Genomic DNA, 72,089 nt, shown 5'->3' with positions numbered 1-72,089 from the left:
ATCGATGAATCCCCTGTATTCATCGACGAAGCCCTGATGATTCCCCCCAATTTTTCCTTCCAAAGTGCAATGTCATCGACGAACGTTTTCGCATTCGTCGACAAAGTCGACTTCCTCCTTCTGTTACTCTTTCCATTTCCCTTCCTCTTTATTATTTAAATCTCATTATTATTCAGGTTGTCACATAATTAGTCAAAAATCCTCTCAATTTCTAAAAACTTATCTTGCCTATTTTAGTTCAAATACTCTCATACATCCATTTCCTTGATTAATCCAAACTTTGTAAGAGTTTCTTATTGTGCTATTGCTTGTTATAAATTTCTTATACTCCCATTTTTTTTCTTGATTGATTGTTATTGTTTTTGGGGAGTCAAGCAAGAGTTTTTCCACATATTTTTGTTTGATAAATCTAGTGGGAAAAACTCATTAGCTTAAGGATCTTTGCATTGTCATTACAAAGATTCCTATAGCAATAATATTTTGTGTGCAAAATATTTTTTACAAACTATATACTCCAAACTACTCTTGTGCTTATTTCATTAAAGTAAAATATTTTGAGTTAGTTTGATTTGATCTGCATTTTTGAAACCCTAATCAAGTATTGAGATTTGTTATATCTAGTTTCAAAGAAATAGCTTGTTAGAACACACTTGTGCTTGGTTGTTTATAGAACATAACTTTGAGTGTTGATTACACACGTAGAGCACCAAGCTTATAGTTGGTACATATCAGCTTGTGTAAGAAGCATTTCCATGTTTGCAAAATTTACGTTTGTTGTATTCTAGGCATGGGCCTGAAGAGGGAAACTAGTCCTATGGAATAGTCCTAGATTGGCTTAGACCCGATTAGGAAAGTTAGGTGCACTATCCTAGTAAGGTATAGGTTGAGGTCAGCCCCGCTAATTGACCTAGTTGTAAAGGTTGAGGTTAGCCCTGTGCTAATTGACCTGATTGTAACAAGTGCCGCTCCACCCGTTAAATGAGCCGTAGTGGAATCCTTATGCTGGTGTAGCCAAGGTGGGGACGTAGGCACAATTGACCGAACCCTAATAACATATCGTGAGTGCACTGTTTATATTTCTGCAATTTATATTTCTGCACGTGTATGTTATATTGTGAATGTTGCGCATTATTTAATTTTCGCACGTTATATTTATCTGCGCATATTGGAATTGCATAGACAGACCCTAGATTTGTGTAATATTGATTGTTGGATTAGTTGAACCTAAGAAAAAATTTTAAAATTTCAATTCACCTCCCGTCTTGGGAATACACCAATGTCAACAGAGAATGAAAAGACTTTGTTGTATGTTGATGGTTAGACTCTGGTAATAGACTATGGAGAATGTTTTACTTATTCCACTACATGTTTTATATTATGATATGGTATCAAGTACACGGATGTCACTAAAGTAGCACCTCGGGCCCGCAACGGGTTCGGGGCGTTATACGAATACCTAACTCGAGACCCGAGTCTGACACGTGCCCACATGTCGCCACCACTAGCTAATACGTGGCCACTCTTCCTCGACCCGACTAAGTCAAACCCAGTCTTACCCGAGTCAACTTGAGCTAACCCATTGACTCAGTTTAGACCAATTAAACCGGTTTGACTCTTCCAAACTGCCAGTTCAGTTTATGTAATTTTAAAATTAATTTTTTAAAAAAATTGGGGAAAATAGTAAAAGTCAAGAAAAAATATTTAAAAATCAAGATAAATAAATAAAAATTATTTGAGTTATTTGGACTTGGGTAAAAAAAATTAAAAATAAAAATATCAAATATGAAGGGAAAAAAGTCTTTAAAAATATTTAGAAACTGTAGAAAATGTTAAAAAAAAATTTAGAAAATTCTAAATAAATTTTTGAAAAAATCTCGGAATGTTTTAAAGGCTCATTTTGATCAAATTTGATTAATTTGTTTAATTATTATATGTATATATTCTATTTGTGTGTGTGTGTGTCCCAATAATTAAACAAAAGGTAAAGAAGTATTTCAGAGCTCATCTATATTAGTTCTAAGGGGAGTTTATCTAATAAAATCCCCTCCTAAATCGCACCTTATTTTATATTTTATTTTAAAATTTTAATATTTATTTATTTTTAAGGAGTTTATTAAAGACGGTTAGATTCAGTTTAGGGATAATTCATATTTAATTAGGTATCGTTCGTAGAACGGGTGTGTAGAGGGTGTTAGTACCTTTCCCTCGCATAACTGAACTCTTAATCCCAACTCTTGTAAATGCAGACCGAGACTACTGGTTACTTGGCCTATGATTAGTCTAGAGACCAATCAATAGGTAGTAATTAGGTAAGCTAACCGCACCTAAGAAAGTAACAGGTTAGCGGCAACTACATTAAACTTTTAATATTATTATTCCTCGTCATTCTAGACCCTTCTCTAAAACGTTGCGACACTCATTGGATGGGTCATGCTTTGGTGAGTTGTGCTCTTTTGTTGTCTCATGAGTTGTGCTCATCAAGTGGGCATGTCTGCTGGCCTTATGAGTGGTGCTCATCAAATAGGCCATTCCTAGTGAGTCAAGCTCACTCTTGGTTTGCCTCATGAGCTCTGCTTATTAAGTGATCATGTCTTCGAATCTCATGAGTGGTGCTCATCAGATAATCCATTGCTGGTGAGTCGTGCTCACTCCTAGGTTCCCTTATGAGCTATGATCATCAAGTGGGCATGTATTCGGGCCTCATTAGTGATGTTCATCAGATGGATCATTCTTGGTGAGTCATCCTCACTCTTGAGTTGCCTCATGAGGTATTCTTATCAAGTGGGCATGTTTATGGGTCTCATGAGTGGTGCTCATCAAATAGGTCATTCCTGGTGAATCGTGCTTACTCTTAAGTTGCCTATGAATTATGCTCATCAAGTAGGCATGTTTTCAGACCTCATGAGCAGTGCTTATAAGATAGTCATTCTTAGTGAGATGTGCCCACTCTTGGGTTTCCTTAAGAGTTGTGCTCATTAAGTAGTCATGTCTTTGAAAGTTTGTTCAGTGATGAAGTCAGCTAAGACCTGCGCATTGAATGCGGGCCTTGACTTGTAATGGATATCAAATTCTCTTAATTCAACTGACCACTTCATCATCCTTCCTAATAACTCTAGGTGCTGAAAGGTTTGTCTCAGAGGCACGTTGGTCAACACGATAACACGGTGAGCTTGGAAGTAGGGTCTCAGTTTCCTAGCTGTGGATAGGACTACAAAGGTAGCTTTCTATACTATGAGTAATTAATCTATGTTCCATGTAACACCTTGCTTGTGTAGTACATTGGTTTGTGTCTTTTTCCTTCTTCTTGAACCAAGACCAAACTCACGACTTTAAGATGTCACCCTTCCAGTTAGGATTTAAACTTCTTTCTTAGTTTGTAGGTGATGCGAAACCCTAAGAATGAACGTCCAAAGACCCCAAATCAGATTTATCAAAACCCCAAACCCAAAATAAGATTCAACATGGTAGTGGATCCTTGACCTATTGCTTGATGTGAAGCACAAACCAAGAAAATCAAATTAATGGATGAACGCCACAAAGGTAGCACCTTTGATAAGTTTGGTGACAGTTCAATAAAGAACTTGAAGAGAAGTAAACCTCACCTAAAATTGTATGTAGCCAAAAGTATTCCTCTTTTAATACAACAGAGAGTTGGCTACTTAAAGAAAATAAAAGAAACCCATGACATCGACTCAGCCCATAAAAATAGGCTATGACATCAATCTGGTCAATAAAATTGCTCCACATAACCTTAAGCATGCCATGTCATTTAATGAAACATGTGTAAGTCACATGCCATGTGCCATGTCATTTAATGAAACATGTGCAAGTCACATGTCATGCTTAATTGACACAATTGGCCCACTATTTAGCCCATACTTTAATTAAAATAATAAAAATTTCCCAAGCAGCCCTTATTGGCTTAAGGTTCCAGCTTCACACATATTTAGACAATTTACCATCTTAGGCTCTTCAAGGAAGTCCTTTTCTTTAGTGTCTGTGACCCTCATTGACTATTGCTCAAGCAACTTCTCAATTAGTCCTTGCATAGCCTCCTTGACCTTTTTGGTTCTAACTCTTGTGATGGGTCCTTTGGCATGTGCAGATCATCCTGTGCAATCGGATCTTGTTGGTTCATATCATTCCCCCTCTCCTCAAAAGGATCTGTCCTTGAATCATCACCTATGTCAAAAGGAATAAATCAGAAACGTTGAAAGTTGCATTGACCTTATACTCACCCGGTAGATCCAATTTGTATGCATTGTCGTTGATCTTTTCTAGCACTTGAAAAGGTCCATCAGCCCTCAGGTGTAGCTTTGTTTTCCTTTTAGTAGGAAACCTCTCTTTTCTCATATGCACCCATACCCAATTTCCCGGTTAAAAAGTAATGAACTTGCACCCCTTATTGGCTTGAGATGAATATTTTCAGTTCTTCTTTTCGATATGTTGTCGTGCTTGTTCATGGATCCTCTTCACCAAGTCAACCTTGTGTCATCCGTCTAAGCTAGATCTCTCATTCACAGGTAGCGGCATCAAATCCAATGGATTCAAAGGATTAAAACCATAAACAATTTCAAATGGATAAAAATTAGTAGAAGCATGCACAGTTCTATTATAAGTAAACTCAACAAATGGTATGCATTCTTCACATGATTTTAAATTCCTTTGAATGACCGCACACAATAAGGTAGCTAAAGTCCAATTAACTACTTCGGTTTGACCATCAGTTTGAGGATGACAAGTAGTAAAAAATAATAGCATAGTTCCTAACTTTCCCCACAAAACCTTCCAAAAGTAGCTAAGGAATTGAACATCCCTATCACTCACAATTGTCCTAAGAATGCCATGCAATTGCACAATGTCCCTAAAGAATAAATTGGCTATATTTGTGGCATCATCAATTTTATGGCAAGGAATAAAATGTTCCATTTTAGAAAATCTATCAATCACCACAAATATAGAGTCCATAACCCCTTTGGACCTAGGCAAACCTAATATGAAATCCATTGAAATGTCTACCCTAGGTTCACTAGGTACAGGAAAAGGAGTATAAAGGCCATGAGGTAAGACCTTAAACTTAGCTTGTTTACATAAAATGCATCTAGAACACACTCTCTCTATATCTCTGCGCATATGTGGCCAAAAGAAGTGTTCATGCAAAATATCTAAAGTCTTTTGTACCCCAAAATGTCCTATCAAACCCCCGCTATGTGACTCTCGCACAAGCAATTCTCTTAAGGAGCAGTTAAGCACACAAAGTCTATTCTCCCCAAACAAATATCCATCATGCCTATAGAATTTATGAAACGCAACTTTATCACATGCCTCACACACATTAGCAAAATCAAAATCTTTAGCATATAAATCCTTTATGTACTCAAAATCCAATAGCTTATTATTATTATTATTATTATTATTATTATTATTATTATTATTATTATTATTATTTTTATTATTATTATTATTATTCTTGTTGTTGTTGTTGTTGTTGTTGTTGTTGTTGTTATAAGTATTATTATTACTATTTATTGTAATTATTATTAAGTATTATTATTATCAAAAAATACAAAAACAAAAAATGAGAGGGAAGGAGGTTTACATGGGCTGTGCAAGGCCCATGTGTAGAAACCCGAACCCGAAAAATAAAAGAAATAAATAAGAAAAGAAGAAAGGGAAATTTAAAAGGGGCAGAGTAGTAAGGCTCGTCGACAAATCCCCTATTTTCGTTGATGAGTGCCCTTCTGTGACTCGTCAACAAAGTTCAGGCTTTGTTGCGAAGAAATCCCAAGCGATAGAAAATTTCAGGTTTAGAGTTCTTCAACGAACCCCTTCTTTCATCAATGAACATCCTTCTACAACTCGTCGACGAATGCTCCAATTCGTCAACAAAGTCGGACGAGTCAATGACCTATAAATAGGTTTTAAATTACTTCTTCATTAAGAAAACAAATATCTCTCTCTCTTTCAAAACTTGCGCACCCCACCCCTTCTCTCTTCGATTTCTCGTCTTTCGTCGCCCAAATCGACGATTGGAAGTCACTACAAGGATCTGGGGGAAATTCTCTACGAGTTCACCGGAACGAAATCGTGTTTTGGGGTTTTCCAAGCATCACTCCAAAGTTGAGGTAAGCGTAGAAATGGGCTATTTGTCTAGCATTTAACTGATTAAATGGGGTGTATAGGCTTGGGGATGTTTAATGATTATTATTTTGGGATGGAGTTGTTTGAATTGGGGAAATGTGTTTTTATGGTTTTGGAGGTCGTGTCGTCGTGGGTTGGGTTTTAGGAGCGCCGTAGGAACTCTCTCAGTAAACAGGTAAGGGGATTAAGTTACGTTAGGATTTTATTAAAGTTGAATGGATTAAACAACATTCAAAGTGGTCTTTATAAATTTAGGATATATGATATGGTATTTTTGATAAAACGAACGGTGTTAAACTGGATTTTTTCTTAGAACTTCAAACTTTGTTTTCTTCGTTGTTTAAATGGTCGTATTCAAATATTGAAATTGTGTGGCAGGTGAATAATCGATATGGGTTATGGTATGACTGAATTTGGGTATGGTTGTGAAATACTGAATTGTTTGTGAAAATACAGGAACTACATTTGCGAAATACTGGCTTTTATTTAATGGCTGTGAGTCGGGTTTTATTTAAAGGTCAAGGCTGGGTTGTATTTAATAGTTGTGAGCCTGATTTTATTTAATGGTCGAGGGTCGGGTTGTATATGATGGCTGAGAGCCGATTTTATTTGACTGTCGGGGTCGGATTTTATGAAATGGCAGATTTTGTACAAAATGAAACTTATACTACAGTTTTACTACTTAAATTGCATGATATGGTATAAGAACCTTGAGGACCAATTGTGAGCATGGTACCGTTGCTAGGAAATTATTATTTGGCCATGTGCGCCCACACCAGAATGAGAGTTGTAGGGTGGTTTCATCCAATTAGCCTACGTAGAGGTGGTACCTTCCCGGGGGTCCGCACCAGGAAGTGGTAAGGCAATAGGACTTGAAACTGGGTTGCAGATGCCTGTAGGTGTATATTAGTAGATGGATATTTTGACTTTGTCTAGGTTGATCCCCCCAGGGCTAAGTCCAGCCTTCGGGCAGCACAACCGGTCATGGGGGTTAAGCATGTTGTTAATCCCAGGGAATGTCTTTTATGTATATATGTTAATTTATCTAAATGGTATTATTATTTACTAAATGGGTTTACACTATGGAAATGAAAAAGGGCATTTTCAACTGTGCAGGGTGAGTATAATGTATAAATTCTATTTTCAGTTAAATGGAGAATGGGATGTTATCTATATACACTAAAACTCATGTTGGCCACACACTTATTTGCCTTACTAAGAAGTTTCTCACCCTAATATACAAATCATCTTTTTAGGACCATCTCGAGGTTGAACATAGCAAACTCCGAGGCAGGGTGATAGCTAATTTAGTTTTTGTGAGTGTCTGTAAGAACTTTACTGTATTTAAGTTATGTGTGTAGCTTCCTAGATATGTAATATGGTCGAATGGACTCAGTTAGTTTCCTTTATTTTGGTTGGAATGTCTTATGGATATCGGGAGACTTTTATAATTATTAGTGGTTTAGAACTCTAGTAATGGATTTAGAGAATGTTTTATTTACTTATGTTGCATTTATATAATGATTATGGTATCAGGTATACAGATGTCACTAAAATAGCACCCCCGCCCCTCGTGGTGGGTCGAGGCATTAGAGGTGGTATCAGAGCCTAAGTTTGCTAGGTTCTGCAGACTTTGATAGTTGATAATTACCAGAGTATAGGTTGAGATAAGATAGGGATAGGAATGGGTAGGTTAGGTTGGGTTTTAGTCTGGAAGCTTAGAGGTGGAGATCCGTTGACGGTCTTCTGTGTTTTTCCTGAAATGACGATTTTAGAAAAACCACGGTAAATCCATCAATGATTTCATTTCTAGGTGGAGACACTGGAACTTGGAACTTTAAGTGAGAATATTAGGTCGGTTGAGTACGTGCATAGTGCCAGTGTTATGGTCAGAGGTAGATACCTCAACGGTTTTGTGGCAAGATTGTGTAAATGATTTCTTTTATCTACAAACTCATATGTTTTATTATTAGTCATCCCATACTTGCAACCATGATAAATGTGGAATTTATAATTCAATTTATATCCTATCTTCAAGATGGATTCCAAAGGGAAGTACATCGTAGTTGGAGGGGACAATCACATGGATACTTCCAACGAGGGTGATATGGATGCTTCGGTAGTTCTGCAAAGTATAGCGCGGCAGGCCAGGAAGGAGAACCGAAGGGACTCTAGAGAGCAGGATCAGCCATCGGTTGGTTGGGGCTACACTTTTCAGCAGTTTACCCAGATGAATTTGTCGGTATTTGCAAGAGGGATGAATCCGATCGCAGCTGAAAATTGGGTTTAGGAAATAGAGGAATTGCTAGGTGTTCTAGAGTGCACGAAGGAGAAGAAGGTGCGCTATACCACCTTTAAATTAGTGGGAGAGGCAAAGATGTGGTGGAGATCAGCAAAGCTCATGGAGGAACAACGTCCAGGACCTGTGGCTATCACCTGGAGCCGATTCGGGGAGGTTTTCTTCGACAGATACTTCCCTATTGCCACCCGAGAGGCTAAGGCAAAGGAGTTCCTGAATCTGAATCAGTGACACTTGACCATATAGCAGTATATGACCAACTTTATGGAGCTATCCTATTTCGCTCCATACATGATCCCAGACGAGCCAAAGAAGACCTAGAGGTTTGAGAAGGGTTAGAGGCAAGAGATACGAGCACAGGTGGTGGCGTTGTTGACGCAGGGTTTTTCTGAGTTGGTGGATAAGGTCATGGCAGTTGAGGCAAATATTCAGGAGGGTGAGAGAGCAGTAAACCAGAAGAAGAGGCCCTTGCCTCCAGGGTTTAAACTAGCACCAGCCAGAGTTCATGGAGGCAACCTGGTAATTTCACGGGGCAGTGATAGGAGATGGGATATCAAGCCCATCAGGGGGATTCATCACGTCCTACCTATCCCAGATGCCATAAGAGGCATTGGGGTGAGTGCAAGGGTGGATCAGCAGGCTGCTTTCGGTGCGATGGGGTAGGGCATATAGCGTGGGACTACCGCACGACGATGAATTACACACCACCACAACCTCAGTATCGAGGAGGTAACCCGGCAGCCCAAGGTGGTCATTAGAGGGGCACCTCGCAGGCACATATGTATTTGCTTATGTCGGGTGTTGACTTTATGAGTCCAATCCTATTTTGATAATGACAAATAACTTGATATTTGATATGTGCATTGAGATTGTGAACAGAAACAATATTTAGCATGCACAGAAGGTTAGAAAGTCATGGAAGCCATGAGGATTAAAGGATATACAACTTGACACAATTCATGGAACTAAAAGAGTAGAAGAATGAAGATGCAAGCGTCAAGTTCAAGATCGTCATGGGAATGGGTATTTAGAACTAAATGTATTTACATATTTCATATGATGTAATTCGAAACTCAAAATATACCCTAAACTGACCTTAGGACTCATGCATCTCATGAAAATCTTCTAGGGTTAAAGATTAACTTAGAAACCTAATTTACAAAACCTTGGAAAATGTTTTAATGAGTACATAAAGCAAAAGAGCAAGGTATATCCTCAGACGTCTAAAGAGGTACCTCGGAAGCCTGAAGATTTGTCTTAGACGCCTGAAGTATTTCCTTAGATGACTGAAGAGTTAGTTCAGAAGTCTAAAGAATTAATTTGCAAAACAAAGAACAGACAGTATACCCTCAAAAGCCTTAAGTGTAAGTTCAGATGTCTGACCAGGATCTTTAGAAGACTGAACCTCAAGTTCAAACGTCTGACCCTATGTCCAAAGTATACCCTCAAAAGCCTGAAGTGTAAGTTGAGATGTTTGACCAGGATCTTCAGAAGACTGAACCTCAAGTTCAAACGTCTGACCCTGTGTCCATACTATAATTTTTCAGTGCTTTAAGGAACATTAGACGTCTGACCCCGAATCTCAGTCATCTGAACCTATGGGAAGTTTTAAAAATCTAATCTTTAGCGAGAGAACACATGGGTTATACACTTGATCAAATTGATCCAATGGTCAGGATTTATGCTAAGGCTGAGATTACCTATATAATCAACCTCTAAACCCTAGTTCCTCAACCTTAGGCATGAGATTGAATGTCCTAAACGTTTAGCACAACTTGGGAGAGCATTGAACACACTGCTGAATTCTTGCTTAGGATTTCAAAGCATATACGTCAAATATGAGTTAAGGCTACATTGATTTTCAAAATAAATTCTAGCGACTGTTGTGCATTCAACTTGGTATTATATTAGGTTTTTGATCTTTGGAACACATATTATATATATATATATATATATATATATATATATATATTCATATACAAAGATCATATTGTATTTATATATATTCATATACAAAGATCATATTGTATTTTTGGATATTTGGAACAAAACTGATCGATCTAGATTTTTGGAGCAAAACTGAATTACATATTTGTATTGAGATCATTTGGTTGGATTTAATATTTGAAGCAGAATAGTCATATTCTTTTAAACCAAATATTATTCAGAGATTTTATTGACCACGTTACATACATACTGAGTTTCAAGTTTTATCATATGAATATGTGTTAGGTTTTCTATTGTACTCACTAGCTTTGTTAAAAGCAATATTGAGTTTTTTGTAGATTTGAAATTTTATATTATAATCACGGTTCGAGTTGTGAACTGGATGAGGAGGAAGTTGTGCCTCTTGTAAGCAGTGGATTGTAAGAGAAGCTCCATCCCGGTTAAAGGAGTAAGGATTTAGTGAAATCCTTGAGTGGGTTGCTCAAGGCGAGTAAGTAGGTCGAGTTGGCTAAACCTTGTAAAATTGTGTTTGCCTTCTCTCTTCCCTTGTCTTTTTTAATTTCTGCTTGCATTTCATTATCAGCTTTTGCATGGTTGTATGTTGATTTATATTATTCGCACTTGATAATTAATTGGGTAAAATAGAATTTATTAAGATAATAATTTGAATTAATTTCAAGCCCCTGCAATTAATTTGTTAAACATTGAAATAGGGATTAAGTGGTAAAATAAACTTAAAGATTTTTTAAAATACCCAATTCACCCCCCTCTTGGGATTACACGTGAATTAACATTTGGTATCAAAGTGGGTTTACATAGACTTGACAGTTCATTTTGTAAAAAGATCACATAGCACACATCGGTGTAACTCCATTGGGTGAAGGACACTCATCCACTAGACCACCAATTTTTTGCGGTGTAAATTACACCTACTAGAAAAGAAGAATGAGTATATGTCTTTTAAATGTGGATTGGAAAGTGTGGAAAATTGTTTCCAAGGGAAACCATGTCCCTATGAAAGTAGTTGATAAGGTAAATGTACCCAAAACTAAAGATAAGTATACTGAAGAAGATTGGAAATCTGTGCAAATAAATGTTATTGCAATGAACTTGCTATTTTGTACACTAGATGTAAATGAGTTTACTAGGGTGATGGCTTGTAACACTGCTAAAGAGATTTGGGAAAAATTAGAAGCCACATATGAAGGTACTAAGGAAGTAAAAGATAATAGGATAGACATACTCACTAGTGAATATGAAGCATTTAAAATGACTACTGATGAATCTATTCAATCCATGTACACTAGATTCACACACATCACGAATTCTTTAAATGCTCTTGGTAAATATTACCCCATTTATGAGTTGATCAGGATAATACTTAGGGGACTACCTCTAGTTTGGGAAGCTAAAGCTACTGCAATAGCAGAAGGGAAAAATTTGAAGGAGATTTCTATTGATGAACTAATTGGATCGCTCATCGCCTATGAGCTTGCAATAAATGAGAGGAAGAATAAGCAAATTAAAGCAAAGAAAGCTACAGCACTTAAGGCATCATCTCACTGCTCTAGTAAGGGAAGTGATTCAGAATTGGATGAAAACATGGCACTTATCACTAAGAAATTTGGAGAGTTCATGAGAAAGAACAAAAAATACACCAGAAAATTCAAGGTCTCAAAAATAGAAAAGGGAGAGTCAAGTAGAAGGAAGCAAAAGGATGATCCGTCCTAAGATTTATTTCGCGTATTATACAGCTGTATAAGATGATTTACACATACAGAGATATAGCATGACATGTATGTTACTTTTAAATATGTTTATTCAGTAAATTATCAAATAGTTTTCACAGATACGATTTATATAAAGTATATGCTTATGACATATGAAAATACTCATGTTGCCACACACTGATATTAGTTTATTTCCCTTACTGAGAGGTGTCTCACCCCAGCTCTAAAATATTTCAGGGAATCCAAGTAGAGGGGCTGATAGAGCTCCGCAGCGTTAGTGGTCGCCCGATCTACCTTGCCAAAAGGGTAAGCCGCTATGCTAGGGTCAGATGGGTTTTTGGGTAGTGGCCCTAGGGAACTTTATGATCATTTTTTGATGTGTGTATATTTATATGACGGGTCTGTAAAACTCTGGTATTGTATTTGTACGGTTGGTTTATTATGTATACAATGTATGTTTACCGCTGCTAAGGTGTCAATAATATATGACAGGTTTATTCCCCGGTACCCACGGGTCTTGGTGGATTATGTTTATGGTTATCATGATTATTGGCATGTTATTATGTGAAAAAAAATATATAGATGGTAAATTAGGTAGGTCGTTACACACAGCTTCCTCCTACTCCGCTGCTTACAAAAGGCACAGCTTGCTCCTCATCCGGTTCACAACCCGAACCGTGATTACAACATAGAATTAGAATTCTGCAAAAACTCAATATTGCTTCTACACAAGCTAGTGAATACAATCAAAATCCTAACACATATTCATATGATAAAACTTGAAGCTTAGTATGTATGTAACGATGATATCATTATATGAATGATATGCTTCACAAATCAATCCTTTAAATCGATATCTCCCAAAAATGATTTTATAAATAAATGCTTTGGATAAATGTAAGGTTCAATTTCAAAATACTTTATGCAAGATTAGAAAATAAGATCCTTTCAAAAATAATCTTTAATAATGCGCAGATCTATATTCTTGTTATCAATAATCTGTAAAGTTGAATCTTTGAATAAATATACGACTTTGAATATTGCAAAGATTTAAACACTATGTTTCAAAAATAATATCCCTCAAGAATATGTATTTAGAGGCTCTTAGGATTTGCAATCAAATACTTCTTAGACTAATCAAATAGTCAATCTTTGAATGAAGAAATATTTAAAAACTTTCTTCAAGATTTTAGTTTTTAATGAAAAACTTTTCTCAAATAGTGATCTTTCACAAAAGTATATATAAATAATAACTTAAGATCAATTTCTCAAAATGAATATTCAAGAATAAGTTTGTGATATGAAAAAATCTTTGAAAATAAGCAAACAATTAGTTTGATTGCCAAACCTCAATACCCATGTTGTTTGCACAAGATTTGCTGGAACTCTTTTTGAAAATCAACGTAGCCCAAGCTTAGATATGTAGTAAATACTATGAAATCGCAGACAAGAGCTTAGCAATGAATTCAACGATTTTTAGAGTTGTGTATACATTCAAGGCTCCTAATCAAATGTCAAAATGAGGTACTAGGGTTTAGAGGTTGTTTATATAAGTAATCACGGCCTTGGGATAAGTCCTAACCATTGGATCAATTTGATCAAGTGAATAACTAGCGTGTTTTCTCGCTAAAGTTTAGATTTTTAAAGTTCTCGCAAGTTCGAACGACTGAGCATTCAGGTTCAGATGTCTAATGTTCCTTAAAGCACTAAAAAATATAGTTTAGACACGAGATCAGACAACTGAACTTGACAGTTCAGACGTCTGAAGGTGTTCTGCCTGTGCTGTGTTTTATAATTAATTCTTCAGATGACTGAACTAATTCTTAAGTCTCCTAAGCAAAATTCTTCAGACGTCTAAAATAAAATTTCAGTCGTCTGAGGTTGTATCTTCAGACTTCTGAGGGTACTCCTCAATCGTATGAGCATATCAACTTTAGACTTTTCAGTTTAGTTTTCAAAAACATTTGAACTTTCTTGTTGTAATCTCTTATAAAACATTTTTCAAGGTTCAAAATAAGTTCTCTAAGTTTATGTTTAACCCTAGAAATTTTTCACAACATGCATGTGTAGGGTATATTTTGAGCTTCTAACTATATCATATAAAATATGCACATACATCAATTCTAAATACTCATCCACATGACGATCTTGAGCTTGACGCTTGCATTTTCATTCTTCTATTCTTTTAGTTCCATGGATTGTGTCAGGTTATATATATATATATATATGTTTTAATCCTCGTGACTTCCATGACTTCATCACCTTCCATGCATGCTAAGTAATGTTCCTGCTCACATTCTCAATGCACAGATCAAATACCAAGTGATTTGTCATTATCAAAATAGGATTTGACTCATAGAGTCAACACGAGCAAAAATATAAAATGGGTTACGCCTAACTAGGCTCCCCCTCAAATAATGCACAATATAAAATTTAACACAATGTAAAATGGGCAATAGTTTTGCACGTATAACTCATGTACTTATGTTCTTTTCTCCCCTTGCATTAAAAAAAAAATTTGCAAGCTAATTTTCTAATTTTTCTAACTATTTTTGCTATAACCTTATATTCTTCTCCCCCTTTTAACATTAACAAAAAGGTATATAACAAAAATGTTCTGACATAATTATATCTCATCTTTTAAAAATATGCAACCTTTATATTTCAAAATTGTATTATCAAATATGTCTTCTTGTGTTATTCAATGTACTTCTCCCCCTTGCTAATGCAAAAAACTGTGTTGTTGAATTAAATTTCAATGTGAACATACACAGTGTGTCAAATTACATAGACATTTATAATCAAAACAGTCACTAAAGTTCAAAGGTTTAAGTGAGGATTAACATGTGTCATTTAACATACAATCATCATGCTATGAGTTTAATACCAAATATGAACAAATGAGCCAAATTTGAGATTTCTAACCAATTTTGAATATTAATTGATGTTGCTCCTCCTGAATTATGTAATCTAATATAATTTTAGGCAACTTCTGGATTATGCATCAGGCCTAATTCATGTCCAATTTGGATAAATCTACCTATTGAATTAGGTGTAATCCCAAGAGGGGGGTGAATTGGGTATTTTGAAAATTCTTTGAATCTATCTACCACTTAATCCCTACTTGTATATTTAGCAAACCAATCTTAGGGATTTATAACAAACCAAATTCAATTTACCAATGAGTTCTTATTATCCAATTAATTGTGTGCACTGTTATTCAACCTATACATTCAATATGAACAGTTTAAATATAGTGTTGAAAGTAAAGAGTAAAGGGAAGAGAAAAGACAAATGCGATTTTTACGAGGTTCAGCCAACTTGGCCTACGTCCTTGCCTTGAGCAGCCACTCAAGGATTTCATTAAAATCCCTACTCCTTAAATTGGGACAAAGCTTCCCGTACAATCCGCTGCTTACAAGAGGCACAGCTCCCTCCTACTCTGCTGCTTACACGAGATACAGCTCTCTCCTCAAACCCTGATTTTCACACCGAACCGTGAATACAATAGAATCTGTAAAAACACTCAAAAATGCTTCCAAAAAAAAGCTCGTGAGTACAATTCAAATTCCTAATACATTAACATATGATAAAATCTGAAGCTCAAAATGTATGAAACGATATAATCGTTTATGTATGATATGCTTGAACACACAAATCCCTTTTTATCAAGTCTCCCAAAAATGTTTGTATAAAAAAAAATGCTTTGGAGATCTTAGGTTAGATCTTTGAATATAACAATAACTTTGTAGATTGCAAAGATGTTACACCCACTTTGTAAAAATTATTTCACAAAATATTTTAACCCCAATAATATTTCGATCTCAATGTGATCTAGGTAATATTTGACTTGATGTATATGCATATGTATCTCTAAGATGATGATACCAAAGATCAACACTCTTACTATATGATTTTTTGAAAAATATCCTTCAATATATATATATAGTTACAAACACAAATGAACTTCAAATAAGTAGGTTTGTTCTATTGAAAATATCAACTCTTTGAATGAATTCTCACTTGAATCAAAAGTGTTTAATCAATACCTAAAGCTCTTCTCAAGTGGTAATATTCTTAATGATATGATTTGCTATATGCACACACAAGATCAACTTCTTAACAAGAATTCAAAAATAGATTTTGCAATGATATACTCTATGAAAAATGGATATCAATAAGTAGATCAGCTTATATAAGAAAAACTCTATCCCACTAACTCTTAACAAAAAAAATATGATTTATCAAGCATCAATACTAGAATGAAAGAACCAAATGAGTAACTGAGTTCTACTTAGATATTCTGAGTAGATTTGCCCAAAGTAAATGAATGTAAAGTGAAGAGCAGGCAATCGTATATCAATGAGCTCAAGTTTCACCGTTCTCTTTTCAACAAGATGTGTTCTACTCTTTTCGTTGATCTTCTTCTTGTTTTCTTACGTACTAGGGTTTAGATAGGAAGTATAAATAGTGTCTTACCCTTAGAATTGATCTCAACCATTGGATCATAAGATAGTTCGTGTGTTTGATCAATAAAAATTAAATTTTTTAGTTTTACCGCAAGTTCAAACGACTAAGGTCAAGGACCGAGACGACCGAAGTCCTTTTATCCTTTGAAAAAATTGCGTGGACATATGGTCAGACGACCAAGGTCAAGGGTCAGATGACTGAAGTGTCAAGTTCAGTCATCTGAGGTGCTTCTGCCAAATTATGTTTTTCACCCATAAATCTTCAGACGACTGAACTTATTCTTCAGACGTCTGAGGAAATTCTTCAGTCAACTGAACTTAAAGTTCAGTCAACTGAAGTCCCCAATTTTTGCATATTTACTTCCTAGTTCAAAAATTTGTTTTGCTTTCTTTCTTGACTCTTTCATAAAAACATTTTTCAAGGTTTTGACATTAATTATAAGTCCATGAATATCCCCTAATGATGTTCATGAAATGCATGAGTCCTAAAATCATTTTAAGGTATATGTTGAGCCTCAAATTAAATCATACAAAAATATAAATAGATGAGGTCTAAGTACCCATTCCCAAGATATGCTCAAACTTTTCTGCTTGCATCTTGATTCTCGTACTCTTTGAGTTCCATGGATCTTTCCAAGATATGTAAGCTTTACTTTAAGGCTTCCATGACTCGTTATCCTTCTGTGCATGCTTAATATAAGTCATGTTCACAAACTCAATGCACAGATCAAATGCCAAGTGATTTGTCATTTTCAAAATCGGATTAGACTCATAGAGTCAACACTATCCTCCGTAAGTGGTTTTGTGAATATGTCTGCCCATTGTTCATCTGTGCATACAAACTTAAGTGTCACATCTCCTTTTTGCACATGATCACGAAAAAAATGATATCTAATTTCTATGTGTTTAGTTCGTAAATGTGATATAGGGTTCTTTGAAATGTTTATTGCACTAGTATTGTCGCACCTTATAGGAACTGTATCATAGCTTAATCCAAAATCCATAAGTTGTTGCTTCATGTATAACGTTTGAGCACAACAACTTCCAGTCGCTACGCATTCAGCCTTGACTATGAATAGAGCAACTGAATTTTGCTTCTTTGAAAACCAAGATACTAACGAATGTTCTAGGAAATGACATGTGCCGCTAGTACATTTTCTATCTACTTTACTTCCGAAAAAATTAGCATCTAAATAACTAATAATCTCAAAGGATGTATACTTAGGACACCATAATCCAAGTTTGATTGTTCCTATCAGGTATCTAAGTATTCGTTTGACAACTAATAAATGTGACCCTTTAGGTGCAGCCTAAAATCTTATGCACAAACATACACTAAACATTATATCAGGCCTGCTAGCAGTCAGATATAGTAAGCTACCAATCATCCCACAATAGAGCTTAACATCTACTGGTATACCTTGTTCGTCTTTGTCTAATTTCAAAGAAGAGCTCATATGTAACGACTCGAAAAATAATGGTATTTAAATAATAAAGAGGGGGGGAAATGGAAATAGAAACAGAAGGAGGTCACAGGCTTCGTCGACGACGTTGCATTTTGAATATAATAACCTGAAAAATTTTTACACAGGGTCTCGTCGACGAACACTAGGAGTTCGTCGACAAGCACATAAGTAGATCTTGTCGACGAAGCCACGCCTCGTCAACGACAAGATACCGAGAGGGGTTTTTGGACAATCTGAATTTCGTTGACAAGGAGGTAGGGTTCGTCGACAAAATTACTTAAGGACTCATCGATGAATCCGGCCCTATATATAGTTGAAACCTGGATTTTTTTATGAATATTCAACACAAACTCTCTTTTTCTCTCTCTCTCTCTGTCTCTCTCTCTAAAATGCCTCTCCCTCCTTCTCTCTTCGATCCTGGCCCCATTTCTCGCCGAATTGAAGATCTGAGGCCACCACAACGCTCCTGACAAAGTTCTCTGCAAGTCTGCTGAGCTGATCGTGGGAGAAGTTGGTTTGGAATTCATCCCAAATCCAGGGTAAGGCATTTTATTCAAATTACCCCTTCCTCATAGTTATAAGAAATGTTGTGGGTAAGAAAATACTGATGTTTTGTTCTGGTGGATGTTGTTTTCAGAGTATTGAGTGGAGAACCTTGCGGGTGTAGGACTAGAGTTCAGTGAGAGGCTTTTCAGATTTAAGGTAAGGGAAATATGTTATGCTAAGAGATTTACTTACATTATCAGAAATTATATATATATATATATATATATATATATATGTATACTAGATATTATACAGAATATGAATTTTTATAGTATGTGTGGCCTAAGTTTATATTATCTGATGAAGAGTTTTATGCAGTTTTTTTCAGTATATCAAGTTATACAACATATACAGATATAATCTGATATTACATAGACAAATACACGTTTATTTATAGCTTTATTCAAATATATATATAGATACAAATGTATGTATAAATGTATACATACGTTTATTCAGATCAGTATGAATATTATTTACAGAATGCCATTTTTTTCCTAAATGTCATAACACATAGATTATACAGACAGGTTATACAGACAGTTTATAAAGACAGATTATATAGTTATAGCATCAAGATGCTATAGTTATTCAGATATTACAGTATTTACAGTACAGAATTATAGCGTTATGGTTATTTTTGGACACATGACGAAAAACAGGAAATATATGTATATATATATATATATATATATATATATATATATATAAATGTACTTATATAGTATCAGATCCCTGTGGAAATATTACATATAGATATAGTTTACAGAGCATGGTACCTTTGTTATATACAGATAGAGTGCAACCACATATCTCAGATAGTGTGTGGGTACCATCTTACCGTGCTCGGAGAGGAGGTAGCTCCCCAGTACGTTAGGTTGAGGGGGCCGATTAGACGAGGTAGCATCCAGTCCCAAACTTAGAAGTGGATGCAGTTTGGCCGAGCTGAGGTAGTATAGAGTATGATGACATACCTGGAGGGCTGACCAAGTTAAGTCCTACCTATGGGCCGCACAACCCTGTCATGAGGGGTTAAATCATAACATACAAAGTTATAAGGAAAGAGCACAGTTATTTATATGTATACAGTTTTACAGCTTTTGTTGTATATAGTATGATATAGTAGTATGAATGATAGAAAGTTCATATGATATAAATGTTTTAAGCTACTATACATGTGTTTTACAAATTTTCCAGATCATGCAGTTTTATATATATTTAATGTTATAGTTTTACGACTTGGTCGCCACATACTAGTAATAGCATATTGCCACTTACTGAGTGTTGTCTCACCCTATTACTTTACCATTTTTCAGGTGAGCCAACTAAGCAAGCAGAGCAGCCTCGCAGATAGAGTGACTACTTTGTTGCCCTAGTTGTAGGGTAAGTTTTGCACAAAGATATATTTTTGAGATAGATGATATCAGAGGGAAATGTTTTATGGTTATAGTCTGTATGTACAGAATTTTGGTATTGTATAGCATATATGGATGTATGACTTATATTTTTACTGCTTAGGTATGGTTATATAGATAAAAAAAAATGGAGAAATAGTGAGGATGTTACATCATAGGTGTTCCTAGTATTTTTTTCATCTTCCATATTAAACCTTTTAAGTAAGTCTCCAATGCACTTTGATTGATTTATAAAAAATTTCATGTTTTACTTGTTTGATTTGAAGTTCTAGGAAGAAATTTAGTTCACCCATCATGCTCATCTCAAATTCATTTTGCATAATACTTGCAAACTCATTGCACAAATTTTCATTTATTGCTCCAAAAATGATATCATCTACGTATACTTGAACTAGGAGCATGTTTTCATTTTTCGATCTTATGGATAGTGCTGAGTCTATCTTTCCTCTAATAAATCCATTATCCAATAGAAAATCGCTTAACGTTTCATACCAAACTCTAGGAGCTTGCTTTAAACCATACAAGGCTTTAGCTAGTCTATAAACATGTTCTGTATACTTATGGTTTTCAAAACCTGGGGGTTGTTCTACATATACCTCTTCACTTATGTAGCCATTTAAAAATGTGCTTTTGACATCCATTTGATATAATTTGAAATCCTTAAAAGCATCATAAGCTAACAACATACGAATGGCTTCCATTCTAGCTACAGGTGCAAAGGTTTCCTCAAAGTCTATTCCTTCTTCCTGGTTATATCTTGAGCTACTAGTCTTGTCTTATTTCTAACAACTATCTCATGTTCATCTTTCTTGTTCTTATTTATCCATTTTGTTCCAATAACTATCTTATCCTCAGGTCTAGGAACTAATGTCCATAGTTTATTTCTCTTAAATTGGTTTAACTCTTCTTGCATGGACATCATCCAAGATTCATCCTCAATTGCTTCACTCACATTCTTAGGTTCTTCTTGAGATAGAAATGCACAATGACTAATCATATTTCTAAGTGAGGATCGTGTGGCTACTCCACGGGATGTTTCACCTATTATTTGATCAATGGGGTGATTCTTTATGTACTTCCATTCTTTAGGTAGTTCATTAACTTCATTTTAAAATTGATTATTTTCAACAAATGGTTCCTTAAGTTCATTTCTCTTATCTAAATCATTTTCAATAAACAGTTTTTCAAATTCCTTCTTAATTTGAATTTCATCCTCATCAAGCTTTTAAGCAAATGGATTAGATTCATTGAATACAACGTAAATGGATTCTACAACTGTTAATGTTCGTTTATTATATACCCTGTAAGCTTCACTATCTAAGGCATATCCTAGAAAAATACCTTCATCTGATTTCACATCAAACTTTCCTAAGTGTTCATTGTCTCTAAGCACAAAGCATTTACATCCAAAGACATGAAAATATGAGATGTTTGGTCTATGGCCATTCCATAATTCATATGAAGTCTTATTTATAGATGGTCTAATCAAAACTCTATTTAAAACATAGCAGGCGGTATTCATTGCCTCAGCCCAGAAATACTTAGGTAACTTATGTTCATTAAGCATAGTTCTGGTCATTTCTTGTATAGACCTATTCTTTCTTTCAACTACCTTGTTCTGTTAAGGTGTTCTAGGACCTAAAAAGTTATGGGATATTCCTAATGAATTACAATATTCTTCCATTTCTTGATTTTTAAATTCTCTACCCCTATCAATCCGAATATTTTTTATTGTATATCCTTTTGCATTTTGAATTTTCTTGCATAGTTTAATGAATTGTTCAGATGCTTCATCTTTGTAAACTAAAAATAGCACCCATGTATATCTAGAATAATCATCAACTATAACGAATTCGTATGATTTTCCTCCTAAACTCTAAATTGGGTTTGGACCAAATAAACTTAAATGTAACATTTGAAGTGACCTAGTAGTAGAGATTACTTTCTTCTTTTTAAAACTGGATCTTGCTTATTTTCTTAGTTGACATGCATCACATATTTTGTCTTTCACAAATTTTTTCTTTGGCAATCCTTTAACTAAGTTTTCCTTAACTAGTTTAGATATTAAGTCCATGTTTGCATGTCCTCATATCCTATGCCAAATCCAACTAATCTCATTCATAGCATAAAAACAAGTTACGTGTTGTAAAGCAAGATTGTCAAAGCTAGTGGTATATACATTTTCATGACGCTCAGCAATGAATAGAATTTTGTTATCAATTTTATGTTCAACAATGCACTTGTCATGTTCAAAAGATATCTTATAACCTTTATTGCATAGTTGGCTTATACTTAATAAATTATGTTTTAAACCATCAACTAGTAGAACATCTTCTATAATAAGTGATGAATCGTTATCAACTTTACCTACACCTGTGATCCTTCCTTTTGCATTGTCCCCAAAAGTGACAAATCTTCCATCTTTTAGTGTGATGGATGCGAATTTAGTTTTATCCCCAGTCATATGATGTGAGCATCTGCTGTCCATATACCATCTATCTTTCGAAATGGACAGTCTCAAGCACATCTCATGGTCATCGTGAGCCATTAGACACAGATTTGCAATCTCGTCATCACTGAATTCAGATTCTGAACTATTGGTACCGACAACAGTTTTGAAATATCCAAATCATCTATTACATCAACTGAATGTGCTTCTGCATCATCACACCTACTCGACATCTTGTAAGCATTGAACAAAAGAATTTTTTTCCGCTTCTTAAGGTAATGGCGGCCTTTGCGGACTCAAAAGAATCCTCTGAAACATTATGCACCAGTTGCTATTGTTGTCGATATACCCGGGGATTAGGCTGAGGTTGTGCTGAAAATTTTCCTTTTTCTAAAGCATTCAACTATATACTCATCTTATTAATAGTGCCTCGTAGCTCATTTATGGTATGATTGTTATTCTGCATAAATTGTTGAAAAGTGTTCGCTATCTATGCCACGCCATCATTAGAAGGTTTCTTTGAGGGAATAGGAGCTAAATTAGGTTGAAATCCTGGAGGTGTGTAACTTTGAGAGATCTATTGCGGCTGATAATCCTATTGAGGAGCTGCAACTAGATGATATAGCGGCTGCAGAGGTGGTACATAAGACTGAGGAAGTTGCTGAAACTGTGAGAAAGATGGATCAGACTGATCATTCCTCCATAAGAAGTTAGGGTGATTCCTCCATCCCGGATTATAAGTATTCGAGAATAGCTGATTTTGAGATTTGTTGACCCAATTTTCTGATTGCATCTGATCAGATATACTCGCTTGCTATACTGGTACAAACAGACAATCTTGAATCCTATGGTTAGGGGTCTCACAAATTGAACATACCTCCACTGATTTCGTAGCTTTCACTTTCTCTAATTCCATAACCTTTAATTTCTTAGACAAAGTAGCAACAAGAGCCTATAGATTAGTCTCCTCTTTAACCTCATATTTACCTCCACCACCGATTGCTCTAAGAGGTTGTACTGCCATTGGTGCCTGATTATATCGTGTGTTCCATTGTTGGGCATTTTCAGCTAAGTAGTCAAAGAATGATAGAGTCTGATCCGATTCCTTGTTGAAGAACTCCCCGTTGCACATAGTCTGGACAAATTATTTACATTCAAGGGTAAGAGCAGTATAAAAATAATTGACTAACCTCCAAGATTCGAATACGTGATCTAAAAGTAATTCAAATTGTGCACTTGCCAACAAGTGGATCTAAGAGTAGTTCGAATTTAATTGACCAACATAAACATAGAGCATGAGTGTGCTAATAGAGCATGACCATAGAGACAAATAAAAATTTTAAGAATAGGAATTGAACACATTATCCCTAAAACCTAATATATTTATGACAGCAAATGATAATTTAGTGGAAGTTTGCATGCTCCCATCATGAATGATGACCCATGGGTCACCTTGTGTGGCATAGGCAATTTTTGGTGCTTCTTAAACACAATCCTTAGATGATGCACCAAATTATAGGTAAAGTAATTCAAGGGACCCAAAAAATCAATATAAGACAATTGTACAAGATAATAAGTCACAACGGCAAGCACGTATGGATGAGTGAGGAAGAAACTAAAAAATTTAAGTATTTTTCTAACAATGCAAGTTCAATATTTAAAAACTAACAAAATATTCATTAATATCTTTTGTATTGAACCTCTAATCCAGACATTTATCACAATATCACCATTTTTAATAGATATTTTTCGTTTGACACTGTATAGAAACATTCACATTGTGATCTATTATCGAGAAAATCCAAAATAAATGATACAAGATATAATATTTTTAAAATTTTAAAATAAGTTAATATTCTTGACATAAATGTTTCATTATCAATGAAATTTTAGTACTCTCAAAAGAAGTTTAGAGAGAGAGAGAGAGAGAGAGATGAAAGGGGGAAGATTTGGGAATTGGGGCACAATCATTGGTGCACCATTCCAAGTTTGTTTTCCAAAAATAATTGAGATGGGATTTAGGGTTTAGGATTACATATGAACATGAATGTGGATTAGATTTGGCAAATGATTTTGATGTGAACTACCCACCACACCAAATAAAGGGTTTTTAAGTTTTCAACGACAACAACTGCTACTGTCTCTGTTTGTGTGAATCACAAAGCATAGAAAGGAACGTCTAAAGGGCGGACTACCACATGCTCTACACTGCCACTGGGAGCCCACCTGGGACCCACCCCCCACTCCCCATTTTATTTCAAACTTTTTGCTTCCTCCCCACCATTCATTGACCACCACACCACTACCCCATTCTCTAATCTGTCGGCTCCCCAAATAATAATAATAATTATTATTATTAGTAATAGTAGTTATCTAATTACATGTCAAGTCCCTATAATTTTATTAACTTTCATTGCACATTTTTTAAAATCCAACTTTTTATACATTCATACTTAAATTTTAATTTCAATTTTGATAACATTGGAATTTTAAATAGTATGAGTATAAAACTTTAAAATTGAATTGTGACAATTTAAATTTAGGGAAACTATGATTCAATTAAGTTTAAACATTCGTAGAGTAATGCAATTTTTGTTACAATGTTTTTAGATGATAGTGGTATTTAAAATTTTTTGATAGCTTACTATTCTTGCAATTTGATTGACTCCCCTTTTAATTCTTACATCACCAAATAAGTAGGATAAAATTTGAACTCGTGATCGGCAATAAATAATGCTTATGCCTTTATGACTAGAATAGCCAATGAATTATGCTACCCTTATTGGTATTATTATTATTATTGTTACTACAAAAAAATCATTATGTTGTCTAATTGATCTTGTAACCTACAAACTCTCAAGAGAAAACAAGCAACTTGAGAAGTTTTTGTAACTTCTGGAGACCTCTCCGACGCTTAAATACTCATAAAGAATGTCTATAGATTACGGAACGAAAGAATGTATCTCTACTTAGGTGGGTAAAGCCCCCCTTTTGTACGTGCCCATGTTGCATGTTGTCGCGTGATGATCATTCGTTGGCTTATTGTGATTCCACTACTAAGTCGAAACCATTCATGCTTTTGCTCGTTGCACCTCCACTATCTTAAAGTACGTAAATAACTACGATCTATAGAAATATGTGGCAATTGCTGGCTAATTACACCTTAGGCATATTTGAATTAATACAAGAGACCAATGTATGTAATTAATGATGTAAACTATGTGGTAGTCTTTGACCCATGATTCCTCAATTATCTTCTAAGTATGAATCATGTACGCAACGACATTTTTACAAGTTATGTAATAAGCACGTGGCCAACATGACCTACTTAAATGTTTCACTAGGTCACTTAGTAGGCGTACGATGAATCTACTTAAGAAATCCATCAAATCACTTTATAAACAACCTAATTTTTCACTCTAAAATGTAAGGCACCCAATCGGTCCCACTCTTGGATAAGAGTACGATTAACACATGGCTAATCTAATAGGACCTGACATCCACCTGTAAAAGTTATTATTATTATTATTATAGTTGCAAAAATTAAAACTTTAGCAGAAATTAAAGCTCTGGTGATGAACAGTACAGAGAGAGAGAGAGAGAGAGAGAGGAGTTACGAGGATCAGTGGATTGCTTTTAAAAAGGAAGTCCATCTGTAATTTTCAAAGCATACAATTATTGCATCAATGCCCAGTGCGTAAATGAAGCAACCTAATCCAAGTACAGCACTTCTTATATAAGGTAATGACATATTGTGTTTATTTGGAGAAGAAAGAGATCTTTCATTTAAACAAGGCACACAGTTTTTTGGAAGTGTTAATGGAATGGAAGATTTGTGGATGACTTGAAAATAAACATTTGTTCCATAATAATGTTGGGAAATTAAAACAGTGTTTTAAGAATATGAATTTCAAAGTTTAGATTTGAATTTTTTTAAACTTGAAAAAAATTTAATATAATTTTATATTATAGTTACACCATATTCGTACAAATCTTAATTTGAAGTTTAAATTCCATATTTTTAAACATAGGGAGACTTTTTGTTTTGTGAAATAGTTTTATTTTTCATTTTAGTTTTTCAAAAAATTACAAAAAATATCAACTTATTTTTCAGCTTTCTACAATGATTGAAAAAAAATACATTTTTATTTTCATTTTCATTTTTAAATTATTATAAAAATACCACTTTGTTAACTAGTTTTTCAAATTTGTTTCTATGGGAAAAAAAAACTAAAACATCCTATAATTTTCTAAATTTCCTATGTAAAAAGGTGACATTTTATAGTTTTAAAAAACTAAGAATAAAAAATAAAAATTATTTCGACTGTGAATTAATTAGTTAGTCCTTACCCAAACTCATTACAATTTGTAGCATCAATATCAACTGTGAATTAATTTAGTCAGAGAAAGTTTGACTTATACAGTTAATGGTATTTTTTTTTTTCACTCATGAGATGTCACCCTTCTCCCCCACTAATCAATTCTCACCATATCTTCAAGAAAATACTCTTGATTTTGTTTGTTGACTCATTCTCATCAAGTGCATTTTCCCATCCTTATTTAAACACCAAGTTTACACTGAGCCACTATAAATGATTCATCTCTCACCGTTAATCTTTCATTGTCTAACATCATTTATACATTACGTATCGTTGTTGATTGAATTGAAATTAATCATTTGAAATCAATTTTTAAATTAAAAGTGAGTGCCAATAAGCTCCTTTCGCTTACTCATAAGCCCACCATAATAATATTATTATTACTAATATTAATACCATTAAGATCTAGCGTCATTAAGTCCGTTTATGCACATCTCAAATTTGATATTATGATTATTAATAATTGGTATACTGCAGCAATGAGCTAGATCATCGCTAATTTCCTAAATTTACGGATAAACAAAAGCGCGGGAAGGGAATCAACCATTCAACCCCACAAAACGAGCAAACTAGGCGCCTCAAAAGTCAATACAATACCAAAAACTGTCTTAACCCTTTTTTTTATAATGCTTTGGCCTAGACCTGTCCATGAGGCAGGGTCAGGGGACACTACCTTTTTTTCAAAATAAATAACTTATCTCATCCTGTTCCCTCAGTAACAGCAAAAATTTGTGCATTAAAATAATAAGAACCACAAAATCGTTTTTCTTTTTCTTGACCTAACCTATTTGTTCTCTTCGGAAAACATGACAAGAATGCAAGTAGGCTTCCCAAAGATGGCTCCATGAGAAACATCTGTACAACTCCTAAACCCACGGTAGAAGATGATATTTCTCGAAATTCCCACATGGGTGTGGGAGTAATCCTATACCACAACTGATAAAAGCAAGCAACAACAACATAATCGGAATAAATGTTTATGTGAGGAACAACAGAAGGAGAAGATTAATTTTCAAGACAGCCGTGGACCTGCGCCCGAGCATTTTCTTCAAGAAGCCCAGGAGCTTTTTTTACCTGTTCATAAACTCCCTGTGACACTTCTCAAGAAGAACCAGTTCCGAAAAGGCTCCAGTCATGGACTTTGAAAGTAGAGACAGCAAGTTCAAAAATTTCAGCCATTGGCATACATCCACACTGCGCGGCAGGAACCGCAAAACCAGCGCCCACTGTGCTTGCGCTCTCGCTCAAAGGGCTGCATCCAAAAAAACCACAAAACCGTGAAAAACGAATGTCAAGGAAACACCCATTCACCCTAGCTTAGGAATTCAAGCCTCGATCCTTCAAGTTCTATCATCCACATTATCATAGCCTCCTTTTTTTGGCAGAGAACTTTGATGACAAATGTACGAAGCAGGGTGTCTACACAAAGTGGGTATAGATTCCTTGCTTTATCTGCTAAGAAGAAAGAAACCGAGTCCCTACTAAGTCCCTTCTTTAGGGGCACCAACTCAACAACTGCCCAAGAAGATGAAGAAGAAGGCTCTGCTTTCTTTACTAAAGCCCAATAATCTTCCTGAAGGCTTTTGAAACAGATCTTACTAGAGTCGGACCAAACCTCCTAAGGCTTTGCTAACCAGCCAAATTTCCCAGCCCATGAGCAAATTAAGTTTGCCAAACAGAAAAATATCATGCATAAACCTTAGGAACAGTCATTCATCCTCAGAACCTCTTGATACTTAAGAGATCAACCCAGGTGGAATCATAACATTAACTCACTGGACAGTCGTATCCTATCCTGTAGATCTTTTACTTCTGAAGTAATGGTAACAAATCTCAAAGTTGCCACTTGCTGTGTTGGAAGCTTTATCATTTCAACAAAAAATGTGCTTGTCCACCCACATGCACATGCACATTTTTGCAGGTATGTGTCGGGAGGTGTCAGTGTGTGGGTGTGGGTGTGTGTATGAGAGAGAGAGGAGACTGCAGACCCCCATTATTGCAAGATATGAAGCCACAAAATACATATTGCTAAAAATAGAATTCCTCTATTTTATCAACTGGTAATGAACTATCAACAACTAAAAATGGTTCTGGTTTAGGGCCAACTGATTTGTTCTTCATGCTTACTTTATCAAAATGGGCTCGTAAGCAGTGATTAGCACATCCGTTCCAGCTCCTTTAAGACGTAGATTTGCTAAAAATACCTGAAAGAACCAACCAATAAATTCCACTAGTACTTCAAAATAATTTACTCGCAGTAGAGTAAAATGAAACATACCTTGACTTTATTTTGTGCTTCCCTTCCTTGTCGTCCTTTAGAGATGTCCTATATGTATACAGTAACAAAACTCACAACTAACGTTCTAGATGTATTCACACCCCATTCCAAAAAAACTAAAACAAGATTAAGCGAACACACATCCTTTTCTTAAGCTGAGTTTCAGATGGCATGGTCAAATCATGGACTCAAATTTTCATGAAATTGTTCAAATTTCTACTTTCTACCACCCTTCAAATTGAAATTCACAAATCATTGAAATTCATCGAAATCAAATAATTTCAACTAAGTTTTAAACATTTGACAATAGAACAAATTTTCCTTGAAATTAAAATTTGAGATTCAAAACACATCGAAATTTTTCTTTAAAATTCTTTTTTCATTGAAATAAATATGACTACAAGAAAGATATGAATTTCAAACTTCTCAAAATTCTATCCTATGCAAAATTGAACTATGATATTAGCTATAAATTACATTTCATTCAACATTTTATGCTTTAGTTGTATTTGCACGACTAATAGTTAACTTACATATGAATTTCATTTATGTTAACTGAATATGTTTAATATTGTTATTTTATTACAGATAATCTTGCGTTATTCTGTCTAGTAGCAATTTTAAAAGTTTTATTTATAGAAAAAAAAAAATCATGTTCTACAACTAATTTCTGTCCTTTTTTAAAAAATTGAAAATCAAAATTTCCATTGAATTTTATATTTTTATGTAGGCCTCAAAATTTTAGTAGAAAACAGAATTTAAAATCATGGTCCAAGAGAAAGGGTGAGAAGGCAGCCATTTTGTAATGGAGAACTAATAATATGAATAGGCATGTGCATTTGACTCATTAAAGCTTTAGCCTCTTAGTTTAGAAAAAAATAAGAAAAATTATCAGAAGAAAGGAGCAATCACAAAAATCATTGGACTAGCCACCCTCCTAAAAACAGGAAAAAAAATATAAATGAATAATTCAATAAATAAACTACAATAAATACAACAAAACTAAAATCTACCTGGGCACGAACCTTGCACCTAAAAACAAACCAAGAGCTGAGCCCCATAAACAAATTGAAAAAAAGAATCCTACTTTACACCTAATATGGAGCCAATACAGGCCCTTGGAGATTTTAGAATTACGTTCCAACCAAATACACCATATACAGCAAGAGTAACACTCCAAAGCATTTTTCTCTTCCTTTTTGACCTCCAAATTCCTTAATTATAGAAAAAAAATATTCCCAAAGAAGGAGTGCACCCACAATTCTTCTCAAAACTGTAGTCCTCCCTAGTGCCCCGAAACACATGTCCTCTTTAGCAAATCTAGGGGTGTGCAATCAGTCGGTTCAGAATTAGCCAAATTTTTTCGGTTAACTCTCCATTGTAACCGAACCGACCGAATTACACTCCTGAACCAAACCAAATTTTTGGCTAATTCGGTTAACCAAATTTAACCGAATCAAATTATAATTAATTATGGAAAAAAAATATATGATTGTTTAATTTGCATGCTTTCATATCCAAAAAATAAAAGTTGCCGAGATGAGAATGTTTTAGATGGATGAGTGGTATAACATTGAAAGATAAATTAAGGAATGACCATATTTGTACTAAGTTAGGTGTAACTCTTATAGAAGATAAGATAAGAGAGGGACGACTCAGATAGTATGGACACTTGCAACGGTAGGTCATATAGTGCACCTGTGAGGAAAAGTGACTTAATTACTATGGAGGGCAGTAGAAGGGGTAGGAGTAGACCTAAAATAACTTGGGAGGAGATAGTGAGTAAGGTTTTAATATCCTTGAATCTATCAAAAGAAATGGTCTATGATCGCACAAATTGGCGAAAAAGGATTCATATATCCGACCCCACTTAGTGGGACTAAGATTTGGTTTTATTGTTGTTTTGTTGTATAATTTGTATGCTTTCAAAATTCAACTTAATAATTTATATTTAATTATTAATTAATTACATAATTCGAGAATTTTATGGATTTAGGGAACTGTGGGAACCCTAAATTATAAAATTTATATTTAATTATTTCTTAATTACATAATTCGATTAAATTGGTTAACTAAAATTCACTTTTTCCATAAACGAACCGAAAACCGAATAACCGAATTTACCAAATTATAAAACTGAACCAGGCCAACAAAATTTGGTCAGTTAATTCAGTTAAAACCAAATTATGCTCACCCCTAAGCAGATGGTCTTAGTGAAAATTTCAATTCAAAGCCTGTAAGTCTAATCAATAGATCATCTCAACAAATGAACGTATTTAATCCCCGAACACTCTTTCCTTGGTCTAATTGTTCTCACTTTGGTTATCAAGAAAAGTAAGAAAGAAAATAAAACATATAGTAAATCAATGGACAAAAATTCAATTTTACAAATCATTGACTTTGAATTGATCAAAGAAGCCTTGAAGCAATCGGCATTCTTCATTTATCTTCTATAAGATTACCACTATATCTAAGCTTAAGCTGTTAAGTTATCGGCCAACAATGTATATTAAGCTTTAACATTCCCCTGCACATGCGGCTTGATAGCATGTGGAGAGATAAACACACGATAAATAACAAATATCATAGGGAATACAATAATTTTTTAAACATTACAGACAATAAATACAGGCAATGAGACTAGAACCTAGGACCTCCTAGTAACCAGCTGCTCTGGTACCAAGTTAGATTACCGCTTCACCTAAAAGTTTAAGTTGTTAGGTTGTGGGCCAACAATATATATCAAGCTTTAACACCTTCAATTAGCCAAAGTGCAACAACACTGTCTTCGGAGTCCCTTGGACCCCTAGCGCTGGTCATAGAGCCAACCACCTAGACAAGAAATAATCCACGAGCAGAGTCAGCATCAGCATCAAATTTTCACCACGGACTGCTCTTTGCTGGAACCTCCCTTTTAGCAGGAGCCTACAAAACCATCACACAGAGGTTCTTTGTCATCTGCAACATTGAGTTATTTCCATAACTTTGTCATTGTTTCAGCATCACATCATCCAAAACACAGCCAATGGAAGCCCTCTTGCCACCAGCAACCAAATCTGTAAAGGTGAGAACCTTCCAAGCTGTCAACTTAGGGCAACTCAAGGAGCTGCTCTTCAATGAAGAAATTCAAAAAAAATCCAGCCCATCCAGTTCACTCAACTTAGCCAGAAGCCCAGAACCAGTACCCAAACCAAACTGGTTCATCCAGGCAAGTTTCGAACCACAAAATAATAATAATAATAAATGGAGGCCATCTTTGCCTTGGCAATGGAAAAGATTGATGCTAGGACTGATTCAATAATTCAAACTCTCATCTCATTCTTTAATATTAATAATTGCAAATTAAAAGAGACAACTTCCTTTCAGCCCATTTAGAAAGAGGTAATTCAAAAACAAGAGGTAGATGAGGATGCTCCTATTTAGATTGAAGAATCACTGCAGGAAATAGTGGACACCTCAAAATTGCAACCCAATGCCCAACCCTTTGATTTCATCATCTGACATGAATTTGTTTGTTGTGCCTACATGGGCTGTGTTCGCTCAAAGAATCTCATTTCGATTGATTTCAGCATATTACATTGGCTTCCCTCTAGCATTGTCAAGGTCAGGATTCTTCATTCTTTGCATTTTAAAATTCAAGGGCAATTTTTTTCTAATTGAAGGAGAAAGATGCAACCCGCAAACAAGAACTATTTTAATATCCTAAATTTTATTGTATTTTCGTTTCTTTTATTTAGGGTAATCTTATTAGGGTCATATCTTCAAGTTTATAGGGTATTACTATTTAGGAAACTAGTATTTTAGCTTATTCAAGTTTCTTAAATTAGTTTGCTTATCTTCCAAGCCTTACAAGCCTATAAAATGGGGCTTTATGTGATGCAGGGACAGCATCAAGGTTCTGCAGCCATGGGAGAATTTAGAAGAAATAAAATAGAGGAAGGAAAGGGAAGGGAGGAGAGAGAAGATACCAAGGGGAAAATCACGTTCAATTCCAATTAAAATTCATCAATAACTGCTCGCAACATGTCTTTCATACACTATTTATAAGAAAGCCTAAACACATAAAATTACACACATACCCCTAAAACTACATGAGTTACAGACAAATCCCTACTTTACACAAATATTATAAACAAGCCCCCAGAATACACATAATACTATGCTAATTAAACTAAATACATAATAAACTACTAATTAAACCCAACAATCCCATAACCCAATTCTTCTTAATTATTCTCCAACATGGCTCTCCCCAAGGTCTTGCTTCTTGACCTACATCATTATGCAATGGGTGTGGGAGAAGGGAATTGATAATTAACATTCTTGGACATTGGTCCTGCATCAAGTGGTATCAAAGTAGACTCCAATCCAACCACTCAGTGCTTTTGACGGGGATTGCAATTTTATCTCAAATCGCAACAGTTGTCATTGCTTGACAGGGTTGTCTAGCCCCACCTCCACCCCCATTCTCATCATCACTAATTACACCTGCCCCTCTCCAAATCTCCCCTTCCACCCTTTTCATTTGCATCTGTTTGAAAAACAAAAAATTGTACCACATCAGATCTCTTCCAGCATGACTGCTTGAGCCAAAACCAACCCACAATAGTCTAAATCCCTAGTTGCAGATTTATCAGACCCTTGAAGCAATCAGCATTTTTGTTGCCTTTGATTAGACATAGTCCCTTACACAGATTTTGCTTGGAGCATCTGGAATAAATTATTTGGCATGTTGGGAGAAGCTTGGGTTTGTCCAGCATCGGTGGAAGGGATGTTGGCTATTTCTTTTGAGGGTTTTGGAAGAAGGATAGGGCTGCTCTTCGGAAATGCAGTATATGTGCAGTGCTGTGGGGATTATGGCTGGAGTGTAAACTGTGTAATGCACAGGCCTTTCAGGGAAAAAATTGAATTGGCAACTGGTTTGGGAGAGGATTCAATACTTGGCCTTTGTATGGTGTGTTGACTTTGGATGCTTTAAAGGAGCTAACTTTTCGGACATTCAGCGAGAATGGAGGAATTTTTGCTTTGATATTGCATAGTATTTATTTGTCTTTTTTTAGTTCCTTTTTTCTGGATTTTTCCAGAATTTTGATGGGAGATGTCATATTCTCCTCTTTGTAAATTCTTCTCTTATTAATGAAATCTCATCTTTTGTTATTAAAAAAAAAAACAGCCATACTACAACAACACTCATTGTTGCCTCCAATTAGCCATAAAGCAATGGTGTAGTCTTCTGAGTCCCTTGGACCCCAGCACTGGTCAAAGACCCAACCACCTACACCAGAGCTAATCCATGATCAGAGTCAGCATCAGCATCAAAATCTTCCTATTGCTAATTGATGATTTTACGCTGGAATCTGCCTTTCATGGAAGCTTACAGAAACATCACTGGATGGAGGTTCTTTGTGACCTATGAAGTAGGATTCTTTCCATAACCTCCCTGTTTTTGCACCCTCGCCACCACCACTCACACACTTATTGTTCGCCAGAAGCCCTCTCGCCACCAGTGACCAGATCTGTAGAGGTGAGAGCTTCCCATGCCATCATCTTGGGGCAACTGAAGGAGCTGCTCTTCAACGAAGAAGTTCACTAAGATCCAGACCTTCCAATTCACTCAAGCCAGCCAGAACCAGTCCAACAAGACAACGAAACCAGTTCAGCCAGAATGGACCAGGCCAGTCCAACCGGTTCATCCAGAGTGGTTCAAGCCAATTATAATAATAACAAAGGGAGGCTACTTTGACCTCTGCATTGGACAAGATTGATGCTAAGATTGGTTCAGTTCTTTTCCTTTTTTTCTTTGTCTTTTTTTTTTTTTTTTTTTTTTTTGATAACCGAAAAAAGTATATAAATAGAAAGAATAGAAGGTACAACATGCAGGGACAAGAAGTCCACCAACCAAAGAAGAAGAAAATAAAAAATAAAACAAAAAATGCTATATCCCAAAAAACTAAACAAAATTAACCAAGAAACCCCCTTTTCAAACCCTTTTATCTTAATTTACTAAACTTTTCAAATTCGAAAATTCCCTTTTACCGTTCACCTTTCAACTTTTGCCACCATCCAAATGCACTACATTTCCTCCAAATCGCTCAGCTTTAAATCCATTTTATCCATAAGAAGTTGAGCTTCTATCACCTCCTATGAACTCTCCTCCACTAGTGTGGGCAAAATTCCATCCCTACGCTGAAACTGATTTGCCAACCCATCGCTATTGTTAAAGCTTGATATACATTGTTGGCCCACAACCTAACAGCTTAAGCTTTTAGGTAAAGTGGTAATCTAACATGGTATCAAAGTTGGTTACTAGGAGGTCCTGGGTTCTAGTCTTGTTGCCTATGTTTATTGTGTGGTATTTAAAAAATTATTGTATTCCCTATAGTGGGTGATATTATCGTGTCTTTATCTCTACATGTGCTTCGGGCTGCACATGCGGGGGAGTGTTAAAGCTTGATATCCATTGTTGGCCCACAACCTAACAGCTTATGCTTTTAGGTAAAGTGGTAATCTAACAGTTATCAAAAATAGAAACACCCTCCAAAGCTTCCAACAGGGATGGATGAACATAAGATAAATCCCCTAACTCATCACAGGAGTCAAAAACATACCCATATTGTTCCTGAATTTCATCCAACAACAACCCCCCAGCAGAGTCATGATCGTTATTATCATCACTTTCTGAATCTGAAAAATCCCCCCAATTCTTCATCTCCTTACCTTTTTCTAATCTCATTAGAACCTCCAACATTCTTCTTATTTGAGGAACTTCCAGAATACTGAACTCACCCCTAGAGTATCTCCTTACCTTTTATACTCTTTTCAGTATCACCTTCTAATACATCTACAGGCCTAAATGCAGTTTGATCACCGCCTTCTTGAAACAAATCTGGTCTTCTAACATCCTGAACATCTTTCGACTCTTGGACACTTTGGTTCACATCCTTAATTACGGAAGGCTGAATAATATTTTTATTAATAAGAGGCTGAAATACATTACCATTACCAAAAGATAAATCATTCTCCTCCCCTGTACTTGTCTTCTGAGAAGTTGGAACACTCATTTGAGCCTTTCCATTATCTGGGCCCATCAATACAGAACTTGGGCCTTAATTTCTGAATTATGGATCTGTTTATTACCGAGACCCTTTTGTGGGAAGCCATAATAGGAGAGCCTTCCTTAGGATCCACGCTGCAGCCCATATCATCCTTTCCTGAACAATGGGCCTTTTCAAATAATTGGCCCAGTTTAGTTAAAAATGAAATACCACCTTTTTCAATTACCTAGGTCAGGTCTCTCTTCATTGCCTCCTCCCCAAACATAACCCTAGCTGCCTCTTTGATCATCTCAACTCCATCAGAAACCCTAACCACCTGTTTGATCATCTCTACTCCATTGAAAACCCTAACTTCCTTCTTGCACCAGTAGATCAAAACCGGCTGATCTACAATGGCCCTAGATTCATTCAGATGCAACTCATCTCCACATCGATGACACAGCTCTTGCTTACCAACCTTCAGATCCTGCTTCACGGAATGGACATGGCTGCCGCAACCCTCATCTACACAATTTTGCCTTCTAAGATCACGTGACTCCATGATCTATGTCGTGAAGAGTTCTCGGCACGTAAACTCCAAGATTCCTCACGAAAATACTTTGGTAATTCACAGAAGACACGTGAAATTTCACCAGCCATTGCCTTTTTCACCCTAAGGGATAAAGATTAAAAACCTCTTACCTTTCCATCCCATCCCTTTCCTACCTTCGTCCATTTAATCGACATCCAAATCTTCGTAATACCCAATCAAATAGAACGAAACCCCCTTTGCAATTGACTAAACATAGGAGTACCATCAGCAAACCAAGACACGGCCTCTCAGGATAGCCTAACCCATTTGTTACGAGAAACATTATTCTCAACCACTAGCAAAGACACAATCTCACCGACCTTATCTAATCGCAAATCGAAGGATTTAACTTCAGTCTGAAGAGATCATTTCAGCATCGCCTTTGGCAAGAAGGAATCAAACACAAAATAGTGGGAAAGGAACAATTCGTATGAGAGAGAGAAAGAGAGAAACATCCAGAGAGAAAGACCCACTTTCTAAGATTGATTCAACTATTGCACCCTTACCCCACTTTTTGATCCTAATCATTGCAAATTAGAAGAGACGACTTCCTATCAACCTATTTAGAAAAAGTCCAAAAGGAATAAGCTGTTGAGGATGCTCTTATTGAGATTGAAGAACAGCTGCAAGTAATAGTGCACGCCTCAAAATTGGAGCCCAATTCCCAACCAAGTCGATTTCATTATCTCATATAAATTTATTAGTTCTACCTCCACAGGTTGTTCACTCAAAACAACCTTACTTCATTTTGAAGCAAGCACATTCATTGGCCTCCCTGAAGCATGGTCATGATCTGGATTCTTCATCCTTTGGATTTTAAAATTCAAACCTAAATTGTGCAAACTAGATCTATTTAATTTCCTAAGTTTTATTGTATTTTCGTTCTTTTTCTTTACTTTAGGGTGATTTTATTAGGGTCATAATCAGTAAGGACTTACATCATAGAAATCAAAATGTTAGGCAACTAAGAAACAATAAATCCAAGAAGTAAAAGTTGCCAAGATGAGAATGCTAAGGTGGATGAGCAATATAATGTTAAAAAGAAAAATGAAGGAATGAACATATTCGTTGTAAGTGCGCCAACGAGAAGAAATGAGCTAGTTACTATTAAGGGGCAGTAAAAGGAGTAGAGATAGACCTAAAATAACTTAGAATGACATAATAAGGATTTAATAGCCCTAAATTTGTTAGAGGAAATTGCCCATGATCATGTAAATTGGCGGAAAAGGATTCATGTAGCCGACCTAATGTAGGACAAGAGGCAAGACCTTAGGAAGAGCCATGTTGGAGAATAATCAAGAAAAACTGGGTTAAGTTAGTAGTTTATTATGTGTATAGTTAATTCGTAGAGTATTATGTGTATTTGAAGACTTGTTTGTGTATGATAGAGGTTATATATGTCTTTTAGTATTATTATTATTGGGTGTGTAAGTATGTTAATTAGTGAGAGTTAGTAAGGGTATTAATGTCATTAGAATGTATTTAATTTGTAGACCTATCTTCAAGTTAGGTCATTCATTTTAATCAAATCTTAACATGGTATCAAAGCATGATCCTATGTAAACCCTATTTCTCTCAACCGTTGCCGAGAAACACCATTCCCACGATTGTTCTTCCCAGATCCACCTCCATCTCATACCTAAATCACAAAACCAACCATACACCCATAATCAGAAACCCCCCCCCCCCCCCACAACCCACTCTACAAAACCCCATCGCCAAAGGGCACTCCACGTGCCCCCACGCGCCAACCAAATGCCGACAGGGCCAACCCCATGCGCCAAAGCCTGAGTGAAGTTCCAACAACTTTTTTTCTTTTTTTTTTTCTTCTACCATGCTCTAATTCCTTCTTTAGAGTATATTATCAAGCTGTAAGGCCACTATTTTGCTCAAAAATTCAACCTTTTTCGGCCATGCACTTGCAATATTCCGTTAATTTCTATTCAGGGTTTGTGAAGGCTTCCTTGTGAGTTTTTTTGGAGTCATGGTAGCGTTTATATGTTCAGTTGTGAGGTTGTGGCACTACTATATCCGATGGTGAGTTGTTCACCTCATCCATGGTTGCGTCGGTGCTTCACATGGTTTGTAATTGTCTCAATTTATTGATTGTTCTTTTTATTTTTGGAGTGGTTTCTGATCTGTGAGTGCTGTGGCAGCGCTATATCCGTCAATGAGTTGTTCACCTCATCCATTTGTTGTGCCGGTGCTTCACATAGTTTGTGATTGTCCCGATTAGTTTTGATTGTTCTTCTTGTTTTTTGTGTGATTGCTGATTTGTGAGTGTTGGGATGGAATCTATGGATCCCAAAATTTGTTTCCTACATCGCTTCCACAAATAACGACTCAAAAGTTGGATGGAAAGAACTATAATCAATGGTCTAAAGTTGTTCAGATTTATTTAGTAGGATTAGTAAAATCTGACCACTTGCTCCAATCTGATTCTTCTAATGAAAAGAGAAAATACATGTGGATTCCGTAAGATGCCTTGATTGTTTCCCTTTTATCAAAATCAATGGAGCTACAGATTGCACGGACGTGTATGCATCTAGATACGTGCAAGGAGATTTGGGATTATGTCAAACTTCTATGCTCCACTAACATTACATATGTGTATGATTATCCTAGGAGTACTTTTAGTTACAACAAGAAGATAGGAGCAATGTAGATTATTTTGAAGAGATGAAGCATATTCATGAGGAGCTTAACGTTGTGCAACCTATAACTGTTGACGTTCGTGAGATGTAGAAGCAAAGGGAGCAGATAACAGTTCTTCGTGTTCTAGCAAGCTTCAAACTTGAGTTTGAGGCAGTTTGTGTTGGGCTTTTGTGGAGCCTAGTTATGTCTTGATTTGGATGACGACCCGAACTCTATTTAATTAGAGATTTCTATCCTAAGGCTTAGTCCATGAAGCGAAGGCCCAAGCCGCAGCGCTCATGGACTAAGCGGTACAAGCCGTACTCGTGGGGGTCTGGGGGCAACGCCCCCGAGGAAAATTTTTGGAGCCCATTCGGAACGGAACCCTAGGCGCAACATATAAAAGGGTGCTTTCGGGTGATTAGGGTTCAAGTGGTTGTATCCGCGAGAGAGAACGAGTGCGAGAGAAAATTGTATCGCCACACTCTCTGTGCTTTCTTCCTGATAATATTGAAATCCCTACAACTCCGTGGACGTAGGCAAAATTGCCGAACCACGTAAATATTGTCTTGTGCGTGTGATTGAATTTTTCTTTGGCGTTATTCTTCTCTATTTGTTTCTCACAGGTTTCGGGAATTTGTTCGTATATTCCTAACAACTGGTATCAGAGCCTAGGGTTAGGTTCGAGTGGGAGCAATGGCAGAGGAAGTAGGAAGGGCGTCTGGAATAGAAAAGTTTGACGGCACAGACTTTGGATTCTGGAGGATGCAGATCGAGGATTTTCTCTATGGGAAGAAGTTACATCTACCGCTTCTAGGAGAAAAACCTGCTACTATGAAGGACGAGGAATGGACACTCCTTGACAGACAGGTACTGGGAGTTATAAGATTAACTCTGTCCAGGTCTGTTGCACACAACATCGTGAAGGAGAAAACTACAGCAGATTTGATGAAGGCTCTATCTGGTATGTATGAAAAACCATCAGCAAATAACAAGGTACATCTGATGAAGAAATTATTTAATTTAAAGATGACAGAAAACGCATCTGTAGCACAACATCTAAATGAGTTCAATACTATCACAAATCAATTATCGTCGGTAGAAATTGATTTTGATGATGAGATTCATGCACTGATCGTTTTGGCTTCGTTGCCAAACAGTTGGGAGGCAATGAGGATGGCAGTAAGCAATTCTACTGGAAAGGAAAAACTGAAGTATAATGATATACGGGATTTAATTCTGGCTGAGGAGATTCGCAGAAGAGATACAGGCGAAACCTCAGGATCCGGCTCTGCCCTAAATCTTGAGACCAGAGGCAGAGGTAATGACCGAAATTCAGATCGGGGTAGATCAAAATCCATAAATTATAATCGAAACAGAAGTAAGTCCAGACCTGGCCAAAAGGGACAATGCTGGAACTGCGGGAAAACAGGTCACTTTAGGAGACAATGCAAAAGTCTTAAGAAGAAGAGTGAGGATGATTCCGCTAATGCTGTAACAGAAGAGGTACAGGATGCACTACTTCTTGCAGTAGACAGTCCACTTGATGATTGGGTTTTGGACTCAGGAGCTTCATTTCATACTACTTCACACCATGAAATCATACAGAATTATGTAGCAGGAGATTTTGGTAAGGTATATTTGGCTGATGGTACAGCCTTGGATGTTGTGGGTATGGGAAACGTCCGGATGTCACTGCCAAATGGGTCTGTTTGGTTACTAGAGAAGGTACGACATATTCCTGACCTGAGAAGGAATTTGAATTCTGTCGGACAGCTTGATGATGAAGGACATGCGATGTTGTTTGCTGGTGGCACTTGGAAGGTTACAAAGGGAGCCAGAGTATTGGCTCGTGGAAAGAAATCTGGTACTTTATACATGACGTCAAGTCCAAGAGATACAATTGCAGTTGCTGAAGCAAATACTGATACAAGCTTATGGCACCGCAGACTTGGTCACATAAGTGAGAAGGGGATGAAGATGCTGCTGTCAAGAGGGAAACTGCCGGAATTGAAGTCTGTTGATTTTGAATTGTGTGAAAGCTGCATCTTAGGAAAGCAGAAAAGGGTGAGTTTCTTGAAAAGTGGCAGAACACCGAAGGCTGAAAAATTGGAGTTAGTGCACACAGATTTATGGGGTCCTTTCCTGTTGCATCCCTTGGGGGTTCAAGGTACTACGTTACTTTCATTGATGACTCAACCAGAAAGGTATGGGTTTATTTTCTGAGAAATAAATATGATGTATTTGAAACTTTTAAGAAGTGGAAGGCTATGGTTGAGATTGAGACAGGTTTGAAAGTAAAGTGTTTGAGGTCGGACAACGGAGGAGAGTACATAGATGGAGGATTCAGAGAGTATTGTGCTGCACATGGAATCAAAATGGAAAAGACCATTCCTGGGACACCACAGCAGAATGGTGTGGCTGAGCGCATGAACAGAACTCTCAACGAGCGTGCCAGGAGTATGAGGCTACATGCTGGATTACCAAAAATTTTTTGGGCTGATGCTGTCAGTACTGCAGCTTATCTGATAAACCGAGGACCTTCAGTTCCCATGGAGTTTAGACTTCCTGAAGAGGTTTGGAGCGATAAAGAGGTAAATTTTTCTTACTTAAAAGTTTTTGGTTGTGTTTCTTATGTTTATGTTGATTCTGATGCTCGTAGTAAACTTGATGCGAAGTCCAAAATATGCTATTTCATTGGCTATGGTGATGAGAAATTTGGCTATCGGTTTTGGGATGAACAAAACAGGAAAATCATCAGAAGTAGAAATGTGATATTTAACAAACAGGTTATGTACAAGGATAGGTCAACTGTAGTGTCAGATGTCACAGCGATAGATCAGAAAAATTCTGAGTTTATTAACTTAGATGAGTTGACCGAAAATACTGTCCAGGAAAGGGGTGAAGATAATAGGGAGAATGTAGAATTGCAGGAAATTCAAATTACACCTGTAGCTGCGGTCCGTAGATCTTCCAGGGCCACTAGACCTCCACAGCGTTATTCACCTGCTTTAAATTATCTTCTGCTAACTGATGGTGGTGACCCAGAGTGTTATGATGAAGTCTTGCAGGACAAGAGTTCAAGCAAGTGGGAGTTAGCCATGAAGGATGAGATGGACTCCTTGTTGGGGAATCAGACATGGGAACTAACTGAATTGCCAGTAGGGAAGAAGGCTCTACATAACAAGTGGGTATACAGAATAAAGAACGAACATGATGGTAGCAAGCGCTACAAAGCCAGATTAGTTGTCAAAGGGTTTCAGCAAAAGGAAGGCATTGACTTTACAGAAATATTTTCTCCAGTTGTGAAGATATCAATAATTAGACTGGTACTGGGAATGGTGGCTGCAGAAAATCTACATCTTGAGCAGTTAGATGTGAAAACGGCATTCCTTCACGGTGACTTGGAGGAAGACATCTACATGATTCAGCCAGAAGGGTTCATTGTCCTGGGACAAGAGAATTTAGTCTGCAAACTGAAAAAGAGTTTGTATGGTCTAAAACAAGCTCCAAGACAGTGGTATAAGAAGTTTGATAGCTTTATGCATAAAATTGAGTTCAAGAGATGTGAAACTGATCACTGTTGTTATGTTAAGTTCTTTGACAATTCTTATATCATTTTACTGCTATATGTAGATGATATGCTTATTGCAGGGTCTAACATTGAGGAGATTAATAATCTGAAGAAGCAATTGTCAGAACAGTTTGCAATGAAGGATTTGGGAGCTGCAAAGCAAATCCTTGGAACGAGAATTATTAGAGACAAGGCTACTGGTACATTGAAGCTTTCACAGTCAGAGTATGTGAAGAAAATTCTCAGCAGATTCAACATGAATGAATCTAAACCAGTGAGCACACCCTTGGGGAGTCATTTCAAACTAAGCAAGGAACAGTCACCGAAGACAGAAGAAGAAAGGGACCATATGAGCAAGGTGCCCTATGCTTCAGCTATTGGCAGCTTGATGTATGCTATGGTGTGTACAAGGCCAGACATTGCACATGCAGTGGGAGTCGTGAGCAGATTCATGAGTAGGCCAGGAAAGCAGCATTGGGAGGCAGTAAAGTGGATTCTGAGATATTTGAGGAGTTCATCAGATACATGTCTTTACTTCACTGGTGCAAGTTTGAAACTGCAGGGTTATGTAGACGCTGATTTTGTTAGTGATAATGATAGTAGAAAGAGTACTACTAGATTTGTATTTACTTTGGGTGGTACAGCCATATCTTGGGTTTCTAATTTGCAAAAGATTGTTACTTTGTCTACTACAGAAGCTGAGTATGTTGCAGCAACTGAAGCTGGAAAGGAGATGATTTGGCTACATGGTTTCTTAGAGGAACTGGGTAAGAAGCAGAAGACGGGCATTCTACACAGTGACAGTCAGAGTGCAATCTTTCTTGCCAAAAATTCGGCTTTTCATTCAAAGTCGAAACACATACAAACAAAATACCACTTTATCCGTTACCTTGTTGAAGATAAGCTGGTAATACTTGAAAAGATATGTGGATCTAAGAACCCAGCAGACATGTTGACTAAGGGTGTTACTATTGAGAAACTGAAGCTGTGTGCAGCTTCAGTTGGTCTTTTAACTTAAGGAGAGGAGGTTTGAGTTGCAAGGATGGGGGATTGTTTTTCAGGAGGATTGCAGTTGATATTGGTGATTGAACTAGTCTCCAAGTGGGAGATTTGTTGGGCTTTTGTGGAGCCTAGTTATGTCTTGATTTGGATGACGACCCGAACTCTATTTAATTAGAGATTTCTATCCTAAGGCTTAGTCCATGGAGCGAAGGCCCAAGCCGCAGCGCTCATGGACTAAGCGGTACAAGCCGTACTCGTGGGGGTCTGGGGGCAACGCCCCCGGGGAAAATTTTTGGAGCCCATTCGGAATGGAACCCTAGGCGCAACATATAAAAGAGTGCTTTCGGGTGATTAGGGTTCAAGTGGTTGTATCCGCGAGAGAGAACGAGTGCGAGAGAAAATTGTATCGCCACACTCTCTGTGCTTTCTTCCTGATAATATTGAAATCCCTGCAACTCCGTGGACGTAGGCAAAATTGCCGAACCACGTAAATATTGTCTTGTGCGTGTGATTGAATTTTTCTTTGGCGTTATTCTTTCTCTATTTGTTTCTCACAGGTTTCGGGAATTTGTTCGTATATTCCTAACAGTTTGATCCCAGATGCTCAGTAGTGTCGAGCTGTCATTATCTACTGATGTTAATTCTCGTGTCCTTCTTGCTTCCTTTTGCACGCATTCTCCTGCTCTTCCATCTGGCTCTGAGAGGACAGCCTTTTCTACATAGAGTGATTCTAGTTCTCTACCAAACAACCGCAAAAGCAATCATGGTGGTTCGAGTAGTTGTAGTGGTAGAGACGGACGAGGCAGAGGTACTCCTCGCAAGTGCACTCATTGTGGACGGAATAATCATACTATTGAGTAGTGTCGGGATCTACACGGTAAACCTTCACATGTTGCCAATGCAGCCACCACTAACTTCACACCTTTGGGTGTAACCAATGCAGCCACCACCAACTCCTCACCTTTGGGGTCGAGTGGGGAGCAACGTACTATCTCTATGTCAAAGGAAGAGTATTCCAAGTTCCAACAGTATCAAGTGTCACAACAAGCTTCTCTTCCCATTGCATCTCTTGCCCAAACACACAGTGTGTTTGTCATCTAGTACTTCCTGTCCTAGTCCTCGGGTCATAGACTCCACTGCCACTGATCATATCACAGGTATACCTAACTTTTTTTCCACTCTTCAATATCCTGCCAATTTACCTTGTGTTACTCTTGTTGATGGATAGACAACTGCAGTCAAGGGAATTAGAACTGTAAATCCCACTTCTTCTATTTCTCTTCCTTCAATTTTATATATTCCCTTCCATTGAATTTTATGCCTGCCAACAAAATTACTAAATCCATAAATTGTTCGGTGACATCCTTCCTTGACTCTGTGGTTATTCAAGATTTGAAGACGAGGAAGACGACTGGTGGAGGGCGTGATTGGTAGACTCTATCACTTTGAGCCACTATCTCATTCTACTGTCTACACTATTGCTGCCACACCTTTCCAAATTCATTGCCGCCTAGGTCATCCTTCATTGGAAAGGTTAAAATGTCTTGTTCCTAGTTTGAGTTCTGTGTCTAGTCTCGATTGTGAGCCTTGTTAGTTGGGAAAGAACATAGTGTTTCTTTCGCTTCTCAGGTCAATAAACGAGCTGCAAGCCCTTTTATGTTAGTTTATTCACATTTTTAGGGTCCTAGTATGCAAATTTCATCAACAATTATTGAAATTCTCATTAAAATTCCCCATCCAAGTAAAGTTGATAAGTCCAAAATTGTCACACGTTGAAATATGAATCAAGGCACGAGGGTCACCAACAGCAACTTTCTAGTGATGGTTTTCTAAGAAATAGCAAATCAAAAGTCAATGAAGCCAATTGTAGAGGTGGGGCAACAAGAAAATTCACCTAGAAGGTGGAGATTTTGATCGGGTGGCAACTAGGAAATCTTTCATTGGAATGTGATCACACGCGTACAGCCACATGCTAAATTGCTAATGACTTTTTGGACATAGGCTGGTTGGCGATGTCTATTTCCAATAGTAGTAGTGGTGTCATAAAACTTTTGCAGCACTGTTCAAATAACAGGTTCAACGGCTTGTAAATTCAGTCTAACCTTTCAGACAGTGAACAACCTCAGAGGTTCCTATAAGTGCGCCACCTGTTGCCCTCTGATTGAAGGTTGGAGAAAGAAGAAATAGAGAAATGGAAGAGATGAGAGAGAGAGAGAGAGAGAGAGAGTGGGGGAAGAGAGAATATGGAGAGAAGAGAAGCAGAAATAGAAGATAAAGAGGAAGGCTGAATGTAGAGAAGATATAAGAGGACAAAATAGGAAAGTTTGATTCAAAAATACAACAGCACACCTATTAGAAGTAGAACAAATAATGACAAGTTTAAAATCTTTAAAGAGAACATGATCGCCTATAATTATCCACATAAGGTCCTCCATTCTCCCCCACCCCAAGAGAAAAAAAAAATTAGGAAGGGGGGGGTTCCCAACAAAACAAAAAATGGAGAGAAATGAGAAGGAAAGAAACAAAGGGGTGAAAAAATGGTGGCCTAGGGAGAGGGTATAGAAATTTGTTCAGCATCAACTATAAAAAACTTAAGAACGTAACAATTTAGCCACCACCTTCACATAAAAACAACAACAACAATTTGCTCATGCATTCTTTGCTTTGTGCCACTAATCTTTAGTTTTTTAAAGGCCATTGGAGCCCTATTTAACTCGGACAGTGGAAGCCCATCCGCCTTCCCCAAACCCCTCCCCACCCAATCGCAAGGTTTGAACCAAGACCTTTATAATCATTATATACTGCAGATTCAGATAAGCTAGGTGTGACGGTCCTACATCGGATGTATACTAGGGAGATCTTGGACTTATAAGGATGGTTTGGACTCCAACTATGTGAGACCCCTTTTATAGGACAAATCTGTGAGGTCAATGGGCCAAAGCGGACATACCTCAATGGAGTTGGATTCAAGACCATTACATTTGGTATCAGAGCTATCTTAGGGGTACTATCATGTGGGTGGATCCTACACAGAGGTGTAAGCCACTCTGATGAGAGCGTCGGAGATCGGACAGAGAGCCTGTCACGGTCCTACATCGAATGTGTACTAGGGAGATCTTGAACTTATAAGGATGGCTTGGACTCCAACTATGAGAGACGCCTTTTATAGGACAAATCCGTGATACTAGTGGACCAAAGCGGACAATACCTCACTAGAGCTGGGTTCAGGACTGTTACACTAGCCTTATTATTACATGATACAATAGATGCATAACATTTGGGACTCACTTTCTAACATTAACTCTATGTTTTCTTGCAGATAATGCACACTGTGGTTTGACGTATTTAAATGGAACTCTAGAATCTTTAATGAGTGGGATCTTCACACCAGGGCAGGCTCTTCAACTCTCCCTTCTGAGTGTTTAAAGAAATGAGTCTGGCTAATAATACAAAGAGATTGAGGGGTTTTGTTATATTGGCAGCTTTCTAGTTTGCTTTTATGTTATTGTTTGATATAGGTGAAATGACGCAGAAACATTCACAATAAACACACAGATCAACACTATCTGCCGTTTTTTTAATCTGAAATACAAATACTTTAAAAGAAACACAACCCATAAGAAAGTCAAAACTCAAAACTAGTAAAAGACACATGATACTAGCCAAAAGCGATATGAAGTGTACCATTTGGCCAACAGCTTTAGTCATGACTGCCGGCATATTTCCATAATAGACCATCCTGGGCTGCTCAACAGCTTCCATTCCCTAAAGCAAAATATAATGAGAAGTTAAAGACAGACAATTAACTCACAAAGCAGTTGCTACATGAAATGATAAAATTAACCACAAACTCTTAGAAAATATTGTTTGAGGATTAAATTATAAGACAGACATTCAAACATCAAAACCTTAAATTTCAGGAGTTTGAATATAGTTAGGAGCACTGACTAACATGAGTTTATGAGTTTGTCAGGAAATGAATAAGAGTTATAAGATAATAAACGTACTTATTTTAAAAAATATTCAGCTATCATCTCTAATAAGTATATAAAAATACACAACAGATCTTTCACACAGTGAGCAGAAAGTGAAGAGTGTTTGCCCAAACCTCATTACAATACCAATCCATATGGTCCCTACAGACAGAAGAATTCACTGGATGGAGATGAGATACACGTGTAAATTTTTTAATAAAAAACCTAACATAAAAATTACCAAATTTCCTGCATCCTGTTCAGTCATGAGGTCTTGAAAAAACCAGACTGCACTTTCATTATCACTAACATCTCGTTTCAAATCTAGCAGCTCGAATATCAAGCTTTCATCACGGGCAGGATCTGCAAATGCCTCCTTTATGCAAGACAAGTTACGCAATTTTTCAGAGCTGAGAACTGAGAACAATTTAACAAAGTTACACAAACAGGAATTTTACAACTAAAGTTATTTAGGAAACCAAAAAAAAAAAAGAATAAACAAACTCTACCAATCCCATCCATAACTTGAATAAATGGAAAGCAAAGTAAGTTTCAAATTGATTAAAATAATAATTAAAAAAATAAGTTTTTTATTGGAAAAACTGAAATTCTCAGAGCTGTTGTTAAACAAGAACACCCTTTGAAAGATTATCCTACTTTTCAACACAAAAGCAGCAGTTAATTTGTAAGTAACTTCCAAAAGTGCCGCACACTATTCTTCCATTGATGACCCTCAAAAAAACTAAAACTAAATTTTAGAGGGAGGGGTTGGGTGGGAGCACTGCAAACCTGGTGATCAGGGACTTGACGAATGTTGCTCAAATCCTACAATTAGAACATGTTCAACATCAAATTACCTCAAATTAAACTGTAATGCATTAGAATTTTAGCAATACAACTGTTAAAAATCCCCAAAACAAAGGGGGCTAACCTGTAGCCTATGAGGAAACGTGCTAGTGACAGCACCCCCAAACAAAGGCCGCTCGGAAACACAATCTTGCTGCATTTTTAAGAAGCTCACAAACTCAAGAGTCAAGAATGCCTTTTCCCCAATATGTAATTATGCGTTACCCTGCTAGCAGCAATTCAACAAACATATTAATTTCATTAAACACATATTACACTATCAGCAATTGAGACTCCCAAGCAAAGGTAGAATTGTGAGGAAACTCAAAAGGAAAAATAATGACGACAGAGCACCCACCCAGTAGGGCGCTCTGAATGGTAGCCTTTCAGCCATTTTAACAAAATTAAAGATAAAGAACGCCATTTCCCAACTAGCTGTTATGGTCAGAGAATCATATCAAAATTCACTAATATGCATGCTCATCCTCGTAGAGTTTGAGACAATCAGTTTCATATTGAGTCATAAATTCTGCTAATTTCAGAAGAATATTGATCTAGTTAAATTTTGTTTGGATTTTGTTTTGCAGGTGTCGTCGGAAAATCTCCCTAACTGGCAAGAACAGCAGATGTTCACAAAGTGAGTGCCATAAACTTGACGAGTGCTTTCAGGTCACTTTTCCAGAAAACTATATGTGCAGTATAACTAATAGTTCTACATACAAATGAATCAATGCAACATGGTCTTACAGTAGCAGTTCACAATCTTAAAAGGCCAATCAGAGTCCGAATGAGGGCCAAAAACTGATGGGAAAGACACAAAATCAGGTGCCCTTCCTAGCTGTAATATGAAGGAAAATCAATCACCGATTAAGAAAATTTCAATACATAGAACGAAAAATCACGAAGCAATGTGAAGATTTCAACTAAAGGAGCAGTAATCATGAAGATAATGCGAAAAATAAAAAATCATCAAAGCAAAATGGGGAAAATAAGAAGCAATGAGGTTAGTTGTATACCTGGTCGAGAAGAAGATTAAAAAGAAGAGACAAAGGGAGATTAACGGAGAGATGAAGGAGGTATGCTCAAATGACGCCGAAGGAGGCTTTGGGCGTAATGTAGACGCGAAACAATATTTTCAAAAATCAGGAAAAAATTAAAAACGATAAACAAAAAGGCGAGTATACGAGGAAGCCTGCGTCTGAACATATCAGAGCCAGGTTTCGATCCTGGGACCTGTGGGTTATGGGCCCACCACGCTTCCGCTGCGCCACTCTGATTTGTGGCTTAATGTCCAATAGTGAAATAATATAATGATGAGCGTTTTTCTAACCGCAGATACTCTTTAGTCCTTTAAAATTTAATTTCTGAAGAAATATATTCAATGTTGTTTGTCTTCTTTTTTTTTTTTTTTGCACCCAAACTTCTTTTACAGCCAGCAAACCCCAATATTTCTATTAATCATCAATTTATCACTCTCATTTAAAACTGATACCTTAACATGTTAATTACAACAAAACATCATTTTGTATGTATTTTGCTTTTATTTTTTTCAAAATTATATGGTGCTATGAGAAAATTAAAAATAGAGCTCATTCTAGGTGTTATCCTAATTTCTATTTTATTTTATAAGGTAAATAATATTTATGACAATTGAAATTATTTTTATTTCTAATATTTAATATATAAAATGATTAAAAATCATATGACATTTTGTGATTACTTGGCAAATAAGAGCTTAACTTCGTATTTTATTGTGTTTCAATCATTCCACCTTCAATTTGTTAAAATTAATTCAATAAATTACAAAATGGATTGCCATATAAGCCCATTAATGGTTATCCAATAAATTGAGAGGAAGGTGACTGGAGCTGACTAAGCTCCGAGGTCCAATATCTATCTTCAATTTGTTGTTGTTATTAGGGAAAAAGACAAATTAAGAGTTTAAAGGCATACCTACAAAGGTCATTAGTGTGCACTTTAGAACTGAGATATCTTTAATTACAAAATTAGAGAAATAACAACTATTGTGACTTCTCCTGGTTATCTATCAATATAATTATCCTTTTTTCTTTTATAAAATTGCGTAAAAAGAGGTATGAGGAGAACCTTTTACATAGTTGAAATCATATCCCAATTAGAGTCATTTATATTATAGACCTTTATTAGATTTAAGCTTCTACAAGTGTTCTGCCACATATGTTAGAACCTTTTATATCGTTCAAATCATATCCCAATTAGAGTCATATATATTATAGACCTTTATTAGGTTTAAGCTTCGACAGGTATTCTGCCACATTTATTATAATTATACAAAGTGGTCTCACTTTAACATTAAGGTGCCTATTACTTAATAAATTGCCACGAATACGACTCTTTATATTGAATACATTGATACTCTATTTTAAGGCATCATCTATTCACTTTTCCAAAGTCATAAATTTATGATCAATATAAATTCACATATTGAATGAGGTCCAACAATATTGCTTTTTTTTTTTTATATGACATTGAAAATTTACTATGTAATAATATGCCTTATTCACCAACATCATGGAGCTATTGATGTTGTCACCAATTAGTGTTTGCCTTAGTTATCTATCGTGTTCATTACCTTGATTTCATGCCGAAAGACAACACCACCGTGTGAGGTTGCATCCCTAGGGACTTCTCATTGGTTAAGCATAAGATTTCCAGTTTGAAATATTTATCTCCAATCATGGAAAGGGCTAAGAAAAGGATTTAAGATGGATGATGGTTAAGGCCCAATAAGCCTTGCAATTGACTCATTTACATGTCTAATATTGTTTCAAAGTTTGCAACTACGTCCAAGGTTGATAATGGTCACAAGTTTGGATTAAAGAAACGGTCTCTAAATAGATGAAGGTAAAACTACATATATTTTACCTCTCTAGACCGTCTAATGATGTGAAAATCTTATTTTCTATATTTAATTATTTACATCAAAGGAGTCCACTTTGCATTTCTACATAGGTTATTTTTTTTATTTTCTTTTAGAAGACCTATATAATCCTCATCCTTACCCCAAACTCATTTACAAAGATTTTAATATTTATTATTAAGATGTAAAATTGTTTGAAAGTCAAGTGACATCTTTATTGAAAGATTAGAGCATGACAAAATCCTTGGCAAACACATCCAGAGCATGTGAGTTTAGCAAACATTAATTTTTTACTAAAAACTATTTTCATGTCATTCAGAATTTAACAAAGTCTAAATTTTCTTTAAGATTTCTACACAAAGAGGAAATATTTCTTTCTTTATTTTCACCACCTTCGATTTAAATTTTGAATGCTAACATAAACGTGCTGATTTTTTTACACATTTTATTAAGTTTATTTTTAATAATTATCAAATTATTTTTATATATTTTGAGCTCATTGGTCTTTGAATTTTCTTGAATTATTTATTTTAGTATCTTACCATATTTCAATTTTTAAAATAGGAAAATAAAAATATAAAAAATTTTCCATTAATATTTATGTATCTATAAAATCTAGTTTGGCTATTCAAAGACACAAATTTTAGTTAGAAATTAAAAATTGTATCAATCAATAATTTGTTTAAAAATTCACATCACATTAAGATCTAATTTTAAATTTTTAGTACCATGCATATTATAATACCATTGTAATAACCCTAAAAAGGGCTATACAAGATTAGTGGAGTGATTCCCAAAAAATAATAATAATAATAATAATAATAATAATGATTAATTAATTAATTAAATTTAAAGGAAAAAGAAAAAAATAATAATTAAAATTTATCTTTATTTTTATTAATAATATATATTATTATTAATATTAATTAAATATATTATTATTATTATTATTATCCGAAGCTTCTTTGAAGCTTAAGGATGTCTTCTTCATCCCTGCGCAGAGAGAGAGCCCCCTGAACTTCTCTCTCTCTCTCCTCTCGTCGCTCTCTCTCACTCTTTAGTTTCATGACGGATTTTCGTCCGATCGAAAATCAAAAGATACCGCTGGACTCCATTCTCCGCTGCCGTCATTTCTACCGGAACGGATCGATGGTAGGAGCGGCGTAGGCGTATCTCTTGGGGTAAGCTAATTTCTCAATTTCTTACAAATTATAAACCCGATTGACGATCGAACACCACCACGAGAATCTATGAATGATTCTCTACAAGTCTAGCGGAACAGATTTCTCGTGGGGTCGTCGTGGGCAAAACCTCAAATTTGGGATATGGGGTTATTAAAGGGTTTATTTTTAACTAATTAGTATTAATTTAGAAATACTAAAATATTGAGCATTTGCGGTTGAAGTAGGATTTCTGAAATTTAGGACCCGGGTGAGCTTCGCGGGTGTAATTTCGAGACCTACAAACATAATTCAGGAAATTAAGTGGGACTGTTAAATGTTAGTTTAAATGTTGATTTGGGGTATATGGAGTTTAGGGAAGGTTAGATAAGTAATATTTTGGGGAAATAAAGTAATTAATCTAGGGGAAAATGTGAATTGCAAGATTTGAGTTTCGGACGCCAAAAGCGTAGGATTTAGGGTTTTAACAAGACTCTCAGTAAGCCAAGTAAGGGGAATAAATTATGTAGTATTTTTAAAATTATTGTTTAAATTAATATGTGAAAATGAGCATTTGGTATTTTGCCTGAAAGTTATTATGATATAAATATTAGATAAATTGTGTGGCATTTGAGTAATATTAAATTGTGATGTATTAGAGTGTGAAATTAATATATTATGAATATTAGATGAAAACTGTGTAGCACATGACATGTGTCGAAAAATGTGAAATATAACGATGGGTATTTTCTGAGAAAATATTGAAATGAGAATAATTTATGTGATTAGTGGAAAATTATAAAATGTGGTATTTATATGAGAGTATAAATTATTTGCATGAAAAATGAGATTGTACAAATTACAGATATGAGTATTTTGGAAAATGTGGAAATACGTGAAATATGATATGTACTATTATGAGATGATGAAATGTGCACAGAAAATGATGAGAATATTTATATTGAGCTGAATTGAGATATACTAAAATATAATTGATGAAATGTCAATACCGCATAATGATTGCGGGTATGTGATAGTGAACCCTGATGGATGGTTATGTTATTGAGCACGGTACCATTGCTAATGGTGTAGTACAACCACATGGACTCTTAGAGCGTGTGGCGTGACAGTCGACTGAGCCCTTTTGCAAGGTTGTTGGGCCCCCTAAATCCAGATCAGGGCTATAGGCTGGTCAGTCGTACTACAAACGCGATATGATATTTTGATCTAACCGGATCAACCAACCGTAGTTAGATTCAGCCTTCGGGCCGCACAACCTTGACCATGGGGGAAAACATGGCGTGGAAAGAAAGATCCTCAAGGTGGCCATGAGTTACAGACACGATGTTGGTATTTGATACCAAGGATACTCATGAGCCAGAAAGTAAAGTGGAAACGGAAAGTAAAAGAATGATAAAATTGGCTGAAATGAGAAATGAAAGAAAGAATGATAAATTGAGAAATGGAGCAGTGTGAGTAAATAATATAAATAATTGAGGCGAAGTGAAACTCTCCGCTTGAGGGCTTACTGAGTAAGGTGAGTGCCCTAATAGGTATCAGATATGGTCATACCTGACTGCATAACGTGTTAGGGCAGAGGAAAGCTACCTGTATGGGCGGGTAATTTTCCTTATTCTCAGGAACTTCGCGGGTAAATATGTGTTGGAAATCATTGAATTTGAGAAATGATTTTAAAGTTTATAAAAGCTTGTGTTGTATATCTATATGATTATGAAAATGTGTATATCAGTGTATTTTCTCAAATGAAATGATGATTTGAAAAGTAAAGTGTATTATAATTAAACTCATACAGCCACACACTGTAAATAATCTATTCCTTCTTACTGAGATGTGTCTCACCCAAATTATCTAAATTTTTCAAGGAATAGGGATAGGCCAGGTGATAGAGTTCCGAGACCATAAGGAGCTGGGACCCTGACACATAGGATGAGTTATTGGACTAGGGAGATGTAATTTCTCTAGGACTGTGTTGTTTTGGGTATGCAATAATGATGTATATGTGTATGTATGCTGATACTCTAGGTATTATATTCTAACTGATTTGTATATACTCTATTTCGTTGTTAGGTTGTATAATGAAATAACTTTTTACTCGGTACACAATGCGGGTCGGGTCATATGACTGGTAATAGGATTGTTGACGTGGTCGATTTATGGATGTTATTGATGGCGTGTAAATTATTTATTATTGTTTATAAAAAAAAAATTGTACGAAAATCGGGCGTTACAACCATAGCAACAATTCTATTTTGAATTATGTGTAACTAGTCATGTTTCACAATAATAATAATAATAATAATAATAATAATAATAATAATAATAATAATAATAATAATAATAATTTGAATTTGTATTTATTTAAGTTATACCTTTGACGTAATATATTAAAAATGGATTTTAGCTAAGAAAAAGGATTAATCTTGGGCAAATAAAATATTAAAAACTAGGGAAATTTTTAATCTTTAGCTTTTTTGGTTTAGAATGGCTAACTATGCATAAGGTTGACTAAATTCTCTTATTTGAATCTTCATGGTCATACTCTTGCTAGAATATTTAAAATATTCAGCTTTGGAATCTGTTAAACAAACAATTGAGTGATTTGAATGTATTTGTTAACTGTTTTATGCATTAATAATAATAAAAAATTGGGAGGGGTTAAAGTGAGACTCTTACAGGAACACAAAAATGAAATAATATAACTTAACTTGAAAATTATTTTGTGTATAATTTATTATAATCAAAACTAATAAAATTGATGAATTCAAGTTATAAGGTGACCTTAGTAAATTCGATTTTATCAACAATATCTACCTATGCAATGCAAACTGTCTTTCATTCCAAAGTTCTTATGTGACTAAATTAATAAATCTTATATTCATAAAGCTTGTAGAAGTTTTAGCTAGGATCCCATTAAAAATCGTAAAGAAATCACATGATTGATTGAGTTGAATTAGTAGATTGAAATTTTTTGATGGTCCGAGTATATATAAGATGGTGTCGTCGAAGTTAGGTGGGGGGTTAATTTGGAGTTTCTCATTGTGGACTAGGGTGATATAAGAAAAATGATCCTTTGTTCCAAGATATTTGTTATAAAAGGCAAGCTTTGGGTGTTCGTAGAGGTATAGTGAGCTCAAAGCATTTCCTTTGGCAAATGTTTATAATTCAATATTGGAGATGACTATTCGGATAGATTTTTTAATCAAATCATTGGGCACCAGTTGGATAACGCCCTTGATTTGGAGTTTTTGGGTGATATTGTAGTATAAGAGAGAGTAATATCGATTATCAATATTGGTGCTTTAGTTGTAGGTTGAGATGGAAGGATTTGCATGCCAAATTATCCATGACTATTTAATTGCAATTAAGTTAGTGTGATTCTAGACGCATAGACTTCGAATGAGTCTTTTAAAGCACAAATTGAAGTTAACAACACCTCTAACATTTGCCCAAAGTTCAAACTTTAATCATGCAAGTAAGTATAAGGGGATCTAGATAAATAACTAAATTACAAGTCGCGGCAAGAGAGTAAATTTTTTTATATGGCAAGTCTGGGAAAAGAGATTCTTAAGAATTTGGAAAGGTAGAAAAGGAAAGTACCTTAAGATACACCATAGTTGTAACCTTCATGTTTGAGATATTATACAAATTTTTTGAGATTATAGTTTGATTATAAGTATGTAATGAGGGTGATGTTTAAAAATCTATGTCTCTCTATCAATGGATTCCTAGTTACCTCTCCACAATAAACTTTGGGGAGGGGGGCGATTGCCTGAATTGTTTGAAGATCTTTACAACTATTGGTTTGCTTTTTTTTGGAAATGAAGGAATTGAAGGGTTTTTGAAGGAGAACAAATGATAAGAAACTAGTCACATTACATTTAAGGAAAAAAGTGAAAAGTGTATTTCAGGACTTGGAAGAGTTACAGAGATGATTGTTTAGATAACAAATGAGAAAATTTTTGTTCAATAATGCGATCCTCTAAGTAGATGGATCAAGATGAACATTAATGGAATTCCCAAGAGTAGTCATGACATTGATAGATGTGGAAGATTTATTAACAGATCAAAGTTAGAAAGGGGGTTGTGTAATAAATTTAGGGGGGGTATGCATGTGGCTGCTAGAGCTTTGGGCAATTATAGGGAAAATTATACATGAGACCTCCCACTCCACATGTATGTGTGTCTGTTTCCTAAATTACACACTTATTGAATGTGGATCCTCCTCTGATATTAATGAATGTAGGATTAATTTACCACATGTCTAACATTCAAAATACAGGCACACGGACACGTGGAGGAGGAGATTGCCTATATGATATCCCCAATTGTAGAGGTGTTGACCCACCCATATGAGTGCATTTATTGTTGCTTGGGAAGTTGCAACTCGTGGATCATGCGCAGCCTTGAGCATGTAGTTTGTCTTTATTGCTGCTCCATCTCAATGTTCCCCTCTGATTTATTTATTTGTACACTGTTTGGTAAAGCTGTGAGTGTGTGAATAATTTACAGAGTTCAGAAGAAAAGTAAGTTGTGTGTGAGGCAAAGAGGTTAGTTCAGAGAGTTGAGTTGAGCTGTGTTACTCCTCCTTTCTTGTATCTCTCTTATTAATCTTATAGTGAAATTCCTTCTCTCTCATGGATGTAAGCCGAGTTTGGCCGAACCACGTAATTTCCTTGTGTTTGGTGTGTGAGTGTATTGCTGATTTGTGTTTGCTAGATTCCTCCCCTTTGCCTTAACAAGAGGGCCTTCCACATTGATGACGCTATTGATTTGATGTTTTTAATTAGGAAATTGATTAAGAAACTTTTGAAAATTAATGACATTTTGACATGAACATCCTTATGGGGGAGATAATATATTGACAAACATTTTTGTGAAACTTAGCCTAAGGTTGGACATGATTGAATTGATTAGTTTTGAGTTTTCTACAAATGGATCTCTTAGGATTTTGATGGGATGTCCTTCTCTTGTTCTTTATTGCTGGTTTGTTTGTTTTTTTTTTTTAATATAGCCCTTCTTATGACATTAAAAAATGAATATTTAACTACTTCTAAAAGATTAAAGAAAAAAATATGGTAGTTCTTAAAGTGACAAAAATTATTTTACCAACTAAACTCTTTATCTTCTATTCATAAAAAATAAAAAATTCACATGTGTCCCATAACTCAAATTGAATACCCAAACCTTTCAATCTTAGCCAATTATTTGTTCAATCCTAATATTTTTAAATTCCCTGCCTTTTCAACTGCCCAACTTCACCATTGAGCTTTATATGCAATAATTATGACAACCTAAGTATCAACAACTACTATCTTAATTTTCACATTTACTTGTGGAAGTTGGAAGATTGATAACCGTTTGTGCCTTTTGGCTTCACTGTGAATGATCTCGTTTGTTGCATTCATATAAATAGATTATTTGATCTAATAATGCATACTCTATTTTGCCTACGAAGTATTAGCATCATCTTAGTTTGTTATTGAGCTACTTTTCATAATAGTTTTTTATTCCATCTCTAGGATGGGAGTTTGACTATTCTAATTAAAGAATGAATTGTTGGTGAAATATTGACTCCATATGGACTTCTCTTGAGATACAGTATACCATTCTTTGATTCTTTCTATATAATAATATTCTGTAGAATTATTCAATATGAATTTGTTTTACTCAATGTATTGGTAATGCATAATGCAAAGGAATTTTGCAATGAAATATCAATATTAAGCTAATGATTTCATGTCTTCTCCCAATAAATAAAATGTGGTTATAATTTTTGATTGATAAAACACCATATTAAATTGGTGTGGTGACAACACATTGTTGACAACATATAATTTTCGATTGAAACCATGACTCACAAATAAGAGTCTTTCATGGAGAAGGTGGTTGAACTCTATTTAGGAGCTAGTATTAATAATTAAGAAGGTGCAACATTTAATATTCCAAGTTAAAAGACTATTGGCATTGCCACTGATTCTGAGTATGCCTCTTATGCAATCAATCGCTCACCTTGTGTATGTAGTTTTTGAAACTTTATTTATTAGTGATATGCCCAAAATAAACCAGCCAATAAGAGCAAGTCAACACCTAACACGTGCCCCCCCAAGTCAAATGTTTTGATGAGAGCAATCAACTCCAACCCAATAAAGTGGAGGAGAGATCCACGCCAGCAGCTTAAATAGTCGAGTGATGCGCGCAAACACTTTATGACTCGGGAGCAATTCACGTCCCCGCGCAATAAATATGAATCAACTAAGGGTCAACTCGAGCCCCTATAAGAAGGGGTGTGAGGAAAAAACCAAGGTAAGTGATTGAACCCATTCTGCTGTTGCATTTAGCTTCTTTGGAGCATCCCTCTTACTTAGGCATCAGAGTGATCCCCCGAAGTACACCCCAGGTCCTCCAAGTCTTTCTGCTTTCTATCCTTTTCAGGTCACCAGAGATCTGGGAGCAGTTTTATTGGTCATCACCGATTTTACCCTGCAACAATTGGCGCCGTCTGTGGGAATGCTCTAGAGAGGCACACATCTTGTTCCACCTCCGGGGTTAAAAAAAAAAAATCAACCTCACATGGTTCTAGCTCTGGCCCTGCCGGAAAAGAGTCAACCCAGTCAATCCACTCTACACTTGTAGATCCTTCAGGAGTCACAAGGGAGGAGTTTCTCGCCTTCCAGAAGAAAATGGAGGACATGCTCAACCTACTTTTACACCAAAAGAGTCAAGAAGGATATGCCCTGTCACGCCCCGAACCTGGAAATGGGACCCAGGGGTGAAAATATAATCTAACCTGTCCCTATATCATACAAAACATCTAGAGATACAGTACAAAGGATAAGGGTCCGACCCCGTGGGGTTCCCAGGAACCCTAACACATTCAAACACCATAGAATAAACGTAGCGAAAAAGGTCATTCTATATATATATATATATATATGCAGTACCACACCAGAGTCTGTACAAGAGCAGAAACAAGGCTCTAACAAAATGTACAACCGAGTGCCCAAAACATCCCCAAATGGCAACCCATCAAAACATAGTCCTAGCACTTAGCTAAGCGCTAATTGCAGTACACCGACCACTACGCTCCCTACACCAGAATGCTAGTTTTGGTTACTCAAAGGACCTGCAAAAATGTACGTACAGTAGGAGTGAGACACCACTCAGTAAGGAAGAACACAAGTTATATTGGTGTGTGGCATTTGAGTGTTATCATGATGCAACATACACGCAGTTAAATGCAGTCCAGTACTAATTTTACACAGTGCATACACGCACACGCACGCATACGCACACCCACAATCTACCCGGTGTCATCACACCCCTTGGCCCGAAGCCGGTCCACGACAATCTGGCGTTGGCTAGTAGCCAACCTGCGAAGCACGGCGCCACCGGCACATGGCTAGTCCCAGACTCCCATGACATCGTACCTGCACTAACTGGTGGATCCACACCCTTCGGTGATTAGCCGGTATAGGCTCACGCCCTCAGATATAGAGCCGGACACTCTTACCTACGTGGCAAGCGATAAACACACGCCCTCGGATATAGAGTCGGACACTCTCAGTACTTGGAACAAATTCGGAACCCCGTTTCTACTAGAAATTTAACCAATCACCCACACATGCATACTCATATAACCAAACAAACCACACCTATTTAGTAATCTAAAATCATGGTTTTCCAAAAAATACAGTTTAAAACAAGTCAAAGTATGACCATCCCTATAACACAGTATAAATCAACATATACATTTGGTTTTCAACAAAACCAGGGATACAGCCCGTCGCCTCCTTTTCCCAAAAACTGTAATCATGAAAAACTCATAGTTTTCCTTGTTAGATCCCCCCAAAGGAGTAGCCAAAACACACACACAGGACCGTGAACCACGGTTCCATCGAGTCCAATTTAAAAAATAACCAATATAAACACAATTCCCCTTACCTTTTCCCCGAATAGCAAATCCCGAACTCTACAGCTCCTAAACAGGGAACCGAGTTTCAAAACTTACAAATAATAGTACAGAAGATACTCACAACACTGTTCTCTACTAAACTACCGGATTAGAATTGAAAACCGAACCTTACCTCGATTTTAAGCCGAAACCCGAAAATCTCTGAAACGGGATTTCAATCCATAGAACTTGTAGAGAATCCTTCCACGATCCTCATGATAACTTCAAATTTACGATTCTCACGACGAACGGCGAAGAAATCTAGAAAGATAGAGAGTAGGGAGAGTTCTAGAAAGAGAGAGATAGGATTTAGTTTTCTTAGTTGAGAAGTAAAGAGAATTGATATTTATAGCTTTTTGACTCGGGCGTCTTCATCGAAGAAATGGTGTCCTCGTTGACGAGTCTGCCATTGCCTTCGTTGACGAAGTGGTGGCCTCGTCGACGAGCCTGAATTCCCCGTTTTCCAAAAATCCCTCGGCTTCTCCTCGTTAACGAGCTTCTGAACTTTGTCGACGAGACTTACATGGACTTCATCGATGAACTCTGGCTTCGTCGACGAATCCTACTAAATTCCTAATTTGCCCCTCTCTTATTTATTTAAACCCATATATCACGGTTCGGGTTCTTACAACCTCCTCTCCTTACAAAAATTTCGTCCTTGAAATTTTCCATCTCTCTTTCATAACTCATATATATAACTGAACACATACACGCATTTCTACGAGAAAATTGGCGACTACTACAGAGTAGTCCCATCATATACATACACATACATACCCTTACTTATGACGAAAGAATATCATGGTTACATATACAACTGTCTTAGGAGTTCATAATACATACACTCCCGACGACTAACCACCTATCCCAACCCAAAGTAGGATAATGTATAAATGCTCAAAACGGCCGTGGATACTTCCGGTGTATCCCAACCCAACCCAAGGAGAGAAGGAGATGTTGAATAAATTCATGCATCACTTCAACACCGTGACCCTGGAGATCCGCAACCTAGACATGGGGGTTGCCTTGGTAGCTCTAACCACGACCCTTTAGCCCGAGAGCTTCCTATACTCCTTAGGGAAAAAGCCTCCGGTTCATGGGAGAACTGATGGCCTGAGCGCAGAAATACATCAACCTAGAGGAAATGATGGACACCAGGGGAAATTGCATGGAGCTGAAAAGGAAAAGTATTAGTCGGGAGATGGGAGAATCCTCTAGATCCACGAAAAGGTAGGAGACTAGCACGCTGCTCACAGCCCTAAAGTGAGAAGGCAATCTAGTAAGTTCTCCACCTATACACCTTTAAATGTACCGCGTTCTGAAGTACTGATGCAGATAAGAAAGAAGGAGTACGTATCGTGGCCCGAACCTATGCGGACCCCTTTACATAAATGAAACATGTCCAAATTTTTCCAGTTCCACAGGGACCATGGGCACGACATAGAGGAATGTATTCAACTGAAAAATGAGATTAAAGCCTTAATAAAAAAGGGATATCTGTCAAGATTTACAAAGAAAGACTATCCACAAAGGGAACCCCGCGAGCAAAGGAGACCCAATGCGAATGAGAAAAAAGAGCAGGTCATAGGGGAAATCGCGGTGATCTTCGGAGGATCTACTAGTGGAGGTGATAGTGGAGGAGCTCGCAAAAGGAACGCTAAACAGGTGCTCTCAACAGAGAAAGGGAAACCAAGTAGCAAAAGAAAAAACCAGCACGATGATATCATCTTTGATAGTGGAGACGAAGAAGGAGTACAACAACCACACGATGACGCATTGGTGCTCTCTCTGCTGGTGGCGAACTACAAAGTGAGACGGGTATTGATAGATAACGGGAGCTCAGCAAACGTTATGTTCTTGTCAGTACTCGAAAGAATGAAGATTGGTAAAGAACGACTCAAACTAATCTCAACCCCCTGGTTGGGTTTGGTGGAGATGTAGTTCATCCCATTGGGACGATCACATTACCAGTGACAATGGGGACGACCCCGCAGCAAGTTACCTCGCTGACAGAGTTTTTGGTGGTCGACCGGCCTTCGGAACTTCTATGTTATGGCCTTAAAAGGGAAGTTGGAGGCAAGAGAAACCTTAATTGTGGAAGACTTAGAGGTAAGGGGGGAATACTCCCAAATCAGCACAGTAGACAAAGACATTGCGCGCGTGCCTCTAGATGGCCTCCAGGGGACATGTGTGCAGATCGGGAGCCGCCTACCGGACACCTTTAGAGCCGAGTTAGGCAGACTGCTGAATGAATTCGCGGATGTGTTCGCTTGGTCGTCCGAAGATATGCCGGGCATTGATCTCACCATCATAGAGCACAGGTTGCAGGTCGACCCCAACCATCGATCTATGAAACAGAAGAAAAGAAGTTTCGCAATGGAGCGAATCAGGGTAATGATTGAGGAGGTGACGAAGATGGTGCAGGCTAACTTCGTCAGGGAGGTGAACTACCCATAATGGCAAAGCAACGTGGTTTTGGTGAAGAAGCCAAGCGGAAAATGGCGCACCTGCATAGACTTCACAAACCTAAATAAGGCATGTCCGAAAGATAGGTTCCCTCTCCTCCGAATTGATCAAATCATGGATTTGACCTCCGGGAACGAACTCCTTAGCTTTATGGATGCCTACTCGGGATATAATCAAATCCCAATGCACTGAGCTGATGAAGAAAAAAACATCTTTCATCACGAAAAGGGGGCTATACTGTTACCGAGTAATGCCCTTCGGGTTGAAAAACACAGGGCCAACGTACGAGAGGTTGGTGAATAAGATATTCAAAGATCAGCTCAGAAAAACTATGGAGGCATACGTAGACAACATGTTGGTAAAAAGCTTAAAGGCTAGAGAGCACTGCAGAGATTTGAAGGAGATGTTCGAGCTCTTGTGCAGGTACCAAATGAAACTAAATCCATCAAATGCGTGTTTGGTGTTTCAGTAGGAAAATTTCTCGGTTTTATGGTGACGCACAGAGGTATAGAAGCCAATTCGGACAAAATAAGAGCATTGCTTGAAATGGAGGCTCCGCGGATGAAAAAGGGGATCCAAGTCTTAACCGGAAGGATAGCCTCCCTCAACAGGTTCGTTTCCTACTCAGGGGAAAAAGGCCTACCCTTCTTCCAGTGCGCTAAGGAAGCAAGGAGGATTTGAATGGGGGGACGAGCAGAGCAAAGCCTTCGAACAACTCAAACAAAACCTCAGCTCTCCACCTTTGCTAACGAAAGCAAAGAATGGAGAAGACCTATACTTATACACAGCGTCAACAACAAATGCGGTCAGCTCAGTTTTAGTCTGAGAAGAAGGCAGGCAACATCAACCCATATACTACACCAGCAAGGTGTTGAGCAGAGCCGAAAAGAATTACAGTACGGCTGAAAAAGCAACCTTCTCCATCATCTATGCTGCATGAAAATTAAGACCCTATTTTCAGGTGCACAAGATAATTGTGCTAACCAACCTACCATTAAGGCAAATTCTTTAGCGGCCAGAGAGTTCGGGGAGGATGACGAAGTGGTCCATTGAATTAAGTGAGTTCGATATACAATACCTACTAAGGCCTGCTATCAAAGCCCAGGTACTCGCCGATTTCACAGCCGAAAGACTCCCCGAAGTAGTGGGAAAATCATATGTATGAGCGTTACACGTTGATGGGTCATTAAACTCAGCCAGAGGCGGGGCATGATTTATCCTCACAGCACTGGATGGTACTAAGACTCTTTATGCCCTAAAACTAGAGTTTTTAGCAATGAACAACGATGTAGAGTACGAAACTTTGTTAGCAGGTCTGCACTTGGCAGAAGCACTAGGGGTAGCATAGATCAAAGTGTCGAGTGATTCCCAATTGGTTGTAGAGCAGGTGCAAGGAGAATTTGAAGATAGGGATCAAAAAATGAAGAAGTATCTGACCAAGGCCCAAGAATACACAAAGGCCTTCATTCATTTCGATATAGAGTGTGTGCCAAGGGCCAAGAATGCCAAGGCTGACACCCTTGCAAAATTAGCCTCAACAACCAGCTCGGAATGGAGGGATGCTATTTACCTAGAGCAGCTCGGAAAACCCTCATATGAGGCATGCAATGTTCACCTATTGGAATCCGAAATCAACGAGGGGGACTGGAGGGCGCCACTATTGCAATTCCTCTGCGATGGATCTCTATTAGGGGATAACAAGGAGTCTCTTAAGGTGAGAAGGAAGGCAGCAAGATACACACTAATAAAGCAGGAGCTGTACAGATGATCATTATCTTTACCGTACCTGCGTTGCTTGAGTAAAGAAGAAGGAAAGTATATACTAAGGGAAATTCATGAAGAGGTGTGTGGAAATCATCTAGCCAGTAGGGCTTTAGCTCAAAGAGCCTTGCAACAAGGTTTTTACTGGCCTACCATGAGGAAAGACGCAATCGAGCTCGTCAAGCAATGTGACAGGTGCCAACATTGCACGAGAATACCACATGTACCATCTAGTCCCCTCTCCCTTCTAACCAGTCCCTGAGCCTTTGCCCAATGGGGAATAGACATCTTGGGACCTCTACCCCTAGCAACTGGTCAAATAAAATTCTTGTTGGTAGCAATTGATTACTTCACCAAGTGGGTAGAGTTCGAAGCCCTAGCCCAAATAAATGAGCGAAACATCACACGATTTGCCTGGATGTCGATAGTCTGCCGGTTCGGAATTCTGTGGGCTATAATCACCGACCACGGAAGACAGTTCGACAACGAACGCTTCAAGAAATTCTGCTCGGACTTATCCATTAAACTCCTTTTCGCATCAGTGGCACACCCCAAGAGCAATGGACAGATGGAAAACATGAACCGTACAATACTGCACAACTTGAGGACGCGACTCGAGTCTATGCAAGGTAGGTGGACAAAGGAACTCCCCTCCATCATTTGGATATACCACACTACCCAACGAGCGGTGACAGGGGAAACGCCATTCATGCTCGCTTTCAGGGTAGAAGTAGTCATACCCGTAGAAGTCGGGATCCCCTCTTGGAGAAGGCAATACTTCAACAAAAAAGACAACAATGAAGAGCTCAGGGCAGAAATAGACTTGCTGGAGGAAAGGCAAGATCAGGCCAGCATAAAAATCGCGGCTTACCAACAAAGGGTGGCGAAATACTACAACAACCTAGTAAGAGTGCGGAATTTCCAGCCTAGAGACTTGGTCCTCAGGAAGGCGCAAATTGGCACACAAGACTCAGGTTGGCGCAAGCTGCAGCCGAACTGGGAGGGCCCATACCGAGTTACAACAGAGATAAAGCCAGGGACATACAAGTTGGAGGACATAGGAGGAAAGAAGATTAATAATACGTGGAACTCTGAAATGCTAAAAAAAATACTATTCATAAGTGTTTCATACAACATAGTAATAAATTTCCAATTACAACAATTGTACCATTTCTCAATAAAATTGAACAAAATGACATGAAATTTTAGCAGCCTAGTTTGCTTTGCACTCTTCTTCAGCCTCCTCTTCTTCCACCTTTTCCTCCTTGTCCATCTTTTTCGCAGAGTCTCAACTCTCACATCCATAACCTTGTGAACTCACACCGTCCAAAGGAAGGTCAGGGTGCTTAGTCTTCACCTGTTCCCGACACCTCCTGAACCCCACTCGATAAGTCTTAGCAATGTCCATCATGAACCGCGGGGAGTCCTTGTATTGCTTTACTACGGCTCGTGCCGCATCAGCAGTAGCAGCAGCAAGAATTTCCTCTCTACGGATCCACTCGATTTCCAATTAGAGGGCTCGTTCTCGGTTCTAGGCATCATGAAGTTCGTTTTGAGAAACTACATATTTTTCCCACACATCCAAGGTCTGGCGGAACATCTTGGCCACCTTTTCTTCCTGCGCCAGGGCCATTGTCGCCAGCTAAAGAGAGAAACAAGGGAGAAAGGATTAGTAAAACTCCACTTGAGAAGAAGAATAACCCAACTGAAGCACAAACTAAACCGATACCTGATAAGAGATGTTTCGGATCTTCACCGAAAGAACATCGAGAAGAGAACACTAAGCTTGCACATAGTCCTCCACATGGACCGCCAGGCGTAGAGCGGAAATAGAACGGGTCGACTCATGAAAAATTGCCTTAGTATAAACCGTGGAGATCGGGGGAGGAGCCGCCGCGATGTTCTCACCTGTAGGGGCTTCACTATCACCTACAACGGGGGTGTCCCTCTGAGATGATTCTCCCTCAAGCTCCCTTATTTTCTTCCTGCTCCTACTCGCCCTCTGCTTCTTGGCTTTCCCCATGAGAGATTCGTATTTGTTAAAATCCATATCTGCAAAAATATAGAGAAATGATTAAAACACCAACAACAATGAGAGTATCCGAGTACATATATAGAAATTAAAGGCAAGATAAGACTTGGGGAAATAGGGTTGATCCCCCACTACACGAGAACTCGCTCCTGGAGCAGCTCCTCGTGAGGGACAATCCCTTGCTGACCAAGGGCTCGCAGTTCTTTCAAGATGGCCTGCTTGTCGGGAGAGAGCCTCAAAAAAATATGGTGCACCTGAACTACAAAAAAAAAAAAAAGGAGAAAGGGAAATAGGTAAGTCAACGGATAACCTACACGCAGCCCTGCATAAAAAAAAAAAAAAAAAAAAGGAAGGTAGGGATAAATAACGTTACCATCGAGAGGAGCAAACCAAACACGAGATCTCGTATAGTTCAACTCTCCCAAAGCAAAGAAGTACCAGGACTTCCAATTATGTATGGAAGAGCTACCCGACGTAAAAAGCTTATATCTTGACAAAGAGTTGAAATAATATAGCTCCTTCTCTACTGAGTGCGTTCGCATTTGGAAGCAACTCCGAAAGAGAGGCATTGTAGGCTGATGACCCATATAAAGTAGGAGGATGACAAAATAGTTAAGGGAAAGGTAGGAGTTCGAAACCAATTGGGAGGGGGCTATTTGGTAAAAACGTAATACGTTAGAGATAAAGGGGGGAAAAGGGAGTCTAAGACCTAGGTCCAAGTAATCAGTGTACAGGCAGAGCTTCTCGGAGCCCAGATCAAAGGCTGACTCTGAGCTGGCTGGCAACCTAACAGTAATATTTTGGGGGATGGCAAAAAAGTACCGAACATTCTGTACATCGGAGGGGGTCAGGTCACAGCGAGCGCTCCTTACTGTAGTCGGAACCCGCAACGGCTGCGAGGAAGACTCCATCATAAAAACAAGGAAGACAAAACTCCAAAACGGATCAAATAGGCAAGCCTCCCACAAAAACAAGGAAGACAAGATGCCAAAATAGATCAAGCGGATAAATTTTGGGTGAAAACAGTAAACCAACCATACAAAAGAAGATTAAACAAGCAACGTTCTAGCAAGAACAGTGAAGAACATGAAGAACAAACAAACAAACAAACATGCAATTCAACACAAAGATAGGAAAAGCAAGGTGAGGGACCAAGGGAGAGCATACCTAGTCAAAAGTAGGAACCCCTTGGAATGAGATGAGAAAGTGAAGGAAGAAGGCCACTGCCTTTATAGAGAAAAGACTGCACAAATCCCCGAGAGAGTGAGAATCTTGAGAGAGCTCAGCTATAGAAAGGGGGTTTGCGTCTTAAGAGAAAGGACACAAGATATCCTCGTGTGTACGAAAATCCCTGTACGCGCACTGACATGACTCCAATACCAAGAATTCGAGACTTCCCAAGGTACGGCTGATTTAAACATGCACTTATTACACTTTTGCAGGAAGAACGAGACCTTTAAAAGACTGCAATGTCACCTCGGAAAAAGCGTCTGACACCTCCCGTAAATGAGAACATCTCATCAAACCTCGTAAGGCCAACAACCGCCCAAAAAATGAGCACAACTCATTAGGAAGAACAGGCCCAACTGACGAGCACGGCTTGTGAGGCCAACAACCTCCTAAAAAATGAGCACGACTCATTAGGCAGAATAGGCCCAACTGACGAGCACGGCTAGTGAGGCTATCAACCGCCTAAAAAATGAGCACGACTCATTAGGTAGAACAGGCTCAACTGAAAAGCACAACTCGTGAGGCGAACAACAACCCAAAAGATAAGTACGACTTATTAGGCAAAACATGCCCACCCGAAAGGCATGGCTCGTAAGGCCAACGATAGCAAGACCGGCTCAAAAAATTTGCTCCTTAGGGCAGTTCGATAAGATCTGCTCAACCAAAATTACTTAATGAATTAGCTCGGTAAGACCTACTAGGCAAATTTGCTCCTTATTACGGCTCGACAAGGTCTGCTCGGCGAAAGTGTTCAATAAGGCTCTCGGCCAGACCCACTCGGCTAAAAAAGCTCAATGTGGCTGCTCGGTAAGATTTGCTTGGCAAAGGAAGCCTAATGAGGCAGCTCGACAAGTTTTCTCCCTGCAGAAGCTCGACAAGACAAGTTCGACAAATTTGCTCCATGTGGCAGCTTGGCAAGAGCTGCTCGTCAAATTTGCCCCTTGAGACATCTGTTGAACAAGACCTGCTCGGCAACTCCTTGAGACAGCTCGGCGTGGCCTGCTAGGCGAAAGTGCCCAAGGAGGCTGATCGGCAAGGTCCACTTGGCTAAAAAGCCCAAGGTAGCAACTCGGCAAGGTATGCTCGGCAAAAGGGGCTTAATGAGGCAGCTCGGTAAGTTTGCTCCATGCGTCAGATCAACACGACTTGCTTGGCAAAAGTTCTCCATGAAGCAGCTTGGCAAGATCTGCTCGGCTCGGAGCATCAGCTCGGCAAAAATGCTCCACGAAGCAGCTCTGAGAGATCAGCTTGGCAAAAGTACTCCATGAATCAGCTTGGAAAAAAGTGCTCCATGAAGTAGCTTAGAAAGATCAGCTCAGCTCAGAACATCATCTCGGCAAAAATGCTCCACGAAACAGCTCGGAGAGATCAGCTTTACTCGGAGCATCAGCTCGGCAAAAGTACTCCATAAATCAGCTCGGCAAAAGTGCTCCATGAAGCAGCTCGGCAAGATCAGCTCAGCTCGAAACATCAGCTCGGCAAAAGGTACTCCACGAAGTAACTCGGAACATAAGCTTGGCAAGATCGACTCGGATCGGAGCATTAGCTCAGCAAAAGTGCTCCATGAAATAGCTCGGCAAAAGTGCACCATGAAGCAGCTCGGCAAGATCAGCTCGGCAAAATCAACTTGGCCAGAACATCAGCCCTGCAAAAAAAAAAAGGAGCATTATATATATATATATATATATATATATATATATATATTCTAGAGACAAGGGGGAAAATGCGGACACAACAACTTTTCAAAATTCCGTCTAGAAATTTGAAACTGGGGTGGGACAACTGATATGCCCAAAATAAACTAGCTAATAAGAGCAAGTCAACACCTAACCCATGCCCCCTTAGTCAAATGTTCTAATGAGAGCAATCAACCCCAACTCAATAAAGAGAAGGAGAGATCCACGCCAGCGGCTTATATAGTTGAGTGATGCGCGCAAACACTTTATGATTCGGGAGCGATTCACGCCCCCGCACAATAAAGATGAATCTACCAAGGGTCAACTTGAGCCCCTATAAGAAGGGGTGTGAGGAAGAAGCTAAGGTAAGTGATTGAACCCATTCTACTGTTGCATTTAACTTCTCTAGAGCATCCCTCTTACTTAGTCATCGGAGTGATCCCCCGGAGTACACCCCAGGTCCTCCAAGTCTTTCTGTATTCTATCCTTTTCAGGTCACCGGAGATCTGGGAGCAGTCTTATTGGTCATCACCGATTTTACCCCGCAACAATTAAGTTGGCATCGATGATGATTTTTTGTCATTAGCCAATGATCTCAATCTAGTATTGCACAAGCTCGCTCTTGGATATGTATATTTGATTAACAAAATGAATCCTTTGAGTAGATATGTGACCATTGTCATGTGATTTTTATTCTTTTTGTGCACAAGCTAAAGTTTCCTTCATTTGTACAAGAGATTTTTTTTTTTTTTAAAGTTAACAAAAATGATTAGATAAGAAATAAAATATTTGTAGGTGGTTTGGTAAAATGATGAAAATATAATAAATATCTAGTGTTTTTTTTTTTTTTTGGATTTTTATGCATATGGATACTTTGATTAAGTCAAAAAAATTTGAGGGAATAAGATAGAAAATTTGTTTTTATTTCAATTCCACTATTCAAGAATTGTATTTAGAATCTTATAGTTATAGGTATCGTTATAATATTTTTCCTGAAAATTATATATTTGTTACAGATGTGAATGTAAGTGTGTTAAGAATTTCAACAATCAGAAAGGAAAGAAGAAGAAGAACTGAATTATCTTTCTCTATATTGAATAAACAGTAGATACAATTGAGAGAATATAGCCGAGACAACAGAGAAAGATTGAATCTGACTTCAGAGAGAAAATCATGCTTAACACAAAACAGAATTATCACTTATATAATACATCTGAATAGCACAACTAACTATATCTAACTAAATTAGTTATCAGTTAAAATATTGCTTGAGTCTTCTTTGTCTCCTTTCTTTGCCTTTAGTTTTTCTTCCTTGGATTTTAATTCCAAGCTGTCAATATGAGATGCTATACTCCAACACCCCCCCCCCTTCAAGATGAACATGAATGTTAATAATGTTCATCTTGTGCAAATTATGATGAAAAGGCAATAAACCGAGAGGCTTAGTATAGATGTCTGCCAGCTGTAATCGTGAGGGAATATAAAAAAATTTTATGACATGTTGCTATAATTTTTCCCGAACAAGATGTCAATCAATTTGTATGTATTTAGTCCTCTTATGTTGTACTAGGTTGGTAGCAACGGACAAAGCTAATTTGCAGTCAGTATATAACAATGATGGTTGAAGATGATCAATATTAAGATCCTGAAGGGCAAAGAGTAACCATTGTACTTCATATGTTGTGGCTGCAAGGGCTCTATATTCTGCATCAACAAATGATCTAATAACGGTGGCCTGCTTCTTTGATTTCCAAGAGACCAATGAATCTCCAATAAAAACAGCAAAACCAGTGACACTTCTCCTGGTATCCAAACAACTTGCCCAATCACTATCAGAAAAAGCCTTCAACTGCAAATCTGAAGATGAGGGGAAAAATAATCCTTGGCTTGGTGTTGCTTTTAAGTATCGAAGTACTCGGATGGCAGCTCGATGATGAGAGATTGCTGGTTGAGCAAGAAACCGACTAAGAACTTGAACAGCATAAGCGAGATCAGGTCTAGTAATTGTTAAATATAAAAGTCTGCCAATTAATCTTCTGTAACCTGAGATATCTTCATAAAGATAGAATCATTGGCACTAAGTTTGATATGTGATTCCATCGGAAAAGCTACTGGCTT

At 37.3% G+C, this 72,089-nt stretch overlaps 1 protein-coding gene and 1 non-coding gene across 3 annotated transcripts; both read right to left on the bottom strand.

Moving 5' to 3' along the window:
- Positions 1-27,557: 27,557 nt before the first annotated feature.
- Positions 27,558-49,981, bottom strand: LOC131145111 (uncharacterized). Of its 2 annotated transcripts, XM_058094195.1 has the most exons (9): positions 49,792-49,951; positions 49,523-49,613; positions 48,861-49,001; positions 48,719-48,754; positions 48,171-48,305; positions 47,640-47,720; positions 29,120-29,167; positions 28,969-29,045; positions 27,558-28,093 (listed from the first exon to the last, which is right to left on the bottom strand). In XM_058094195.1, exons 3-9 carry the CDS (start codon positions 48,933-48,935, stop codon positions 27,943-27,945), a joined length of 603 nt encoding a protein of 200 aa, XP_057950178.1. In that variant the 5' UTR covers positions 48,936-49,001; positions 49,523-49,613; positions 49,792-49,951; the 3' UTR covers positions 27,558-27,942. The 2 variants fall into 2 exon arrangements, with proteins under 2 accessions (XP_057950178.1, XP_057950179.1); XM_058094196.1 differs by lacking the exon at positions 49,523-49,613 and having other exon boundaries at positions 49,792-49,981.
- TRNAM-CAU (transfer RNA methionine (anticodon CAU)) lies at positions 49,981-50,052 on the bottom strand. Its single transcript has one exon. It is a non-coding gene; the product is annotated as a tRNA-Met (tRNA).
- Between the last annotated feature and the right edge of the window lie 22,037 nt (positions 50,053-72,089).

This window comes from Malania oleifera, chromosome 12 (assembly GCF_029873635.1).
Source record: "Malania oleifera isolate guangnan ecotype guangnan chromosome 12, ASM2987363v1, whole genome shotgun sequence".
NCBI classification, from domain to species: domain Eukaryota; kingdom Viridiplantae; phylum Streptophyta; class Magnoliopsida; order Santalales; family Ximeniaceae; genus Malania; species Malania oleifera.
Note: the sequence above shows the minus strand (reverse complement) of the source record. Positions and strands in the feature narration are given on the sequence as shown.

What these genes read in the sequence shown, in the direction of transcription:
- LOC131145111 (XM_058094196.1), bottom strand. Translation starts at nt 48,935, where the DNA reads ATGCAGCAAGATTGTGTTTCCGAGCGGCCTTTGTTTGGGGGTGCTGTC. An exon ending in AACAGGATGCAGGAAATTTG is followed by an intron (nt 47,721 to 48,170) that starts GTAATTTTTATG and finishes ATTTTGCTTTAG; the next exon opens with GGAATGGAAGCTGTTGAGCA. An exon ending in TACGAGCCCATTTTGATAAA is followed by an intron (nt 28,094 to 28,968) that starts GTAAGCATGAAG and finishes TTTTGGATGCAG; the next exon opens with CCCTTTGAGCGAGAGCGCAA.